The sequence below is a fragment of the Vombatus ursinus genome, unplaced genomic scaffold (genome assembly GCF_900497805.2).
Source record: "Vombatus ursinus unplaced genomic scaffold, bare-nosed wombat genome assembly UNPS02014813.1, whole genome shotgun sequence".
Lineage (NCBI taxonomy): Eukaryota > Metazoa > Chordata > Mammalia > Diprotodontia > Vombatidae > Vombatus > Vombatus ursinus.
Genome location: NW_020954591.1, coordinates 19,938,376 through 20,010,464, shown reverse-complemented (window position 1 = coordinate 20,010,464; position 72,089 = coordinate 19,938,376). Strand labels below are relative to the sequence as shown.

General features: G+C 37.1%; 4 protein-coding genes across 5 annotated transcripts in view; 2 read left to right on the top strand and 2 right to left on the bottom strand.

Annotated features, from left to right (window-relative positions):
- The window catches only part of SAP18 (Sin3A associated protein 18), a 4,944-nt gene extending 4,791 nt beyond the window's left edge, over window positions 1–153 (top strand). Inside the window, exon 4 of the mRNA XM_027835211.1 lies at window positions 1–153. This exon is cut by the window's left edge and continues 239 nt beyond it. The gene's annotated coding sequence lies outside the window, so the exon portion shown is untranslated.
- Window positions 154–31,035: 30,882 nt separating this feature from the next.
- Window positions 31,036–59,861, bottom strand: SKA3 (spindle and kinetochore associated complex subunit 3). The gene is made up of 9 exons (XM_027835162.1): window positions 59,629–59,861; window positions 58,340–58,401; window positions 58,073–58,238; window positions 56,589–57,003; window positions 44,121–44,227; window positions 38,270–38,454; window positions 37,661–37,864; window positions 35,692–35,822; window positions 31,036–35,606 (listed from the first exon to the last, which is right to left on the bottom strand). Exons 1-8 carry the CDS (start codon window positions 59,729–59,731, stop codon window positions 35,736–35,738), a joined length of 1,329 nt encoding a protein of 442 aa, XP_027690963.1. The 5' UTR covers window positions 59,732–59,861; the 3' UTR covers window positions 31,036–35,606; window positions 35,692–35,735.
- A 104-nt stretch (window positions 59,862–59,965) lies between these two features.
- On the top strand, window positions 59,966–60,570 carry MRPL57 (mitochondrial ribosomal protein L57). The gene is made up of 2 exons (XM_027835139.1): window positions 59,966–60,047; window positions 60,190–60,570. The coding sequence occupies exon 2, from the start codon at window positions 60,195–60,197 to the stop codon at window positions 60,501–60,503; it is 309 nt and encodes a 102-aa protein (XP_027690940.1). The 5' UTR covers window positions 59,966–60,047; window positions 60,190–60,194; the 3' UTR covers window positions 60,504–60,570.
- A 5,291-nt stretch (window positions 60,571–65,861) lies between these two features.
- The window catches only part of ZDHHC20 (zinc finger DHHC-type containing 20), a 90,000-nt gene continuing 83,772 nt past the window's right edge, over window positions 65,862–72,089 (bottom strand). The window contains exons 11-13 of one of the 2 annotated variants that reach the window (XM_027877691.1): window positions 71,811–71,902; window positions 70,239–70,305; window positions 65,862–69,249 (exon numbers count right to left, since the gene is read on the bottom strand). In XM_027877691.1, coding sequence (XP_027733492.1) covers window positions 70,268–70,305; window positions 71,811–71,902 — 130 coding nt within the window. In that variant the 3' untranslated portion in view covers window positions 65,862–69,249; window positions 70,239–70,267. Of the gene's footprint in view, window positions 69,250–69,357; window positions 69,393–70,238; window positions 70,306–71,810; window positions 71,903–72,089 lie in introns of those variants that run through there. The other variant, XM_027877692.1, reaches the window with a different exon arrangement.

Below are 72,089 nucleotides of genomic sequence, written 5' to 3'. Positions count from 1 at the left end.
CTAAACCTATTTTTTAAATCATCTGTTTTAAGAATTAAATGTTGGCTACGTTCTGGTCATTATCATATAAATATTGACAGATAAAGGGCCATGTTTCAAATCCTTGTATAAAATATAAAGAACATAAAAGTGCTCTTAGTATTTTGATTGAAAGTGTCTTGCTAAAATACACTTATGCAACTGAACTGATTCTGTAACATGTAACCACACTGGGGAATGTGGGATGTTCAAAATACTTAAAATTGCTGTCACATGAAATACAAATCTGACAGTCCTAGCTCTCAAATCTCACATTTCAGCTGGAGAGTCTTTCGGGTCCTAGATAGGAGTTAAAAGAAAAGTGAGTTGGAGTTAGAGGAAAGTCTGAACTGGGACTTGAATGGGGTTCAGTTTTGAAAATGGTATTAGAGACTTAGAAAGGGCAAAGGCACTTAAGGTAGGCTGACGTAGGATAGTGAGCATAGTGTATGGTAGTGATGAGATAGGACCTGAGGTGCTGGAAGGTGGGCCAAATTATGTAAATGGTAATATATGCAAGATTGGATAAAGGAGCTTAGTGGACTTACTGCAATAATTCAAGTATATGATGGTACTAGTTTAATGCAGCTAGGGCCAAGTCCCTCAACTTTTATGAGCAGCAGTTTTCCTATCTAAAATAGGAGTTATCCTATACTACCTTCCATCAAGCTTGTGAGGGAAGTGTTTTGTAAACCACATATATATATATATTTCCAGATTAGAAAGATCAGAGAGCGTAGGGGTGGACATCTGGCAAGAAAAGGTTAGATTATATGTGACAGTTGAGAAGTTTTTTAGAAGAAAGGAGCAAGGGGAGAGATGGCAAAATGGTGGAGGGCATGTCATTTAAGCAACTTCTGTGGGTAGTTGGGGTAGGGATAAGAGTGAGGTAAGATTTAGAGGTCATATAGAGGTTAGCTTAGAGAGGTGGCTTTGGGAGTTAGTTGGGTGAAGAAGGGACAGGAAGAAAAAGGGTGAGATATTAACAGATAAGTACTTACTAAATTTCAATTATGTGTTAAGACACTGGGGGTATAAAGCCAAAAATATTCCCTGTCCTCAAGCAGTTCACATTCTAGCACAAGAGATCTATATACAAAATCGATAAAAGGTAATTTGGGAAGAGACTCCGGATGCCACACAGGCTTTGCTGAGAAGGCATTTGAAGAGAATGAGATCAATGACAGTGAATAAAAAAAGAAGGGCAATATTTAGAGCTGGAAGGGAACTTTGTTGAGGAATATTTAATTTATCCCCTTCTTATTACAGATAAATTGGAATCCAGAGAAATGACTTGCCTGATGTAATACTGTAGGTGGCATGGGTAGGATTTGAGGTTTTCTGACTTGAAAAATGTTACTTTCACATTCTTACCACACTGCTGCCTTCACTGTCTTCTTCAGCTCTGCAGCCCAGGAACAAACCAAGTGAGTGATTCAGGGTTGAGGTGATAATGGAGTCTGCATTGAATAGGAAGTCTTCTGTAGTAGTAGGGGAGAAATGGCCTGAAGTTGAAAGGAAGGGCCCGGAGGTTAAAGAGCAGGTGTAATGGTTATGGGTGATACTGGTGTGTATAATAAGAAGATTGACTATTTTACTGCATGTAATAACCTGGCTCAGATAGTGGAGAATATTAAGATACTCTTCAGGAAATTAAAATCTGAAGATAAGATTGGAATAAATTAGTGTACTACAGTGTAGTATTCCTACATGGTTCTATTTGCATTCCATAAATAAGTTCAGAAGAGAGAAAAAATCATTTGAACATCGTGAGCCTAAGAACAATTTGTGAAAGTGTGTGTAGGTTTTACTAAAGACTGAGCAGCAGCTTTTTTCATAAAGGCTTTGTTTTCAGCTATAGTCCGCAGTTTTTGTGTTTTCTGTATAATAACCTTTATTTAAATCTTTAGGTTCACTTATGTTCAAGATCAGACCTGAGTGAATTTTATATGCTTATATTCCTTTAGCCAGCCATAATAGACCTCAAATAGTTTGAAATAGGGAAGAAATTGAAATTAATTGCTGAAGTAACATCTTTGCAATTATAAGATTTGCCTATAGAACCACATTTTTTGTGACTTCTTTTCTCTGATTCTTTAGACATAGAGAAATTAAAATACAGAGGTTCCTTGTCTGCATTTAGAAATTGAAGAGTCTTCAGAACAAATAGAAAAAGTCAGAAAATATACCTCTTGTCAGATTGCCTCAAGAAGTATCTATGATTTCACTGTATGGTTTTGGGTCACATTTCCTTCTCTGGTGGATTAAGGCAAACAAGTTTAGTGACTTGCCTGGGATCACACAGCTAGTTAAGTAGTCTGAGGCTGGATTTGAACTCGGGAGTTCCGGACTCCAGGTTCAGTGCTCTGCTGCACCACCTAACCACCAAAGTACAAATTTATTTATCAGAAGGTTGGAGTGTGGAGGTATGTGACAAAAAGAAAGGAAGGGTAGCAGTGAGCACAGGCCAGAACACATTAGCCTCTTACCCGGCTTTTCAGGTGACGCACCACCACCTCTGTGTCTTAGAAGTTTAAATTTGCAACTTCAAAGTTTGCCATGGATGATGATATTGCTATCTTCACTGTTGACAGTACCTTTAAAATGTGCAAAACTTCATTGTTGGGTATCCTAGATTGGATAGAGGCCCATCACAAGTGGTATATACTCACTAAGTTAGGTTTAGGTCAGAAAGAGCTACCTCATGATCAAGCCCAGAGCAAGAGAGGCATTCTGACCCTAAAATACTCATTGAACATACTGGTGTTCCCAATTGGGACATGGAAGACATCTGACACCATATTTTGTGTGATAAACTACATGTGGTCCTTGAAGAGCACCCTGTGTCACTCATAGGAACCTCCCTGCACCCTAAAGCCACCAGAAAAAAGCTGACACATCATGTTTGAGACTCACACCCCTGCCATACAACAGTGGTATTGTGCTAGGCTCCAGTGATGGTGTGAGCCACACTGTGCCCAGATATGAAGGTTATGTTCTTTTCCATGCTGTTCTCTGTGGCTGGCTGACTGTGATCTGATAGACTACCTCATAAAGATTCTGACAGAGAGACTTTTGCTTCAGTACCATGGCCAAGAGGGAAATTATGCATGGCATCAAGGAGAAACTGTTAGTTGCTGTAGGCTTCAAGTAGGTGATGGCCAGTGCTGCATTTAGCTCTTCTTTGGAAAAAAGCTAAGAGCTTGCTGATGTCAAGTCAACATCATTGGCAATGGGAGGCTCTAGAGCCCAGAAGTTCTCTTCCAAAACCATCTTTCTTAGGTATAGTCCTTACCTGTCATATCCATGAAACTACTTTCATTTCCATTATAAACTTTAATGTTGACATCTGTAAGGATCTGAATGACAATATTGTATTTTTTAGTGGCGTCATCATATACTGAGGAGAATTCATCTCTAGCTTCCAGCACAAATGAAAATCAGGATCATTACCCAACCTGACCACAAGTGCTCTGGTTTGGAGGCTCCATCCTGGCCTTTCTGTCCCCTTGCAGGCAGATATGAATCAGAGCTCTCAATCATCTACTGCAAATGCTACTGAACGGACTTTTTGGTTTGTTTTTGTTTTTGTCAAAAGGTTTGAAACAGTTACCCAAAGAAGAGATGAGATAGGTGTGGTTTTATTTTTTAAATTTTTTTAAAATTTTATCTTAATGTTTTTTGCGTGTGTTTGACTCAGGATTTAAAAACTGGAGTGGTGAAAAGTGTATCAGTCTAAATATATTGAAGGCAAATACTCCCAAATTCTATGGTGGGTCCTCAGGACTGTATACATTTGGTTTTTTAAAAAGTCATTCCAAATATTGTATAATGCCATGTTGCATGGTATTTGAAAGCTACTGTACTCTATAAAGAGGGAGCTAATTACATAAATCCAGAAAGAGGAGTAGAAGGGAGTACTGCTTACATGTAAATTGTGTAATTAAAAAAAAAACTGACTTGTATTTTCTGCCTTAATATTTTTTTTTAATTGCCAGAGCTGTTGGCCCCCTCTTGCCCTCCCTGCTCCCAACCTAGATGTAACTGAAGTCTTTTTACAATCCCTTGCCTTTTCCCCTCCTCATCCCCACCCCTTTCCCCCAGGTTTTAATGAAATTGGTTCTAGTATTTGGGGGAGGGATGAAGTTTTACCTGTACACTGACTAAAAGTACATGTAAAAGGAAAAAAAAAAGGAAGGGAAAAGGCATCCCTGAACCTCCACAATTCTGAAATGGATTTGAGTCTCCCCATAGAGAGTGGAGCTTCAGCTATACATTCATGGCCAGAGCTGGAAGCAACTCCAGAGGTCATCTGACTGAGTCTCTTCATCTTACAGATGATGAAACCCAGAGATTCAATTCAACTCAACAAGCTCCTAGGCTGTAGAAGGCCCACAGTTAGGCACTAGAAATTCAGGTAAGAGCCCCTACCTTCAAGGAACTTACAGTCTGTGGGAAGATTACAATATGCATACAAGGAATTTTAAGAGGGAAAGAGTGCTAATAACTGAGAGGATCAGAAAAGGTCTTAGGTAGGAGATGGTACTTAAGATACGCTTTAAAGACAAATAAGAATTGCCTGGTTCTGCACTGCTAATTAGTAGCAGAGCTAGGATGAGAAGTCCTGTCTCTTGATTCCCAGGCTGGTGATCTGGGAGTAACACTTCTACCCCCAGGAATGATGAGGGTTCAAAAGTGCCACAAGACAGGTCATGCAGTAACAGGTCAGAAGAAAAGATAGAGTGATTGGTGACTCCCTGATAAAAGGCACTACGAGTAAATATGCCAACTTGAAGGGGAGTGAGATAGGCTGTCTCCCCAGGTACATATTTAGGATGGGAAAGAAGTCCCAAGATTTTTCATCTCAAAGACATGTTGATGGCTATATCCATTTTGAATTCCCAGTGCCTATCGCCTCAGTTTCACATGAGGGAGAAATGATAAAAGCAGGAAAAAAAAAACAAACCAGAAAGCTTTTCTAGAGATTATGAAGGCCTGTATAAGAAACTGAAGATCTTAGGAATATAGATGGCATTTTAAGCATTGTTGCCAATGAGAGCTTCAGCAGAAAAAGGAAGATCTGAGAAGTGAATAGCTAGTTAAGAAGATGGTGTCTGGAAATGGAATTTGGATGTCTCTACCACAACTTGATATAGAAATCAAAGGATGAAAGAATTTCAGAGTTGAAAGGGATCTCAATGGCCAGTTAATCCAATCTGTACCTGAAAAAGAATCCTTTCAATGTAGTCCATAAGTGGTCATCTGGTTTTGCTTAAAGATTTCCAATGAGATGAATCATTAATTATGATCAAATTGGGTTTATACCAAGGTTGCAAAGTTGGTTTAACATTAGGAAAATAATCAACATAATCATATTAAAAACAAAAACATTCAAAACTACATCCTTATCTCATGAGATGCAGAAAAAAGGGGAAAAAAAAACCTTTGACTAAGCACAACATTCATGCTAAAAATTCAACAAAGTATAGGAATGGAGGGACTTTTTTTAATATTATAAAAAGTATCCAAAACTGAAAGTAAGCATCATATGAAATGGGGATATAGTAGAACCTATCCCAATAAATAGAGGAATAAAGGAAGGATGTCCACTCTCGTCATTATTGTTTTATATAGTTATAGAAATGCTAGCAACAGCATTATGATAAGAAATTAAAGGCATGAAGAAATAAAACCATCCTTATTTGTTAATGATATAATGGTTTATATGAAAGATCCTAGGGAATTCAGCAAAGCTACCTAGTGAGACAATGAATAGCTTCAAGCAAAATTTCATGCTACACAATGAACCCTCAAAAATCAACCAGATGTTTATATCATAATACAAAATCCCAGATAATAGATAGGGAAATCTCATTTCAAATAACTACAAAGTGCATAAAGTATCTGAAGATCAACCTACCAAAGTACACAAAAGACTTGTATAGATTCTAATATAAAATGTTCCTTGAAGATATAAAGAATATCTGAAATAATTGAAGGAATATTTCTTGCTCATGGCTGGACCATGCCAATATAATAAAATGACAATACTACCAAAGTTAACTTACGCTTTTAAAGCTATACCAATCAAATTATCAAAGTGATACTTTATAGGACTTTTAAAAAAACCAATAATTCATTTGGGAAGAACAAAAAATAAAGATCTAGAATGTCAAGAGAAATGATAAAAAAAAGGTAGGGACAAAAGAGGAATAGCACTTCCAGATCTCAAACTATATTATAAAGCAGCAGTTATCAAAACTATCTGGTATTGGTTAAAAGATAGAGGTAGATCAGTAAATAGAGCACCAGATCTGGAGTCAGAGGACCTGACTTGAGTTCAAATCTGGCCTCAGACACTTGATACTTACTAGCTGTGTGACCCTGGGCAAGTCGCTTAACCCCAATTGCCTAGCCAAAAAAAAAAAAAAGATAGAAGTAGATCAATGGAACAGAGTACACAAGGGAGAATCAGAAACAATGGGACTCAACTCAATGTTTGATAAAGTGGAAAACAAATTACTTTAGAAAGAATTCCCTATTTGATTTAAAAAAAAAACTGCTTGGAAAACTGGAAAGCAGACTGGCAAAAATTAGGTTTAGACCAACACCTGATATTATATTCCACAATACATTCTGAATGGATATGTGACCTTAATATTGATGATCATACTATTAATAAAATAGAAGAAAAGCAGACCATAACTTCTCACAGCTATGGGTAGATGTATTCTTAACCAAAAGAGATAGAAGCAATTACAAAAGTAAAATAGGTAACTTTAATTACATGAATCTGAAAAGCTTTTGTGCAGACAAAAAAAGGAAAGTAGTTAAATGAGAAAATCTTTGTATCAAATTTCTTTGATAACAATTTGGTTTGTCATCCAAGATATGTAAACAATTAACAGATACATACACATATCTTTACACATAACACACACTCATATATGACCAATAGCCATTTAAGAAGGATAGCAAAGTATTAATAACCATATGAAAGAGTGCTCCAAATCCTTAATTTTAAGGAGAAATACAAATAGAAACAACCCTGAGGTTTTACCTTATACTCTGTCATCTTTGCATCAATTTGCCATTTGATTAAGATGACAAAAGTCAATGTTGGAAAGACTGTGGGATGATAGGAACGCTTGTGCATTGTCTGTGGTGAATTGATACAACCATTTTGGAAAGCTATGTGGAATTATGCAAATAACATGACTAAAATATTCATACCATTTTAATCAGGGATTCCATTATTAAGCTTATACTCCAAAGAGGCCACTGATAAGAAGAAAGTCCCCATATATGCCAAAATACTTACAGAAGCACTTTTTGTGATAGCACAGAATTGGAAACAAAATAGATGCCTATCGACTGGGGAATAACTAAACAAACTGTGGTACATGAATGAGACGTAATATTTCTGTGCTGTAAGGAAAGAATGTGGTGAACAGAGAGAAGCATGGAAAGAGCTACATGTACTGATAGAGTAATTACAGCCAAGAAAACAATATACATAATGACTACAACAATGTAAACAGAAAGAACCACACACATACACACACACACACAAAAACTCAAGTGAATGTTGCAAAATTATAAATGATAATCTCCCAGATCTTTTAGAACTAGAGGGCAAAGTAAATATAGAATTCTCCTTGAAAGGGAATTTTCCAAAAGGAAAGGTGCCAGGAATGTCATAGCCAAAATTGAAAGCTCTTATAACAAAGAAAAAATCTTGCAAGCATTCATTCATTTCAAGTTATAAAGAAAGAAATTAATTAAAAGAGAAATTAATACAATTGAAATTAAGAAAACTATTAAACTAATAAATAAAACTAAGAGCTGGTTTCATGAAAAAGAAAACAATAAAACAGATAAACCTTTGGTTAATTTGATTTAAAAAAAAAAGAGGAAAACCAAATTACTAGTATCGAAAATGAAAAGAGTGAATTTACCACCAATGCAGAAAAAATTAAAACAATAATTAGGAGCTATTTTGCCCAACTGTATGCCAATAAATCTGACAATCTAAGTGAAATGAATGAATATTTACAAAAATATAAATTGTCCAGATTAATAGAAGGGGAAATAAAATACTTAAATAACCTCATCTCAGAAAAAGAAATTGAACAAGCCATCAATAAACTCCCTAAGAAAAAATCTCTAGGGCCAGATGGATTTACAAGTGAATTCTACCAAACGTTTAAAGAACAATTAATTCCAATATTATATAAACTATTTGGAAAAATAAGTGAAGGAGCCCTACCAAATTCTTTTTATGATACAAATATGTTGCTGATACCTAAACTGGGAAGAGCCAAAACAAAGAAAAAAAATTATAGAACAATTTTCCTAATGAATATAGATGCAAAAATTTTAAATAAAATACTAGCCAAGGGTTACAGCAACTTATCACGAAGATAATACACTGTTACTAAGTGGGATTTATACTAGGAATACAGGGTTGGTTCAGTATTAGGAAAACTATCAGCATAATTGACCATATCAATAACAAAATTAACAGAAATCATATTATTATCTCAATAGATGCAGAAAAAAGCTTTTGACAAAATACAAAAACCCATTCCTATTGAAAACACTGGAAAGCATAGGAATCAATGGAGGTTTCCTTAAAATGATAATAAGTACTATCTATCTAAAACCATCAGCAAGCATTATATGTAAGGGGGATAAGCTAGAAGCATTTCCAATAAGAAACAAGGATGTTCATTATAACCATTGCTATTCAATATTGTACTAGAAATGTTAGCTTTAGCTATAAGAGAATAAAAAAAATTGAAGGGATTAGAATAGGCAATGAGGAAACAAAATTATCATTCTTTGCAGATGATATGATGGTATACTTAGAGAATCCTAGAGAATCAACTAACAAACTACTTGAAATAATTAACAACTTTAGCAAAGTTGCAGGATATGAAAGAAACCCATATAAATCATTGGCATTTCTATGTATTACTAACAAAGCCCAGCTGCAAGAGATAGAGAAATTCCATTTAAAGTTAACTGTATACAGTTATAAAATATTTGACAGTCTACCTGCCAAGACAAACCCAGGAACTATATGAATACAATTACAAAACACTTTTCACACAAATAAAGTCAGATCTAAATAACTGGAAAACTATCAGTTGCTTATGGGTAGGCCGAGCTAATATAATAAAAATGGCAATTCTACCTAAATTAATTTCCTTATTCAGTGCTATTCCAATCAAACCATCAAAAATTATTTTACAGAACTAGAAAAATTAATAACAAGATTCATCTGGAAGAACAAAAGTTCCAGAATATCAAGGGAATTAATGAAAAAAAACACAAGGGAAGGTGGCCTAGCCATACCATATCTAAAATTGTATTATAAAGTAGAAATCATCAAAACTACTTGGTACTGCCTAAGAAATAGAGTGGTGGATCAGTGGAATAGGTTAGGTACTCAAGACACAGTAGTCAATGACTATAGTAATCTACTGTTTAATAAACCCAAAGACTCTAGCTTCTGGGATAAGAATTCACTATTTGACAAAAACTGCTGGGAAAATTGGAAAACAGTATGACAGAAACTAGACATAGATCAACATCTTACACCATATACCAAGATAAGGTAAAAATGGATACATGATTTAGACATAATGGGTGAAACTATAAGCAAATTAGGAGAGCAAGGAATAGTTTACGTGTCAGATCTATGAAGAAGGGAAAAATGTATGACCAAACAAGAGATAGAGAACATTATGAAATGCAAAATGAACAATTCTGATTACATTAAATTAAAAAAAATTGCACAAAACCAATGCAACCATGATTACAAGGGAAGCAGAAAGCTGGGAAACAATTTTTACAGCCAGTGTCTCTGATAAAGTCTTCATTTCTAAAATATACAGATAACTGAGTCAAATCTATAAGAATACAAGTCATTCCCCAATTGATAAAGAGTCAAAGGATATGAACAGGCAGTTTTCAGATGAATAAATTAAAGCCATTTATAGTCATATGAAAAAATGCTCTAAATCATTATTGATTAGAGAAATGCAAATCAAAATGACTCTGAGGTACCACATTACACCTATCAGATTGGCCAACATGACAAAACAGGAAAATGATAAATGTTGGAGAAGATGTGGGAAAATTGGAACACTAATGCAATAGTGGTGGAGTTATGAACTGATCCAACCATTCTGGAAAACAATTTGGAACTATGCCCATAGGGCTATAAAATTATGCCACTACTAGATCTGTATCCCAAAAAGATCATAAAAAAGGGAAAAGGACCTACAGGTACAAAAATATTTATAGCAGCTCTTTTTGTGGTGGCAAAGAATTGGAAATTGAGGGTATGCCCATCAATTAGGGAATGGCTGAACAAGTTATAGTATATGAATGTAACGGAATACTACTGTTCCATAAGAAATGGTGAACAAACAGACTTCAGGAAAACCTGGAAAGACTTGCACAAGCTGATGCTGAGTGAAGTGAGCAGAACCAGGAAAACAATGTACACAGTAACAGCAACATTGTGCGATGATTGAATTTGTTAGACTTAGCTCTTCTGAGCAGTGCAATGATCTAAGACAATTCCGAAAGACTCATGATGGAAAATGCTATTTACATCCAGAGAAAGAACTATGGCATCTGAATGCAGATCAAAGCATACTATTTTCTCTTTTTTTGTTTTTTTTTTCTTTCTTATGGTTTTTCCCTTTTGTTCTGATTCTTTTTTCACAACGTGACTAATGTGGAAACGTATTTAATATGATCATACATGCAATTGTCTATATCAGATTGCATGCCATCTTGGGGACAGAGAAGTGGAGGGGGGGATTTAGAACTCCAAATCTTATAAAAGAGAATGTTGAAAACTAAAAATAAATAAATTTTTAAAAAATAAAGAAGGAAATTCAAGTTTCAGTGAACTACATAGGACTTGGCAACTTCTAGTATAAATGAGAGATCTTGGAATTTTGGGAATTTCAAAAGGCCAAAGATACAGGCTTACAACTGACAATAATTTATCCTTCAAAGCTGAGTACAACTGGGAATGGAAATGTATTGGAATAGTGGAGCTTTTAGCATTTCTGATGAAATAGGTAGAGCTGAATAGCAACTTTGAAATACAAACATGAATCCAAAGAAACATAGAAAGGTAAATTTCTTTGAGTAATGGAAGGAGCTGACTGATGATGTAGTGCTATCATTCTAATAGTGGGAGATAAAACAAGTTTCCCTTCAGAACCTTAGTTTCTTCAAACTGATAAATTTAAATAAGAAAAACAGAGGACCTGGGGGTGAATTGGTTCTTACCTGAGGGGAAAAAGGAAGGGAAGATAAAAGAAGGAGGAAGAAGGGAGTGAGAATTGTTATTCTCATAACTGGGATGTCTGAAAAGCTTATACAAAGAAGAAGGGGAGAAGGGCCCTATTTGTACAAAAATACTTATAGTGGCTCTTTTTGTGGTGGCAAAGAATTGGAAATTGAGGGCATTGCCCATCAATTGGGGAATAACTGAACAAGTTGTGGTACATGACTGTGATGGAATACTGTTGTGCTATACAAAATGACAAGAGCTATGGTTTCAGAAAAAATCTGGAAATTCAACTTCCATGAACTGATGCAAAATGAAATGAGCAGAACCAGGAGAACATTGTACACAGCAGCACTGTATAATGATCAATTGTAAATGACTTGGCTATTCTTGGCAACACAATGATCCAAGACAATTCCAAAGGACATATGATGAAAAATTCTATCCACCTCCAGAGGAAGAACTGATAGAGTGTGAATGCAGATCAAAGCATACTTTTTTAACTTTATTTTTCTTGGGATCTTTTTTGGTCTGTTTTCTTTCACAGCATGACTAACATGGAAATATCAAATTGCTTGCCTTCTCAAGGAGTGGGAAGGGTAGGGAAGGGAGGAGAGAGAAAATTTAGAACTCAACATTTTAAAAAATGTTTAAAATTGCTTTTACATGTAATTGAAAAATAATAAAACAAAAATAAATTAAAAGGAGGGCCATAAAATGCACAGAAGGGAACAGATGGAAGCACATTCATGCAGGATAGTTTTAAAAGTAACATGGAATTACCATATGCTCTTAGAAAAGCAAATGGTATGAAATACAGATCTATAGTTTCATATACAATCTCCTTTTTTGCATTCTGTTGTATATATGGAAATGTTCTTTTAAAAAAAAAGAAATGTTCTTTTATGGTATTAAGTTCAGAATAACAGTTAAATTTGTTTTCGAAAGTAATAATAGGCAATTAGTTAATTTCAATTCAATAAACATTTATTAAGTATCTAATATATGCTAGGCTCTGTGCTAGGTGCCATGGATACAAATAAGAAAAAGAAAGATAGTCCCTGCCTTCCAGGAGTTTATAATCTAATGGGGGAATACAACACACAAAAAAGAGCTGGGGCAGGGACACTAGGGTGCAGGAGCATCTTGTTCTATGGAGTTGAAACCAAGGAGAACTGCAAAGGGAAAGTGGAATGATCTGGAAAGTCCAAATGCTGCCCTCTATAAAGGAAAACTTTGGGAGGAGTTGAGTACTTCACCTTTAAGCCCTCCAGAGGTGGAGGAGGCTAAGGGAGGTGGGATGAAGGATTGGAAATAGCAGCATGGTGATGAGATTTGTCAGGTAGCAATCTCAATTCACTCTTTAATCTAGTACTCACTTGTGACATTCTTACTGAACAGCACCATGCTTTTGCAAACTCATCCTTTAACACCTGCCCCTACTTTCATATTCTGTACCTCTTTTATAAATCTAATTTGGCTATTAAGTTCCCTCTGCATTCACATAGATCTCTTTGTACAACTCTCCCATCCTTTTTTCTTTATCAGAATTATTTCTTTTTACATCTTCAGTATTTTATTGTTCACAGCAATGCAACTTATTATCACTTCTGGTTCCGTGAGAAGATTCCATTTTAAAAGAATTTATAAACTCAACTGAATCTATGTTGATATGTGAGGAATCTTTTGCTGTCTTTGCTTATTCCAAGGAGTAGTACATTTACTATCTCCCCACCTATTCTGCCAAAGAGTAAAATACACAGAGCTGTGTGACTCTGGGCAAGTCACTTAACCCTGTTTGCCTCAGTTTCCTCATCTGGAAAATGAGCTGGAGAAGGAAATAGCAAAATACTTTAGTGGCTTTGCAAGAAAATCCCAAATGGGATTACAAAGCATTCGACACGATTGAAATGACTGAATAACAAAAATACTCAGAAAGGGTGTTGCAGCTGCATGCCACTCAGCTCCCAACTTCTCTCTTCACTTTTGCAAATAGTTTTAATGAATGGGTTTGTTTCCCTGCTTCTATATTTGACTCTGACCTAGTAGGACCAAGGAACCTGAAGCTCATCATCACATCTGTGTGCTTTTTTGCTGGTTCCTCTTTGACATTATGCCCTGGTTCCTTGTAATCAAACTCCTGGTTTGTATATACCTCCTTTCTCTTGCTCCCCTCCTGTCCCCACTTGCAGTGTGTACATTCAAGTCCAGGCCTCTTTCTTGGTGACCCACCTAGTGCATCAGAGCATCTGAGCTTGGGTCCCGCCTTGCTCCTGTCGGTCCCTTCCCTCTATTCCCCAGAAGACGGCAATAATGCCCCTGAATCCTAGCCCCTGATTATTGACCAACCTCTGCTCCTTACCCGCTACTAAATATCTCAAATTCTGAACTTTTGCTCACCTAGCAAGATAGCTATCTGTTGCCAGAACTTCTCAGTCCTAATGTCTTGCTTTCTTGGACTTCTGCAACACATCTGCCAACAGACTCCTGCAGACCACCCAAGGCTGAACTTCCCTGATGATGATACCTGTCTGGATCTTCACTAATTATCTGCTGATAAATTACCCAGATATTCTACCTATCTGTCTAGACTTTCTCCTGTTGCCCAAGGCTGAGACCTTCCAAGGTTTGTCTAGTTTCCATTTCTGGCCAACCTCAGAATTCTTTGACTGCCACATAAACCACAACACTGTAGTGACTTCCATGCTAAGCATTCCAGGTATCTGATAGAATGCTTCTAAATTCCCAAGTCATCATCAAAGCAAAAGAATATGAAAAATAATCCAGGATTTAGGACTATGACAGCTCCTTCCTTATTTTATTTGTTCAAAGGCCTTTTTCTAGTTAATTCACTACAAAGAGGCTGGGTATCATCTCTTTCAAAAGATCAATACAGATTTACATTGTATAGTACTTTATAATTTTTAAAGCACCTTATATATTTAAACATTTTTCTTCAACATTATTATGGTGGGCATAAAGAAATCTTTAAAAAAGTTTTTTTTTCTCTCTATTTTGTCATATTTTAAGTTGAGATTAACTGGGATTAAGTGACTTGCCCAGGGACACACAGCTAGTATGAGTCAAGTGTCTGGTCTGAGACCAGATTTGAACTCAGGTCCTCCTGGCTCCAGGGCCAGTGCTCCATCCACTGAGCCACCTAGCTGCCCCTACATTTTAAGTTCTGAACTGTCTCCCTTCTTCCCTCCCCTACCTGCATAGAGAAGGCCACTATTGACACAGATTTACAAACGTATATAAAATCATACTATGTGTAGTTCTATTTATCAGTTCTTTCTCTGGAGGTTCATAACATCTTCCTTCATAGGTCCTTTATAGTTGATTTCAGTATTTATAGTACTCAGAATCACACAGTTGTTCATAATTATTCTTTGAACAATATTGCTGTTACTATATACAATGTTGTCTTGGTTCTACTCACTTCATTTTTCATTATTTCATGCAAGTCTTTCCATAGTTTTCTAAAGTGAACCAGCTTATCATTTCTTACAGTGCAGTAGTATTCCATCACAATCATATACCACAACTTGGTTAGCCATTCCCCTCAATTTCCAGTTCTTTGCCACCACAAAGAGAGCTGCTGAAATAATTTATAACATATAAATTCTTTTTCTTTTCCCCCACAATCACCTTGGGAAACATACCTATTAGTGGTATTGCTGGGTCAAAGGGTATATACAATTTTGTAACTCTTTGGGCACAATTTCAGATTGCTCTCCAAAATGGTTGGATCAGTTCACAGTTCTACCAACAGTGTATTAATGTCTCAATTTTTCCATATCCCCTCCAACATTTGCCATTTCCCCCTTCTATCATTTTAGCCAATCTGAAAGGTATGAGATGATATCTCAAAGTTGTTTTAATTTCCATTTCTCTAATCAATTATGATTTTAAAGCATTTTTATGGATCTATATAGTTTTGATTTTATAAAAAAAAAACTACCTGTTCATATCCTTTGACCATTTATCAGTTGGAGGAATGACTCGTACATATTCTTATAAATTTTGACAAAGTTCTCTATATATTTGAGATAGGAGACCTTTATTTGAGAAACTATCTATAAATTTCCTCCCAATTTTCTACTTTTCGTCTAATCTTGACTACATTGGTTTTATTTGTACAAAAACTTTTTAATGTAATCAAAATTATCCATTTTACATTTTTCAATGCTCTCTATCTCGTTTCCTCATTAATTCTTCTCCTATCCGTAAGTCTGATAGGTAATGTGTACCATGTTCTTCTAATTTTCTTATGATATATCCCTTTATATCTAAGTCATGTATCCCTTTTGACATTATTTTGGTAAATGGTGTCTATGTCCAGTTTCTGCCAGACTATTTTCTAGTTTTCAAACAATTTTTACCAAATAATGTATTCTTATCCCAAAAGCTTAAATCTTTCCTTTTGTCAAACACAGTTACTATAATCATTTACTACTGTGTATTATATGCCCACTCTGTTCCACTGATCCACTTTTCTATTTCTTAGCCAGTACCAGATAGTTTTGATAATTGGTACTTTATAACAGAGTTTAAAATCTGGTACTGCTATACCTCCTTCCTTTATTTTTTTTTCTTTAGTTCCTTTGATATTCTTGAGCTTTTGTTCTTCCAGATGAATTTTATTATTTTTTTTTCTAGCTCAATGAAGTATTTTTTGGCAGTTTAATTGGAATGGCATTGAATAAGTAGATTATTTTGGGTAGAATTATCATTTTTATTATATCACCTCTGCCTACCCACGAGCAATTAATATTTTTCCAATTATTTAAATCTGACTTTATTTTTATAAAAAGTGTTTTATAATTTTGTTCATGTAGTTCCTGGGTTTATCTTGGCAGGTATACTCCCAGGTATTTTATATTATCTATAATTATTGTAAATGGGGTATCTCTTACTTTCTCTTCCTGCAGGGTCTTGTTGGTGATATATAGAAAAGTTGATGATTTAGGTGGGTTTATTTTATATCCTACTACTTTGCTAAAACAATTAGTTGTTTCAACTAACTTTTTAGTTTAATCTCTAGGATTTTCTAAGTATATCATTATATTATCTGCAAAGAAAGATAGTTTTATCACTTCATTGACCATTCTGATTCCTTCAATTTCTTTTTTGTCTCATATTGCTATTGCTAGCATTTCTAATACAATATTGAATAATATTGGTGATAATGGGCATCCTTGTTTTACTCCTGGTCTTATTGGGAAGGGTTGGTTCTAGCTTACTCTCATTATATATAATTCTTGCTAATGGTTTTAGGTAGATGCTTCTTATCATTTTAAGGAAAAATCCATTTATACCTATGCTTTTGAATGTTTTTCATAGGAATGAGTGTTGTATTTTGTTAAAAGCATTTTCTGCATCTATTGACATAAGGCATATAGAAATCTAGTACCAGTATACATTTATTAAAATAGTAATAGGTTACATACATGCAAAGTTTTATGGTAAAAAGCTCTCATCAGAATCACTCTGTGATAGAGCTAGTGTAAGAGTAATATTCTAAATTTTACAGATGCAGAAACTGAGGCTTAAAGAATGAATAAACATTTATTAAGTGTTTATTATGTGCCAAACACTATGCTAATTTCTGGGGATACAACAGAAAAAGACAGTCCCTGCTCTAAAGAAGCTTCCACTATAACTTGGGGAGGGATTAAATAACTTACCCAAAATCATGACTAGTAAAGATATAAAGCTGGGACTAGTTTCTCTGGTTGGTTTTTTTCTGTCTATGGTTCCTTTTCAATCTGTCTGTCTGTCTGTCTCTCTCTCTCCAGAGGTACACCTCAAGATTTTGTAATGGACCCTTTTCTATTATTTCTTGGTGATCACATCAACTCCTGTGGGTTTAATGCTCATCTTTGTGCAGATGATTCCCCAAATCTAATTTCTAGCCATCACTTTTCTCCTGAACTTTAGTTCTACAAAACCAATTGTATTCTAGACTTTTCCATCTGTATGTTTCATAAACATCTCAAAGTCAGTATATTCACTCCCCCTCGTCCCCTCCACTGCCTTATATTTTATTATTTACATTGAAGCCATCACCATCCTTCCAGTCACCTAGGTTCAAAACCTCAATCATCCTCAACTCTTTACTCTCATTTCCCATATATCATCAGTTCTCAAGTAAATTGTAACACTACTTCAACTACATTTGTCCCTGTTTCTATACCCACACAGTCAACAATGTAGGTCAGTCTCTCATTGCTTTACCTGAACTATTTACAATTCCCAATTTGTCCCCTTTCTTCCAGTCTTTTCCCTCTCTAATCCATCTACCACACAGCTGAGAAATTGTTATTCCTAAAGCACAAGTTTTCTCTTCTTCTTTTATACTATCTTGCTTCGTGATCTCATTGGTTCTCATGTATTCAGTTATCATATTTGTGCAGATTATCTGAACTATTTATCCAATCCTAAACTTTTTTGACCAGTCTCACATCTCCAGCTATTAGACATTTTAAACTGAATGCCTCATAAACATTTTAAATTCAACATGTCCAAAACTGAGATCATTATCTTTCTCCACAAACTTTTCCCTCCTCATAACTTTCCTATTACTTTCAAGATCACCACCATCTTCCAAATCACCCAGGCTCAAAATCAGGGTATTATTAAATAGACACTTCATTCTTACCCTTCACATCCAATCAGTTATCAAGTCCTGTTGTTTCTACCTTTGCAACATCTCTTAAGTCTCCTTCTGTCCTCTGACACAGATGCCTCCCTGGTGGAGGCTCTCAACACCTCACACATGGACTATTACAGTAGCTTTCTGGTTGGTCTCCCTGTCTAAAGTCTCTTCACTCAACTGCCAAAGTAGTTTTCCAAAAGTGTAGCTCTGACCACGTCACTCCCCTACTCAAATTATCGTGACTCCCCATGACTCTCATGACCTCCAACATCAACTATAAAATCCTTGGAGACTTTTAAAGTGCTTTACAACCTGGCTCCTTCCTCCCTTTCAAATCTTCTAACACTTGATTTCTTTCTGTAGAACTTCTTGCCCTCTTGCTGGTGCTCCTCCAACACTACATTCCATCTCCCCAATCGGTGCCTCTTTGCTTTCTCTCTCCTATTCCTGGAAGGCTCTCTTTCTTCCTCTTTGCTTCCTGGCTAACCTTGTTTCAAGACTTAAGTTGGATCATATCTTCTGAAAGAAGCCTTTCCAGGTCCACTGCAATGCTATTGCCTATCCTTTGAGATTATCTTCAATTTGCCCTGAATATATTTTATATGCACATAATTGTTTGCATGTTGTCTTCCACATTAGAATATGAGTCCCTTGAGGGCTGGGACTGTTTTTACTTTTCTTTGTATCCCCAGCACTTGGTACAGTGCCTGACATATGGTTAATGCTTAATAAATGTTTGTTAATTTGGCATGCCTGTGTCATTCTCTAGCTTGAGAAGCCTCAGGGACTACCTGTTGCCTGTAGGATAAAATATAAACTCCTCTGTTCAAAATATAAAACCTTTGACAGTCTGGCTCCACTCTATTATTTCAGGTAGATTTCATTTACTTTCTCTCAGGTACTCTACAATCCATCCAAACTGACTTAATTGAGGCTCCTCAGGCAAGACATTCTCCCTCAGATCAGTGGAATAGATTAGATACAAAATACATAGAAGTAAATGGCCATAATAATCTAGCATTTGATAAACCCAAAGATCCAAACTTTTGGGACAAGAACTCACTATTTGACAAAAATTGCTGGGAAAACTGGAAAGCAGTTTGGCAGAAACTAGCTATAGAGTAGACCAACACCATATGCCAAGGTGAAGTCAACATTGGCTCATGATTTAGATGTAAAAGATGATATAATAAGCAAATTAGGGGAACATGGAAAATTCTATTTGTCAGATCAATGGATGAAGGAAGAGTTTATGACCAAACAAGAGATAGAGAACATTAAAGAATGTAAAATGGATAATTTTGATTAAACTAAACTTAAAAGGTTTTGCACAAACCCAATACAACCAACATTAGAAGAAAAACAGGAAACTGGGGAAATTTTTTTTTACAAGTTTCTTTGACATAGGCCTCATTTCTCAAATATATAAAGAACTGAGTCAAATTTATAAGAATACAATTCATTCTCCAATTGATAATGGTCAAAGTATATGAACAGGCAATTTTTTCTTCTTTTTCAATGTTAATTTGTGATTTTCTTTTTTCTGATAATTATAGATTTAATATATTTTATTTTCCCGCAATTATATGTTAAAACAATTTTTGGACATTTAAAAAAAAGTTTTGAGTTCCAAATTCCATCCCTCCCTTCCTCCCTCCCCTCCGCACTTCCTGAGATGGCAAGCAATCTGATTTAGGTTATACACATGCAATCATGTAAAAAACTTCCATATTAGTCATTTTGTACAAGAAGACTCGAATAAAAGAAAAAGAATTAAAGAAAAGAAAAAAAATGGCATCCTTCAGTCTGTATTCAAGCAATATCAGTTCTTACTTGGGAGGTGGAAAGTATGAGTCATCAGTTGTCCTTTGGGACTGTCTTGGATCATTGTATTGCTGAGAATAGCTAAGTTGTTCACAGTTGATCATTGTACAATATTGCTGTTACTATGTACAATGTTCTTCTGGTTCTTTTCACTTCACTTTGCATCAGTTCATGTAAGTCTTTCCAGTTTTTTCTGAAATCATCCTGGTTGTCATTTCTTATAGTACAATAATATTCCACCACAATCATATGCCACAGCATGTTCAGCCATTCCCCAATTGATAGGTATCCCTTCAATTTCTAATTCTTTGCCAACACAAAAAAAGCTACTACAAATATTTTTGTACATATAGGTTCCTTCCTTTTTTTTTTCTTTTTAAATCTCTTTGGAATACAGACCTAGAAGTGGTATTGCTGGGTCAAAAGGTATGCACAATTTCATAGCCCTTTGGGCCTAGTTCCAAATGGTTCTCCAGAATGATTGGACCAGTTCATAGCTCCACCAACAGTGTATTAGTGTTTTTCACATCTCCTCCAACATCCATCATTTTCCTTTTTTGTCATATTAGCCAAACTGATAGGTGTGAGGTAGTACATCAGAGCTGTTTTAATGTGCATTTCTCTAATCAATAGTGATTTAGAGCATTTTTTCATACGACTATAGATAGCTTTGATTTCTTGTTCTGAAAATTGACATTTTCAAAATAAGAAATCAAAGCTATCTATAAACACATAAAAAACGCTCTAAATCACTATTGATAGAGAAATGCAAATTAAAACAATTCTGCGGACCCACCTTACACCTATCAGAAATGACAAATGCTGGAGGGGTTGAGGGAAAATGTTAAAAATTTTTTACATGTAATTGAGAAATATTTAACAAAATAACAAAAATATATTGGGGACAAAAAAAAAAGACATTTTGCCTTTTACCTTCCTGCTTTTGCAGAGATTTGTCTCCCCTTCTCTCCACACCAGGAATGCATTACCTCCTTACCTCTCATCTTAAGTGCCATCACCTCCTACAGGAAGCCTTTCCAGTGCTCACCTATTGCTCACTCTCCCTTCCCCCTCCTCAATTACTTTGCATATGTTTTATATTCACTTACTCTGGTGCCCTTCCCCACCCCTCTGGTAAGCTCCAAGAGAGCTCAGGTTATTTTGTTTCTGTCGTAGTATCCTCAGGACTGTGCCTGGCACTTAGTGCTTAATAAATGCTAGTGGAATTAATGAAATAATGAATGAGGAATTCAGAGAAACTTGAGATGACTTTTTCGAACTGAAAAAGAGCAAAATAACTAGAACTAAAAGAACAATATGCCGAATGCCTTATTTTTTTTTTGGTGTGAACCTGAGATGAAATATCAGAAAAATTATTGGTAAGCAAAGTCTTTCTGCCAATACAGATCAGCTTTGCAACATTTTTTTTTTGGCGGGGGCGGGGGGTGAGGCAATTGGGGTTTAGTGACTTGCCCAGGGGAATACAGTTAATAAATGTCAAGTGTCTGAGGCCAGATTTGACCTCAGGTCCTCCTGACTCCTAGGCAGGAGCTCTATCCACTTTGCAACTCATTTTTGACAGCTTCCTGGGGTTAGAGATTAAGTGATGTGCCCAGGGTTGCACAGATGGTATGTGTCAGAGCCAGGACTTGAACCCAGGTTTTCCTCCTCTCAGTCTTTTGTAACAATGGTAATGTTAAGGAAAATGACACTAAGACATCAGAATTCAGATGAATGAAATACCTAATTTTAACTACAAAAGGCTAATGATGAAACAACCTCTTTTCCTTCAGAAAGGTTCAGAGTGTGGCGCATTGCCAGGCATGGTCAATACAAGTTTGTTTTGCTTAAGTGCACTTTTTTGCCTAAAAGGAGGGTTTTATTGTTGAGGGTTGGTATTGATAACTGGGAGATGAGAGCAATGTAAAAAAATTAGTATTAATAAAACTTTTTTTTTTAATCAGAGGAAAGGTAAATCTCAAATGACTGCAACAGGAGGGAAGGAAGCTTAGAATAACGCAACAGTTCTCAAAATGTGGTCTGTGGATCTTTGGACATACCAGCCACCCTTTCAGGGAGTCCCTAAGCACAAATTTTCACTATTTTCATAATAAATATTAAGCTGTTATTTGCCATTTAGCATGTTCTCCTCCCTTTATCAACTACATATCTATGTGAGGCTGGATTTTCTCTATGCATTTCAACCAAAACAACATATCACAACAGATTGAATGTAGAAATAGATATAAGAATCAGGTTTTCTTAAGCTAGACATTAAAAAGATTTACAAAAATATGTAAAATAATGCCACTTTTCTCACTAAACTTTTTTTGAAAAATTATTTTCATAAAAATGTTATTGATATTAATGTGATAGGCTTATTGTTATTTTAAATGAATTTTAATGTTTTAAAATTTTATCAGCTTTAATTTATAATATAGTAAATATAATATAATAAATATAATACAGTAAATATCAATTTAATCCACATAAACAAAAGTTCTTTGTAACCCTCAATAATTTTTAAGAGTGGAAAGGGGAACTGAGACCAAAAAGTTCCACAAAAAGGGAGTTCCCAAAAATGGAAGCACTGGTCTAGTGGAAAGAAACTTACTGTAAACTTGATCAAATAACTTCATTTCTCTGGGCCTCAGTTTCCTCATCTATAAAGGGAAGGGATTAAATGACCATTAAAGGTCAGGTCAAAAGTCAGTGACCATGCATTTCACAAAACACTATGCTAGGTGCTGAAAATACAAAAACAAAAAGTCCTTGCTCTCAAAGAACTTACATTCTGCTGTGGGAGATAGTAGGCGCACAGTCAAGTAAATATAAGCTAATTCTAGGAGGGAGAGGACTAACAACTGGGATGGGTATGGGTATGGTCTGCAAAGGAAGCTAAGAATTCTGAGAAGCAGGTTTAAAGTTGTAGTATAAGGAGGCAACGAGGTGGAACAGTGGATGGAGGGCAGGATCTTAAATCAGGAAGACCTGAGTTCACATCTGACCTCAGATATTTGCTTTGTGATTCTGGTCAAGTCACAACCTGTATGCCTCAGTTTCCTCGTCTGTAAAATAATTATAGCACCTATCTTCCGGAATTGTGAGAATAAACAGATTATATTTGTAAAGAACTTTGCTAACCTTAAAGTACTATATACATGCTAGCTATTTTTATAGTATATTGCAGATCTATGACTAGCCACAGCTTATATGAAAGAATGCATAGAGATGGGAGACAAACTGTGAAGTACATGAGAAGGAGTAATCCCAAATAATTTCAAAGCTAGAATACGGAACAGCCTTAAAAAGCTCTCTTCTCTTCCCGCTCGAGATCCTATGAGGATGGGAAATTTCGGCATCCACCTGACTCAGCTGGTAATTCATCAGGTAGGGAACAAAACCCAGAGACAAGTGGGGCTTCAACTTTGGTAATGATGTCTATAATGGCTGGCCTGAACGCCGAGAGAGCTAAAATTTGGTTCACAAGGTAACAGAAAGCCACCAGAAGATTTAAAAGAAGTATTCAGAGAGATAATTTAAGACTTCAGGTGAAGATGATAGACTAAAGAGAGAACAATGCTGGTTGCCTGGTCATTTTGCAATAAGATAAGCAAGAGATATCAAAATAAAGATAGATTTACACAAATCCACTTGAAATCAATGTAGCAACAGCCATTTATAAACATTAGGTAATTGCAGATTGGATTGAACTAGGCCCTCACAAGTCTGCTAAAAGGTTATAAACAATGTGAACTGTACTAAACCATTTCCATTTTTTTATTTACATAGAACTTCAACAGTTTAATTCAATATAACAGACATTTATTAAGTGCATTCTATGTACAAGTCATTGGGGATATAGAAATGACAACAAGAGCCCTTCCATTAAGGAGTTTACACAAGTAACTACAAAGCATACACAAAGAAATTTCAAGAAAGAATACTGAGGGGGAATTAGATAAGGCCTCTTGAAGAAGTGGCACTTGAGCTGGACTTTGAAGGAACCTAAAGAGCTTAGATGGGGCAGAGGTGAGGGGTTAGTATGTTCTAGACAAGGACAACCCTAAGCAAAATCATGGAGCTGGATGAAGGCATGTCATGTACAGGAAACAGTCATTAGGCCAATGTCAGTGGAAAAGAGTCCAGGAAGAGGAGTGATATGAAATGAGTAAAGCACTTAGTAAGTGCTTACTACATGCTAAGGGCTGGGGATACAGATGGAAGAATGAGGTAATCCCTGATCTCCAGAAACTCACACTCTAATGGAGGAAACAATATATATGCAAAGTTTTAGCAGCAAGTCAAAGGGAAATCCCAGAGTCTTTAGGGTTTAGTAGCAAAGCAGATGGGAATGTCTCTTCCTTAATGTTATTTCCAGAGATTTTTTGTTTGTTTGATTTTCAGGCAATTGAGGTTAAGTGACTTGCCCAGGGTCACACAGCTAGTAAATGTGAAGTGTTTGGTCTGAGGCCGGATTTGAACTCAGGTCCTCCTGATTTCAGGGCCAGTGCTCTATCCACTGCACCACCTAGCTGCCCCGAGATCTTTTTTTTAAAAGGCAATTTCTGTTATTGAACCATTTGATAGTGCTAAGGACTGACAATTTTCTTTTTTGAGTTGTTGGTAGATGAAGTTGTAGTACTTGCAAAAGCAGGTGCCACGATGAAACTTCAGCTTGTTTTCTAGGGTGATTGCTGTGAACACTGGCTGGAAGCACTAATATCCCAAAAGCTTTTGGGTTCAGGTCCTTGGTTGTCGCCATCAGAGTACGGGGGAGATGGTGACTAAAGTGGTGGTAGTGGTTTGAGTTGCCCATCTGGTCCTGATGAGGAAGGTGATCCTTTTATTCACAATAATTTCCCGCATCTATAATGGTTGCAGAGAATGGTCTGGAAGCAAATTTGGTGATTTGGAGGACACTACTATTCCCTTGTGTTCAGGGTCCTGGCCCGTCTGTATCAGGCTCCCAGTGGGATAGTGGTCAAAGAGGTGGTGAAGGTTGACAGGAAATAAGACAGGAACGCTAAATGGGCAACATTCGCAGAGGGCTTTAAATGCCAAACTAAGGATTTTATATTTATATATTTACATGTAATACATACTTACATTTTATATTTACTCTAGAGGTAAAAGAGACCCACTGAAGCTCTTCAAGCTGGTGAGTGACATGGTCCCATTTGCGTTTTAGGAATATCAATTTCGCAACTGTGTGGAAAATAGTTTGGAGAAGAGAGATTTAAGACAGGGAGTCCAAGTAGGTTACTGCTATGGCCCAGGCAAGAAATTATGAGGCCTATGCTACATACCATGTGGACAGTGAGAAGAAAGATGTAAAAGAGGCTGTGCAGACAGAATCAATAACTTGGAAAAGGATGGATCTAGGAGAAGGGGAGAGAAGGTGATGAGAGGAGGAAAGAATTGAGGATGACTCCCTTTTGGATTTCTGAAGTTGAAAATCAGTTTAATGTTTTTAGCTCAGTTTTTCCAGTATTCATAATATATGGACCTATAATAATCTCTGCAGTTAAACCAAGAAAAGTAGGGTTTAAAATCATCAGCTAAGTAGGATAATATTGTAGCTCTGAAATGTCAAAATTCTAAATATTTAGAATAGAAATGACATTAGGACTGTCATATCCAAATACTTCAGTGAGTATGAGCTCACTGAAAATAACTGACATTTGTATAGCACTTTAAAGTTTGCAAAATGCTTTGTGAACCCTTTCTAATCAAATCATGACAACACTCTGAAGTAGATACTAGTGTCAAAAATCCCCATTTTAGATGAAGTAATTGAGGCAAAGAGAGGTGAAGTGACTTGCCCAAGGTCACATAGAAAGTGTTAGAGGTACAATTCAAATGTAGGTCTTCCTGACTCCAAATCCATTACATTACAGTGACTCATTGATGTAACTTCTACTTTCAAGGTGAAGAAAGCAACTAATTGTGAAACCAAGTATCTGGTTCTGTCTTATCTTGTACTTCTAGAGCTCAGTATCATGGAAAATGGCCTTTGGCAGATTAGATGCATGATGATCGGAACACTTGATCTCTAACACAGGCAACCCTGTTATCTCCAAGTAGAACTGAAAGCATCGCTCAACTTATTCTGAACTTTTGATGTTTTGTTGCCAGACTGTTTTAATCACAACTGTTGCTACCCCTTTTAACTCAACCATGTATTACATTTATCTTCCAATACTGTACCACCTCCCAGCATCATCTTCTTGCCAAAAAAAATTATTTTTTAAAAAACCTAGCTTTTGGGGCAGCTAGGTGGCACACTGGTTAGAGCACCAGCCCTGAAGTCAGGAGGACCTGAGTTCAAATCTGGCCTCTGACCAAACACTTGACACTTACTAGCTGTGTGACCCTGGGCAAGTCACTTAACCCCAACTGCCTAAAAACAAACAAAAAACCTAACTTCCATTTAGCTTGAGGAAAAGCTTCCTTTGCACAGCAACAAGACTGTCTGACTGAATGTCTATTCCTTTACAACTATAAGAAATACCTTGATGAAACAAGAAAATGAAAGGTAGTGGATCAATTCTTTGATGATGATGATGGCCAAGAACTATTAGTCTCCAACTAACTCAGTGAGCCTGATTTGGAGATTTTACCTTCTCCTACAACTTAAGCCCCATTCTAGATAGGTAAGAAACTAGAGATTTTTTAATCTCTAAGTAGGAATTTGGTGAGGGCTGGACTCTTGGCTGAATAGCTGGATCAGCCAACATACAAATGACCAGAAAATGAAAGTACAGTTTAGTCAACATGAAAGGGTTCTCAGCAGTGTTTAATGTCCCTACCTTGGTAAGCCATTGAATGAAATGGCTCAGCTTGACAACTCATTTTAAAACTTAATCCTTTCTGCTTTAGTTACCTTGTGAGTCGGTTGGTTTGTTAGCTTCTAGTATCAGTAGTTTGTATGTCTTTCAATCCACAATTTGTACCATATTCTTTTTTTATTAATTTATTTTGATTTATCAATAATCACTTCCATATGCTTTTGAGTTTAAAATTTTTCTCCCCCTTCCTCCCCACCACCCTCCCCAATATGGCGCATAATCTGATGTAGGCTATACATTTACATTCATATTAAACATATTTTCACATTGGTGATGTTGTAAGTAAAAATGAAAACCAATAGGAGGAACCATCAGAAAGAGGAAACAAAATTCAACAGAAGAGAAAAAAATAGCAATTCAACTTCCATAGTTCTTTCTTTGGATGTGGATAGCATTTTCCATCACAAGGCCTCTGGAGATGTCTTACATCCTTGTATTGCCAGGAAGGGTTAAGTTTATCAACATTAGTCATCACACAATGTGGCTGTTACTGTGTATAACATTCTCTTGGTTTTGCTCACTTCACTCAGCATCAGACCATACAAGTCTTTCCAGGTTTTTCTGAAGTCAGTCTGTTCATCATTCCTTACAGCACAATAGTATTCCATTACATTCATATACCACAACTTGCTCAGCCATTCCCCAGTTGATGGGCATCCTATCAATTTCTAATTCTTTGCCACCACAAAAAGAGCTGCTATGAATATTTTTGTACATGTGGGTCCTTTTCCCATTTGTATGGTCTCTTTGGGACATAGCCCTAGACGTGCTATCGTCAGAGGGTATGCACATTTTTACAGCCCTTTGGGCATAGTTCCAAATTGCTCTCCATAATGGTTGGATCATTTCACAACCCCACCAACAATGCATTACTGTTCCAATTTTTCCACATACTTTCCTGTTTTGTCATGTTGGTCATTCTGATAGGTGTGATGTTGTACCGTTTTTTGTTTTTTCTAGGCAATTGGGGTTAAGTGACTTGCCCAGGGTCATACAGCTAATTAAGTGTCAAGTGTTTGGTCTGAGGCCGGATTTGAACTCAGGTTCTCCTGACTTCAGGGCTGGTGCTCTATCCACTGCACCACCTAGTTGCCCCTTGTACGATATTGTCCTGATCAGATCTCTGGTCAAGACCATAGATTTGAGGGGTCTCCACGGAGGCTTTGGTACCCAGTTCTGACAAAACCTTCTGCCAAGTAACTAGGCTAAAGTAGATGTCTTAAAAGGACATTGTTCTGTCTTGTTTCCCTGGGCAGGGGTGGTGTGAAGGGGGTGGGTAGGTAATGAAAAGATCTGGGACATTTTTTGTTTAGCTGCTTGGTGTGAGCAAATTACCTGTCAAAGTGTGACTCTAGTATTATATCTGAAAGGCTAATTTTTCTGCCTATTCTACAAGGCTTATATGTTTATCAGAAGCTCTTGAAATTTCCTGGTCCTGTTTGCCAGGTATACCTACTGCTGGTTTGCCATGGTTATAAAGTAAATATGGGACCTGGCTTTGAGTCTAAATTTTCTGGGCCTCCAGGGAGTAAGTCAGTAGCCTCTGCTTGGCTTCTACCTGTTATCTCCCTCCATGACCTTTCTCCCTTTAGGCACATAAGGTGTAGAAAAACTGGTTGGGAACTGAAAACTTCCATAAATTTCGTGATCACCCCAGGCCCCTTGCAAACTTGACTGCATCGATTTTCAATTGTGTTCATACTGTTTGATACTTTGGTGGGAAGTGAGAGAACTCCAGAATAGTCCATGACTCCTTGAAGACATCTGCTTATTTTATATGTAACTGATAAAGTTGTAGAAACTGCAAGGTTTTAAAATATCTAGGTAATTATATCTTACAATGAAAAAAAAAATACAATGCACAAAGCTGCTTGTGAATAAAGTCCAAGCAGAGTCAAAACTGAAAACAATCCCATAAAGTTAACTATTGTGTTGTCTTTCTAGTTGTATGGACGATTGAATACCAGCAAGTTTTTTCTGTCTCTTCCATATTTCACGTGTTGTTGTCTGTATCTGAATTAATCCTTAAATAAGAAGGGGTAGACACTAACGAAGTAAGACTTTGATCACTCAGAACATACACAAGAACATGGAAACTGCTGAGAAAGATTCTCATTCTTGAGATCTGTGTAAAGAGACTAAGTTTAAGACTCTATAGGAGAAATATACGAATAGAATAAAACAATCTTCTGAAAATGAATTTACCAATTATAATGGGAACAAAACTTAATTTGTACTGAACTTCATAGTGAAATTTATTTTGACACAAAAAATGGGCATTTCCATGTACAGGGTGTCCCAAAAGCCTTAGATTTCACTGTACAACTCACCTCTAAATATAAATTAAACTTCCTGTCTTAATGACCTTATCTCCTACATGATAGCAATATTTTGTGCAGGATTAGCCCTACAGTGGAAGGGTATTTTCATTCACTGAATCGCATTCAAGATGATTACCAGAAGTAATTTAAATTAACCCTTCCATAGAAGTGACAGTTCTTAATATCTATTGAGGAATTTTTTTGGCGGGGGAAAAAAAATCAATACTGTATTTTTAGTACAGAGAGTTTCATTTGTACATTTGAGTCACTCTGATTAAGATCAGTCTGATCTGATTGAATTCAGTGTTTGGCAAATTCAAACAAAGCCATTTGATTAATAAGAAAATAGAATGCTCAGTCCAATACAAAGGGAAATGTTTTAATTTGCAAGACAGAAACACTGAGAAAAAGAGAAAGTACAGCTAATGATACCATTTAAACATGTAAAATATGATTTGGAAGTAGTTTAAGTTAAAGATAAAAAAAGCAGTAGTATATTAAAGGGAAAGTGAAATACAGGCATACAAAGAAAAATTTAATGACTTGCAACAGTCAGACTTGCAAGATATTTGCAAGCTACTGAATATTCAGAAAACTGAATGGATAAGACAACATTAGCAACTGAGACAAATAATTACAAAAAATTTGAATCAGCACAATGAAAACTTAAAATTCAATTAAAAGATAACAAGGACTGAAGATGTTCTGGACATTGAAAGAAAACCCTAAGCATAAAAGCCAAAAAAAATGTTTTTAATGTAATTAACTGCAGCAGGCATTAACCAATAACAAGCCCTGTTGTCTTTAATTTCTGATTCCCCAACAGCAGAGGAAGAACAAGTATGATTTTTATAACTGACAGGTTGAGAGCAGGTCATGAATTTTAAGCCCCAAAATAAATTCAAATCAGAAATATGCCTATATATTTTAATGGGCATTCAGTAATCCTTTGAACATGGAATTCAAAAAACTGAGCTTAAGACTAAATGAATTTTCTAAGCTTAAAACATCTGAGTAAGTTTGTCAATACACAATGTGTAAAGCTACCTGCATGTTCTTCCCTTCCTACTACACGCTTCACAGCACTTTAGTTTATTTGATACTGAACTCATTCCAATATTTTTATAATCACTTTGCTTCGCAATAATGAGTAGGCATATTGTGAATACCATGTAGTTCAAACTGGGAATATTTGGAATGTAATCAAAATGTGAACTAGACTACCATACTGTAAATGATGACAATTTGTTCCTTGGAAATCAGAACTCCACTGAATAAACCCTTATGTTTTTCAAAAATTATGTTAGAGTTGTAAATAAATCCCCATACACACCAACTAATGGTTAGTAAATGTTACTAATGGTAATAAATCTCATCTTGCTTTGAGGGAAAGGAATAGTACTGCTGTGTAAAAGCACAATCTCGTGGGGCTAGTTACTGGTTTATGATCTCACTTTTATCCTGGTAAAAGTGTTCATGTTGAAAAAACAGCAACCTACCATGCTAGCGAAAAATGTCAGATACCACCAAGGGTTCTGGAATGGCACATTCATATGAGTTACAGGTGATGACAGACTGCTAGGAAGGTCAGGATGACAGTCCAACAAAGGCAAGGACAGGATCCTCCTGATCCAGTACTTTATTATTTTGCTCTTCCCTGTGAATGGGCTTCCCACCTCTAAGACCTTAAGATTGAGTCCACATCCATGGTGTACAACTGCACTCAAAAATTTACTCCCATACCTTGCTCATTTTCACCATAACATGGTGGCAATAAGCAAAAATGAGACTGACTAGTAAAGAAGATTGATTTGCTCCAAATTTTTCCTGTTGGCTCAACCATATGAGCCACCCTATTTACCTGTAAGAACAAAAAAGAAAGCACACCCCATTCAAGAGGTCAACCACCAACAGGTAAACTGGATTTACGCCACAAAAATTTTAACGGGGAATCAATTATATGCTGATAACTGGTTGATGACACTATCTTGAATTATTTTATGGCCCTAATGAAAGTATATGGAATCAAGTTTCTATGTCTTTTTTTTTTTGACGTGCTTCTAGATTTTGACATTACTACAAAGGCCTATGGGTAGGAAAAATCTTTTGTCATAGGGTTTGACAAACTGTCCTAGTTTCGAGGCTGGTCCTTCTGGGTTTAAGCATCTGGTGTCAGAACCTGATATGTTATATGTATGGTTTGAAAGGATCATGCTTTCTTGTCGTTACTACCGAAGATCCGGGCAGCCAATATCTGGTTTTGCTTGAGGTTGATTCCTCTGTTTTTGTTGCAGTTTTTCTAGACAAGGCTGTGATGTCTGCTGTTCTGATGATTCTAAATCGTTTTCTCCCCAGGGTCCTGGCTGCTGTTTTGTCTTGTTTCTAATTCTTTACAGCAGTTGTGGAGTTTTTTTTCCCCAGGTCTTGGTGGTTGGCTCTCCCTGTCAAGTTTATAGTTGTCTCCAGCTGCTGGTCATTTCTACTTTAGCCACTGACTTACGTATTATAGGAGTATGATCTGGCACAAACTGAGTTGGGGGGGGCAGAGAAGGGGTGGTGGTGCTCTAACGTACCCCTGTAAGGTAGCCTTGCCTCTCCTGAAGGAATTCGGGCTTATTTGTATATCCTTTATTGTTCTACGGTTTGTCAGCTTCAGAAAAGTGGAATTTTTAAGCACAGGATGATTCAAGGGGAGGAAAAGGCAAAAAATAAGTCCCTTGAAAAATAAAAGTGCAAAAAAGAAATAAAAAGTAACCATAAAAGTTATATTTCTGTGGTGTGGCAAAGAGAAAAACTAAAAGCCTGCCCAAAGGAAAACTAGAATGAGTCCAGAAAGTTAACTATTTTTCTATCATTTCAAATGAAAGAGTAAAATTTAGCTTCTTTCTCTGTTAAGTATATATAAACCCATATGTGAGAAAGGATAAAAAATGGAGTCAATTTTAAAAGAAAATGGGAATTTCCCCAATTTGAATAGATTTCTTTCTGTCCTCAGATATGCCCAATCTGGGATCAAGAAAAGGATACAAAAATGACAAGGTGTACCAAACTAAATTTATGTAGGATTTCTAAATGAAGTTTCTCTGGCATTACCAATGAATTTTTAAACTACAAATTGGGAAATCTGAATATTTGCAATAAAAGCTGTTCTTTTAAATTTTCTCTAAAATGAAGACTGTGGGATGAATTCCCTCAAACCCTGTACTGACTTCATTTATCTCCTGTAGACTAAAGATAACTTTTATGTGGGTTTAGCCTTGAAACAGAAAGGGTGTTCTGCCGCTCTTAGAACAAACTGATTTAAAATGATTTATCACTAAATATGGTGCCCATTTTTCCAAGATCATAAAGACAATCTGTCTTGCTCAGCCAGGTGGGAAGAGCACCAGTGCGGATATGAATGTCTTTTCCCCTGCAGCTACAAGAAATAAAGAACACTGTGGCTAGGCAAAGAAAGAGAAAAAAATACTGATGTCAATTCTCAAGCCATACTTGCTGAAAGAATCAGAGGAAACTCTTCTATACCATCTAATCTTGTGGCTCTGTTCATGGCAGAAGTCTATCAGTTTAAGAACTTATACTAAGTTCTCTTTATCATCTATACTACCTACAAAAGCAAATTGCCAAGGTTTTCTATGCATTACACTACAAGGAGGACACTGACTCCAACAGTTTTGATTCACCATGATCACCCCTAACTGATGTCAAGCCAAATGCTGACTGGGAGGGTTGTTTAAGACCAGTGCTGGATAGATTATCCACTGGTGAAGAGGACTTGCCACCTTGGAGCAAAGCCAACTACTATGTCTGTGGGAATGGACTGTTACATGGGTATAGAGAATCCCACACAGAACAGATAGCCCACTGATTAGTTAACAAAATGAGTTCCATGCTATAACAGAACAATGTTATACCTATATCCCTGACTTTCCTGGCAAAGTTACACAGTATTAACTGCATAGTAATGCAATTAATAAGTTTCATAATGATACTCTCCCCTCCCCACCCATGATCTGCTCACAACTGATTCATACTGGGTAGCCCTTAGTATGAAAGGTGGGTCACAAGAAGAATCTCATCTCTTATGTGTCATTATCCTAACTTGCTACTTCTCCCAAGCTTTCTGCCACCACTTAATTCTTCCCAAAGGAAACAGGCCTATCTAATGGACCTTGATCTCTACAATGATCACCAGTACAGAAGTGATGATGGTTGCCTCATCAGACTCACTGACCATGAAGCAAGTCCCAAATTCTAGGATGGTCCTTGTGCTCTAGAAGCACAAAACATGAGTAATTTGGCATCAAGACTTTACGTCTGTTTAAGAGCTTGACATTATTACACAGAGATATTGGTAGGTTAGATGATGCTAACCTGAAGGATTATGGTAAACCGTCTATATCCTGGGGAAGCTTGTTGTTTCTAGGCAAAACAAATGAAAATACCTGCTCGGCTTGCTGTAATCAATTACCCTGCTAATGTTACTTGCTTCCAGAAACTGTTCAGGAACTGTGCTTTTGCCTCAATAAATCAACTTTTTACATCTATCATTTGTCTTCCAACTCTGTATTAACTCAATGATGTCTAAATACCTCCATATATCTTTTTCATCTATACAAAGATTATAAAAATACTGACTTTTGTTTAGGTTTAAGAAGCTTCTTCAAAACACTAAGAATATTTGAATCTCTCCCCTATAGCTATAAGAAATAAAGAAATGCCTTATTTAAGCAAGAAATCTCAGGGTACTGAGCCAGTTCTTCAACACTACCCATGTCTTCTCATACTGTGCAATTCCTATTTAGATCCTTCTGAAAATTCTCCACTGGGGGTCTACCCAATATGCTAGAGACTTCCTCTTGATCCTGGCCAAGTACTTGCTAATTAGGAAAGAAGGACTTGTGGCAGAGACACCATTTCACCAAAGGCTCCAGTCATGCTCACTTTACCCTCAGCTCAATGCACTCTCTGGCCCATTCCATTTCCTTAGCAGTACAGCTATGTCCTGACCACGGATACCCTCTGAATCACATTCGCTCGAAAATTCCTTGAGAATAATCTAGTTCCTTGTTTTGTATGCCAAGTGCATACAAACATACATACAACATACAAACTAAACACTGTTTATGGCACAGAGGAAGCACTTACTAAATTCTTTCTACCTAGCTATCTCTAGACATTGTGTGGATACCAATGAACCAAGCAGGCTACCAATGAATTATTAATCTCTCGTTTCATGATCAGTTCAGCTCCTTTTCTGTTTAATGGCACTGCCACCCACCCTTTATACTTTTTCTTCTTCAATTCTTCGTTAGAGAGGCATTGTGACAAAGTAGGTAGAGTACTGGATCTACAATCAGGAGACTTAGATTAAATCTTACCCTGAATGCTTACCACCTGAGATTGTGTGATTACTCTACCTTTCATGAGCCTCAGGTTCCCTGTTTGTAAAATAGGCACAATAACAGAATCTAGACTTCACAGAATTACTTTAGGGATCCAATGGGAAGAGTATAAGAATACTTTATAAACGTCAGCTTGTGCCTCTACTGCCCTCTGGTTGGCTGACAACTTTAAGTCTTCTTCAACAGACTGCTATTCTGTTACTTACAACTGCATAGCATCAACAATAAAATACTTCTGTTAAAAAAGATGGACTTTTCTTTCAGGAAGAATCCTGAAGTCATTAAAAGCACCACACAATTTTCCTAAAGCAATCTAGTTCATTCTCTGCCTCTTTAGATCTAGTCCCAGATCAGCATTTATCTACAGTTCTGCCCAAGATCTACATAACAATGAACCAGCTCTATGTGCTGTCCACCCATGGCCTGGAAAATAGATATTCTTCAACCATTTGTTTTTTCCCGTTTTGGTAGGCAGGATGAACTCTTTTATGATCAATGGAAACAGGAATATTTGGAGGACTTTACCATCTATGGGGAATCCTTCTTCCATTGGGCCTATATGCTGAATATCATCTAGAACAGTGGCAAACATTGTTGGTAAGCATATATCCTTCCTCTTTTATATTCATAATCAGAAGGTCAGAGATCTCTTGATTTTTCAAGGATTCTTACATAATTTTGACTTGTAAAAAGAAGTGAGTCTTTTAGGCGGTACTTTGCTCCACCAGCAAAAATTTCCTCCTTTTTTAACAAACAGAAAAAAGAATGGTAACGTGTATTCCCTACAACATTAATTAAATTGTAAAAAAGGTAATTTTATTTGTAAAACATGCCAATTCTCTCCTCCTATCTTCATTATGTCCTTAATATAGAAATATAAATGCCTTCAATATATAAATTATTCCCCTAAAGATTTTGCAGAAATAGGAAAGCAGCCATATTGGTTGAATTATTGATACTTTATCACTTTTTGGGGGAGTAGAAATAAGGTCTATTTTGTTTTAAAGGTTTATGTTTCTTGTTTCAGGTCCCTTGAGAATCTCTCAAGTGCCTTAAAAATTATTTTGTTGCCTGCATGGAACTCTTCTAAGTATATTAGGTTTGGTACAGCTGCTCTTCCCATCTCTGTGTTCTTTAGCGCTGTTTCATATCGTGAAATATGTTAATAGAATCTGGGCGAGCAGAGTAGTTATGACAAATTATCAACTGTAAAAAAATAGACAAAAAAAGCTTTTAAAAAAATTTTCCAAACAAGACAGTAACTTCTTTAGAATACAATAAAATTACTTACTCTTTTTAGTAGTTTACTTTGTTGTATCCCTCTTGAGTAACGTTTCATTTAAATTTGGGATAAAGTGCTTTGCTGGATCCTGGTTTAAATGCTATTGGAGTGGCTAATTTTGAATCATACTTTGATAACAGCTAAAATTTTAAAAACAAAACAAAACATTTTTGCTACATTATCTGAAAAAAGTACATTTGGAAGGTAACTAAAAACACTTAGAAAAACATCAACATTCTGTCTTTAGAATATTTTTGGAAAAATCCTAGTGTGTATTATGTGTCTATGTACACAAAGATGCGTAAGTAAATTATGTTTGCAGTATATATGCCCTTTAGAAAAGTTAACAATAATGTGGAGAAAGTAAACATTTTATTTGAGACCTGGAGGTGAGAATGAGGCAAGGCCTGCATTTGTGCGTAGAAAGAAGGATTAGGGATTAAGACTTGTTCTATGTAGCTCTGAAAGCCAGAATGTATAGCAGTTACAAAGTAGAAAATTTCATCTCAATATAAGAAAAGTAGTTTTTAAACATCAGAGCTACCCTAAAATAGAAGGTGAGGTATCGGGTTCACTATGACAAGTCTCCTCTCTATGAAACCTTCTATAACATCCCTATCTGAAAAGCATTCTCTTCCTCTTCAGAACTTGCATACCAACTTTATAAGTATTTTATGCACTTACCATGTTTAAATATGTAAGATATTTGTGTATGCCTTATATCCCTTATTAGACTTTAAGTTCCTACAGGGCAAGAGCTATCTCTCACTGTTATGTCTTCAGTGTCAAGTACAGTAGCACATATCAGTATGTAATACAAGTCTACTGAACTGGTAACTGGTTGAATGTGTGGAACAGAGAGCAAGGGGTAAAAAAAAAATATGTCAAGGTTTATGCCTGTGTAACTAGAATGGCTGGTACCAGTAACAGAAATAAGGAAAAAAAGATTTTGGAGAAGGCTATGAATCTGTTTTTGGACATTATGAACATGGGGTAATAATCAGAGACGTCTAGCAGGCAGTTGTGGAAATGAAGAGATGGAACTCAAATGAGGCCATGGCTGGAGGTTTTCAGGTCACAAGTGGATAAGCTTGCCAAAGGAGAGTACAGCAAACAGAAGAGGGCCAATATTTAAGGATCAGTTGTGTTAGTCAATAAACACTCATCAAGTGCCTACTATGTGCCAGGAATTATGTTAAACATTGGGGATACAAAGAAAGGCAAACAAGTTCTTGTTCTCAAGGAGTTTATAATCTAGTAGGAAATGAAGAAACAACTGACCTGGGTACCTTCTTAAATGGAAGTTCTGGAGGAGGGGTCTCTACCTTTTAATTAAACGGAGGGAATGGCCTCCAGGGACAGAGGTGTAAGTTCCAGGGCTGAAGTGATCTTGGAGAAGTGCAGGAATGTAGCTGGATGGGAAATGTTGGGCAGAAAAACCAAGAACAGTATGTCACAGAAACCAAAGAAGCAAAGTCTACTCAATAGCATGTCATATGCTAGAGAAAGATCAGGGAGAAGAAGAACCTCTGAAAGAGTAATTTCTGTCTTACTTTTCTTTTTTGAGAAAGTAATTCAATAAAATAGTGGATGCAGAAATTGTAAGGAATTTCAAGGAAACTTAAATTTACATTGTAAGGAAGGTTGTAGAGAATGAAGGTGTGACTGGATAATGAAGAAGAAACACTGAAAGCAGATTACTTGTTGCAGTAATGTGGCTTGAAGTGGTAACAGGTTAAAGGAAAAGTGATCAGTGAGATAAGGAACCAGTGAAAAAGAAAAGTGAAGACATATGAGAGGGAAAGGGAATAACTGATTAAGCAAGGATATGGAGGAGTTAGGAAGTAGTATTTTTAAAAAATTCTTTCTGGATTGGTTTTAGATGAAGGTAGAGGGCAGTTCTTAATCTGGGTCTTTGAAATTGTTTGAACAAAACAGAAATATCAAACATAATGCATGTACTTAAGAAAAAAATAACCTGGAAGATATCATCCGGAATTGTAGTTACTTCTGGAGGCGTAGGTGTTCTTAGCAGATTTTCACTGTCAGAAATCTTGGGAGGAGGGACTTCTCTATGATGTTCAAAGTAGTTGGCAGATTGTGAAACCAATGAAGCACAATCATCTGAATCCAAACTGCTTGGCAAAATATTTGAGTCTGATGTTGGTGAAATTATTATCCCCTGTTGTATAAAAGTGACCAATACTTTTATATAATAGTAAAATTTATTTAGCAAACAGAATTAAATCAATCAACAAGTATTTGTTAAGCATCTACTATGTGACAGGTATTGTGCTAGGCACTAGAGAGACAAATACATACATAATTATATGTGTGCACATGTGCATGTATATGGGTATATATTTACACACATGCATATAGCAATATATGAATATAAAAAAGACGAATATAAAGATAATAAATCCAAATAAATCCCAAATGGTTAAATACAAGGTACTTTAAGAGAGAAAGCACAAACAATTCATATTAATCATTATTAGTTAATATGGCATATGCTTCCTCACCAGATTACACAGCAGCACAGCGGACACCCATCACCTTATTTTTTTCTAATTTATAAACTTACTTTTGCTTCATTTTTTAATCCATCCACTTTAAAGTTTGGATGAAATAGTATTTCTTTGTCATTAGTGGAGAGACCAAGCTCTTTAGGTTTAGGGACATTTAAAACTGGATTGCTGTTTCTACATGGGACTTTCAAGCCAGGAGTGAAGAATACAGGCCCCAAAGGGGAATTGGCATGGTTAGCACCTAGAATAGACACATATATAACACAGGAAGAAAGTTACAAAGATTTTAACTTTCAGGTTCCAAGCTTTGACATACTAGCATGGCTAATTAGGAAATGCATTATAAACACCGATTTTTAATCCCTCCCTCACCCCCTTATTTTTGGAAACACTTATAAATGATAAGTTAAATCAGGTAATGAAACTCTGTGAACAGCCGCAGTAAGGCCTAAGTAGGTATTTATGGTTAGAGTAGCTAGGATGAACGATTGCTTTATAAATCAGTCAACTACTTAAATACTTATTTGTAATATATGCCCCAAAATGGTGAATATACAGAAGAAATAAATCTTTTTCTTAATGCAGTTCATAAACTAGAGAAAAAAGGCCAGGCTTAGATTCGGGAACTTCCACTTCCTGGAGCCAAGATGGCGGAGTAAAAAGGTAGTCACTCTCACCCTCCCCTATCAACCTCTGAAAACCCAGAAAATATCACCCCAGAAAAAACCCTGGAACAGCTGAACCAGAAGAAAGACAGGGTGCAGCAGTGCAGTAGCCCAGGTAGCTAGAGGGATTAACGGGAAAGGCCCCTCTTACCCTAGGCGAAGGGAAGCAGTATGAAACAGGAGTCACCCAGCCAGCTAGTAGAAAGACCCACTTTAGCACACCAGGAGGAGATTCTAGTGCCTCGGCATTCTACAGCAAATGGGTCTCCCAGTGCCTCAGCAAAAATAAGGGAAGCAGCACTACTACAAAGGGCCCCAGGCAGATAAGCACCTGGCAGCATTCGTCTGAAAGGAGCTGAAGAAAGCACCCTAGAGGTGCCAAAAAGTTCCAGCCTTGTTGATTCCAGCCCAACACCAGGTATGCTGTCAGAACCCTACAGCCTCCAACTGCCAACCAGGAGGGGATCCCGAAGCCCAGGTGGTCGAGCAGGCAAACGCCAACGGCTGTACCTCCGAGTGCCTCAGTGAGGGTGGGGTAACTGGTGGAAACCAGCTCAGAAAACCACCAGGTGCCTCGGCATTCTACAGCAAAGAAGTCTCCCAGTACCTCAACAGAAATAAGGGAGGCAGCACTGCGAGGGGCCCCAGGCAGATAAACACCTGGCAGCACTTATCTAAAAGGCACTAAGGAAAGGAAAAGCAGGCAACCTAGATTTACCTGAAAGTCCCAACCTTGCTGATTCCAGCCCAATACCAGATAAGCTGCCAGAACCCTACAGCCTCCAATTGCCAACATAAGAGGCCCCAGCACACAAAGCCAGTGACCAAGACCTAGGCTCTCAACACTAGAAGCTTGGGTCAGTGCCCTCTGCTCCCCAGCAGGAGAGCTTAATCTCTTTAAAGGCCAGGGAATAAAGAAACACCATGAGTAAAAAGAAATGTGTGATAGAATCATATTATGAGAAGAGTGAAGATCAAGACAGAAATTCTGAAGAGGACAACACTGTCATCAAACCCACATCTGCAACATCAAAAGGGAATATGAACTGGTCTGAAGCCCAAAAAGCCTTCTAGAAGAACTCAAAAAGGATTTTAAAAGTCAAATGAGAGAGGTACAGGAGTCCTTTAAAAGTACAATTGGCCAACTGGAAAAAAAGTACAATGAAGAAAATAAATCCCTTAAAATACAATTGACCAATTGGAGAACAAAGTACAAAATCTAACAGAAAAAAACAATGTTAAAAATTAGAACTGAACAAATGGAAACTAATGACTCTATGAGAGAGCAAGAATCAGTCAAACGGAAACTAAAAAATTAAAAAATAGATGAAAACGTAAAATACCTCATGGGTAAAACAGCTGACCTGGAAAATCGATCCAGAAGAGATAATTTAAAAATTACAGGCCTACCTGAAAGTCATGATGAAAAAAAGAGCCTAGACAACATCCTTCAGGAAATCATAAAGGAAAACTGCCCTGAAGTCCTATAACCTGAAGGTAAAATAACCAGAAAGAATCCATCACTCCCCGCCTGAAAGAGATCCCAAATTGAAAATGCCAAGGAATATAATCGCTAAATTCCAAAATTACCAGATTAAAAAGAAATTACTGCAAGCAGCCAGAAAGAAACAATTTAAATATCATGGAACCACAGTCAGGATTACCTTGCAGCCTCTACATTAAAAGACCATAGGGCATGGAACATGATATTCCGTAAGCAAAGGAATCCAGCCAAGGATTAACTACCCAGCGAAAATGAGCGTGATTTTTCAGGGAAGGAGATGGATATTCAACGAAATAGGGAACTTCCAAATGTTCCTGATAAAAAGATCAGAGCTCAACCAAAAATTTGATCTTCAACTACAAGATTCAAGAGAGACATAAAAAGGTAAATGGGACAGAAAGATACAATGTGTTGTTAATAAGGGCAAAATGTTTACATCCCTACAAGGGAAGATGACACTTGCAACTCTTGGGAACTGTATTGTTATTATTCCATGTTAAAGGAGTATACATAAAGGGAGTGGATATAAGTTGACTTCGATGTAATGACAAAAAAAAATTTAATCAAGTGGGTTAAACGGATCTGAGTAAGTGGATTAGTCTGAGCTAAGAAAATGTACTGAGAAAGGAGGAGGCAGACAAGGGTAAATTACATTACAGGAAAAGACACAAAAACCTATTAGAGCAGAGGTATAGAAGGGAGGGGGATTAGCATTGTTTGAACCTTACTCTCATCAGATTTGGCTCAAGAAGGGAATAACATAATCAGTTAGGTATAGAAATCTAACTTGCACTATAGGTAGTAGGAAGGGAAAGGGGAAGAAAAGGAAGGGGGGAAAGAAAAGGGAGGGGTGATAGAAGGGAGGGAAGAAGCAGTAAGGGTAAAGGGGAAGAAAAGGGAAAGGGATAATAGAAGGGAGGTGGGACCGTAGCAGGCACTGGTCAAAAGCGAAATACTAGTGAGGGGGGGAAAGGAGAAAGGAGAAAGAAAAGCATAAACAGGGGGGAAAAAAAGGATGGAGAAAAAGACACAGATAGTAATCATAACTGTAAATGTGAATGGGATGAACTCTCCCATAAAACAGAAGTATATAGCAGATTGGATTAAAAACCACAATACTACAATATGTTGTTTACAGGAAACATACTTGAAAAAGAGTGACACATACAGGGTAAAGGTAAAAGGCTGGAGCAAAATATATTATGCTTCAGCTGAAGTAAAAAAAGCAGGGGTAGCAATCCTAATTTCAGACAAAGCAAAAGCAAAAATAGATCTTATCAAAAGAGATAAGGAAGGAAACTACATCTTGCTAAAAGGCACCATAGACAATGAAGTAATATCATCACTAACCATATATGCACCAAATGGTATAGCATCCAGATTCTTAGAGAAGTTCAGGGAGTTACAGGAAGAAATAAGACAGCAAAACTATACTAGTGGGGGACCTCAACCTCCCCTTCTCTGAACTAGATAAATCTAACCACAAAATAAACAAGAAAGAAGTTAAGGAGGTGAATATAACATTAGAAAAGTTAGGTATGATAGACCTGTGGAGAAAACTGAATGGGGATAGAAAGGAATATACTTTTTTCTCAGCGGTACATGGCACATACACAAAAATTGACCATGTACTAGGGCATAAAAATCCAATCCAATGCAGAAAGGCAGAAATATTAAATGCATCCTTTTCAGATCATGATGCAATAAAAATTATATGTAATAAAGGACCATGGAAAGATAGACTAAAAAATAATTGGAAACTAAATAATCTAATCCTAAAAAATGATTGGGCCAGAGACAAATCAAAGTCTTCTTATACTTCTTTATATCCCCTACAATATTTTATACAGAGTAGGTATTCTGGGTAACTCTATGTGCTGTAGTGTAGGGCTGGCCTTAAGATTCAGAAGGACATAGGTTCAAGTCCTGTTTAACACATACCATGTTCTATAATCAGACAAATCATTTTAATAGCTCAGTGATTCTGGAAACTACCCATCGGACACTATAAACTGAAAGAATTTTTTATCTTTATTAGCAGACCATTTCCATGATGGGATTTCCCTATAATAATGAAACCACAGGCCCAGTTTTGCCCCCATTTACATAATAAAATAGGCTCAAGAAATATTTTTAATTGGAGAACACTAAAAACATATAATCATGTGTTAAGTGGTATGCTAATACTATAAGACAAAATCTTCCTACTTACAGTACTTGGAAAAAGTGCTGTTAAGTCAAAATGACATACACTGAATCCAAGAACTGTTATAATATGGTGGTGTATCCCTAACTAAGTATCTGATGATGGTCAACTTTCTATAAAATTGACCACAAATATACTTCATTTAGTCAAATAACAAGACAGTTAGGCTTTTTACTAGTAGTAGAATCCCTGGAGACTGACTCTAGGATTCGATTTTTTTATTGGAAAGAAAAAAAGGATTAGGGCTAGTGGAAAATGAAGTCTCCTAATACAAAGACAACACTAAGTTTCTCAGGGCAATAAAATACTGTGCCTACAGAAATGAACTAGGAGAAAATCTGGTGAGGCTTTTTCTGTAGATGGGGAAAAAAGCAGGCAAAGGGTCAATACATTTAACAGAAAATAATCCCAGCTTTTTATGTACAATTACAGAATGATGCCCTCCAGTTTATCAGTTAATTTACAAGTGGGTGCAGACAGTTCCCTGCTCCCATCAGAAAAGCCCAGAAAATGATAGCCATAACTAATTAGGAAGAAAGGGAATTGGAAACTTTTTTCCATTTTGGGCCCTGCCCCATAGATGGGAAAAATGTTCCGTTAATGTGTCCTATCTTTATAAGAAATGGCCCAAGGCCAGAGCACAGAGACCTCCGAAAGGAAGGTGAATGAGGAAAGGTAGAGCTAAGTGATAGAAGGCCAAAGAAAAAAAAAGCCTTTTCTTTTTTCTGAGAAAGAAGGGGGGAGATTTCTCTGTGTCTCATGGCAGCTCCAAGGTGAGGGAGGCACATATCAGAAGCTCACAAACTGGACTTAAAAAAGAAGCAACTATAGGAGAAAGGTGATTACTTTAAGGTCTTAGGCCCTTCTCCCTAGAGTTGAGGGTTAGGGGAAAACAGATATAGGAAGGCTGACACACTAGTCACCTTGTCAACTAACAATAAAGAACAGCAATGGAAAAAAAAAACAAAAACAAGTAAAATAAGGTCATGCAGAACACAGATTCATTAAGACCATTGTAACCTTGTAAATTTAACCCTCATCTTGTTTTTTTTATTCATCCCCTCTATTATTTCCCCATACTGTATGCTTATTTTTAAGCATTTATGATGTTTAAACTTTTCCTAAAAAAGGTGTATACTATCTCTAAGAGCTGGAGAGGCAGTTACCAAAGTCCACAAAGAACCTTTTTCCTATGCTATCTTGAAAGGGCCGCAGCTTAAGAAACTAATAAGGTGGTAGAACTATAAAAAAAACCAAAACAAACAAACAAACAAAAAAAAAAAAACCAGAACAAACCAGTATGTATTAGGAAACAGTGGCAAATAAAAAGGTTAAATCACTTGACCAGAGTCACATGACTACTTACTTGCTACTAAGTAACTTACTAGTAATACCTGAAGGATTAAAATCTAGGACTGGACTTCCTGACTCCAAGTCCAGCATTCTACATACTATGATAAATCTGAATGCCTTTCAAAAAATACTTTGCAAAGGTGGCAGATGAGAAGAATTTGATCCAAATCTGTACTTACAATTTTCTTTCAACTGCTCAAGTATGGAGCCAGAAGGAATTAGGGTGTTGTTGTTGCCTCCTAATTTTGCTTCTATGTTTATTTCATGAGTAATATTCTTAGAAGAACTAAGAGAAGGGAAAAAAGTTTATGTGACTTATTAGTAATCAAATTTAACCATAACACCTATCATAGAAATCCTGTACATTAATTGCCTATAAAGCAAATTATTTCCCATTGTGTTTTTACATTATTAATACATTCTTATCTCTCCCTCCTCCGCTAGCCTTCTGTAACAATGATTAAAAAAGGGAAAAAACCAATTAATACATTCACTGTCTGACAATAAATTCAATATTCCACAAACTCTAGTTCTTGACCCCATCAATGAAAGGAGAGAGGTGCATTTTCGCAACTTTTCTCTGGGGCCTTGCTTGTTCATTATTACTACACAGTTTTAGTTCAATTTTATTATTCTCTTTATATTATTGTAGTCATTGTGTGTATTCTTTCTCCTGGGTTCACTTCATTTACTCTGCATCAGTTCATGAACATCTTCCATTACATTATTATCATGTAACAATTAAAAGTAATTCCCCTAATTCTGTTTCCAGGTCTTTCCTACCATAGTGTGGCAATATCTACTTGGGCATAAAGGGGACCTTTCTGTCTTGGACTTCCTTACGTTATATGCTCTGAATATATACAATGAGAACACTGAGTCAAAGGGTATAGATTTTGTCAAGCATTGTTCTAAATTACGTTCCAGAATAGTCGTACTGATTCACAGATCACGCAGTGTATTTATTAATGGGTCTGTCTTATTGCAGCCCTTTTAACATCTAAACTATTTGTGTTGTTTATTATTTTTGACATTTTGTTGGGCGTATAAGGTGAAATCCAAGAGTTATTTTGAGTTTCTCTGGTTGTTTAAAGCAATCTTATGTGGTAAATGGTTTGCAATTCCTTCTTTTTTAAATAATATTTCCCCCCCAATTACATATAAAAACAATTAACACTGGAGTTTTTAAGTTTTGAGTCCCAAATTTCATCCTTCCCTTCCTCCCTCGAGAAGGTAAGCAATCTGATATATTATATATGTGCAATCATGTAAAACATAATTCCATATTAATCATCTTGTGGAAGAAAACTTGAACCAAAAAAAGAAATGAAAGAAAGAAAGTGAAAAATAACATTCTTTGGTGTGTATTCAGACACCATCAATTCTTTATCTGGAAGCGGATAGCACTTTTCGTCATGAGTCTTCTGGGACTATCTTGGATCACTGTATTGCTGAGAATAGCGAAATCATTCAGCTGTTCTCTGTACAATATTGCTACTACTGTGTACGACTTTCTCTTGACTTTGCTCACTTCACTCTGTGTCAGTTCACATGTCTTTCCAGGTTTATCTGAATCATCCTGTCCATCATTCCTTACAGCACAGTAACATTCCATCACAATCATATACAACTTGTTCAGTCATTTCCCAGTGAGGGATATCTCCTCACTTTCCAATTCCTGGCCACCACAAAAAGAGCCACTATAAATATTTTTGTACAAATAGGCCCCTTTCCCCCTTTCTTGATCTCTTTGGGATACAGACCTCGTAGTGGTATTGCTGGATCCAAGGATATGCACAGTTTTATAGCCCTTTTAGGCACAGCTCAAAACTGCTCTCCAGAATGGTTGAATTTGTTCACAATTCCACCAACAGTAGCTGCCAATTCTTTTGAGAATTGTTTTTTCATATCCGTGGACCATGTATCTCTTGGAGAATGAATATCATCTGGCCACATATATAATTATGTTCATTTTTTATGTATCTTAAATATCAGAACCTTTCAAGAGATATTTAATGAAAAGGTTTTTTTTCTTCAATTGAGATCTTATCTTCATATCCTAGTTGAACTGACTGTGCAAAATCTTTCCAATATCATTTAATCAAAACCATCTATATGATCTTCTGTTAATATTTTCCCTATCCATTTCCATAAAAAAAAAAATCAAACCCCTCATCTATCCTTTCAATTTTTTGGTTACCTTTCATACTACAGTAAGTGTCAAGTTAGAACACTGTAGTACAGGCTTTAAGTTGATGGTCTGAACTATTTTTGGCTAAACTATTTTCAACTTTTCCCAAAAGTTCTTCCTCAAGTAGCTAATGTTCTCAGGTTTCATGAAAGACTAGATTATTAAGCAAGAAGCAGAAACAAACTCACGGAAATCTATTATGCTAATAAACTTTTCTATTATTATTTTGCTTATTATTACTTTTTAATTCCTCCAGTTATTGTAATTCATTCTTTATTCCTTTCAAGTACTCTTAAGTATGTCATGGTAGACTGACTCCCAGGTATTCTAAATGGAATTAAGACTTTTTATTATTTCTTCTAAAAATTGTTATTACTACATAGAAATGTTGATTCATACATTCTTTTTCTATCCTCCCAGTTTTGACACTGTCCCAACTACTTTACTGATTCTTTGGGGATTTCAAAATAAACGATCATGTCATCTGCAAAAAGGGATACTGGTCTCTCCTCTTTGTCAATTTTATGCCTTTAATTTTTTTTTGTCTTCTTGCTATCACTAACATTATTAGAATTATGTCAACTAGTAGGAGGAAAAGAGAGCACCCTTGTTTAATTTCTGTTATTTCCTGTGAAAATTTCTAGTATGCTACTATTGCAAATAATGCTACCCTTTGGTTTAGACATAAACTTATAATAAAAAATGGTCCTTTTATACACCCATTTTTGGGGGGATTGTAGGATAAATAATGTGATTTGCCAATGACTTTTTCCCCCTATTGATGTACCCATGTAGTAACTTTTAAAAAATGTAATTATGTTGTTTTCTCAATATAGAACATTGTGTCCCTGGTACAAATAGAACTTTATCACAATGAGTAATTTTTTGGATATGCTACTCAAATTGTTTATCATCTGTATTTTACATTGTTAATATGAGTATATCACACATTTCCTTAACCATATCTGTTTTTTATTCTGTTTGGAAGGTTCTTTAGTTTCTCCCTATTTTCCTAGCTTTAACTGTCAATCCTGTTCTGATCTTCTTTTCCTACTCAAGTCTTAACTCTATGGTCAGTCATTTTAATGTTTCTTAAACCACCCTTGAATTCTTTGCCTTGATAACTCTTAACTGATTCATCTGCAACTACTTATGAGACATTGAATAATGTACCATGAGAATATACTGTTAAGGACAGTAAACAGGATGAGGTTGGGGGAGACAGCATGTAAGGACGGTGTGATGAATGGTCCACAAATTTATGTTACCTAACTCAAATGGACTTACATAGCTGCATAATAATCATCTTATTCAACTCTTGGTGATTTCCTATCACATTTTCTACAACAGTCTTTTCAATTTCTCTTCTGCAACCCCCCAAATACACTCTTCTTTTAATACATAACCCTACAATACTGAGAAAGCTGGGGTCACGGAGAGGATTCTGGGAAGATGGGGGAGTAGGTCAGAAAATTCCAAGCTTTCAAGATTTTCCTCCACGAGAGATAAAACAGGACAAACATAGAGTGCTAGAAATAAATAACGAGAAGGGGCAGAACAGTGGTGCTCCTGTGATAATCAGAGAAGATCTGAAGAAAAATCTCTGGATGAGGTTTGGTCTCCGTGCAGAGTAAACACCTCCAGGCTTGGGAATGCTTAACCAGCAAGAAGCAAGCCCTGGTTAGTGGGGCTGGGAAGCTGCCTCAGCCCCACCCCCAGGAACTTTTACTCCTCAGACAATGAGGGGAGTTGGGTGTCTGAGGCCGGGAAAATCAAGGGAACTTTTGCTGATAAGGAATGCCAGACCCACCTGTACTGTGGAGAGATGCTGAAGGACCAGAAGGAACCAGCACACACCCACTGGTGAGTGCAGAAGCAGTGGAGCAGGGATGCCCCTGACTGTGGGCACTTACAGGAGGCTGGAGGTCTTGGTTTGGGATCAAGGTCAGAGAGAAGAACTTAAAGAGCATCTGAGGCCAGAGGTACCATCCCCTATATCCCAGGACTAGAGGGAATTACAAACACTTAACTTATTAAAAGAAAAAAAAAAAAGGACAGGCAAAGGAGAAAGAATCCAACCATAGAGAGCTACTATGGGAATACAGTTCATCTTCAGAGGAAGATAGTGAAGCAAAGAAACCCTCTTCTACCCCAAAGAGTAATGCCAAATGGTCACCTGCCCAAAAAGAATTCATAGAAGAACTTTAAAAAGACTTTAAAAATCAAATGACAGAGTCTGAGGAAAAACTTAAAAAAAAAAAGACAATCCAAGAAAAACAAGAAGATTATCAAAAGAAAGTCATTTAATAAGAATGGGAGATCCAGGATCTTAGGGAAAAAAATGACTCCTTGAAAATCAGAATTGTGAAGGGCAGCTAGGTGACGCAGTGGATAGAGCAGCGGCCTTGGACTCAAAAGGACCTGAGTTCAAATATGGCCTCAGACACAAAGCACTCACTAGCTGTGTGACCCTGGGCAAGTCACTTAACCCCATGCCCAGCCCCCCCCCCCCCAAAAAAAAAATGATGCTTAGGGGCAGCTAGGTGGCCCAATGGATAGAGCACCGGCCCTGAAGTCAGGAGGACCTGAGTTCAAATCCGGCCTCAGACCAAACACTTGACACTTACTAGCTGTGTGACCCTGGGCAAGTCACTTAACCCCAATTGCCTAAAACAAACAAACAAAAAAAAAAAGAAAATTAGAATTGTGCAAGGGGAAGCCAGCAAAGTCATGAGACCAAGAAATAAGAAAACAAAATATAAAGAATGAAAAAATAGAAGAGAATGTGAAACACCTCATAAGAAAAACTGATCTGGAGAAGAGATCAAGAAGAGAAAACATAAGAATAATTGGACAACGTGAAAGCCATGATCAAAAAAAGAAACTTGATACAATAATACAAGAAATAAAGAAAATCGTCCTCAAGCATTAGAACAAGAAGGTAAAGTAGAAATAGAAAAAATCCACCAATCACCACCTGAGAGAGATTTTACAAGGAAAACCCACAGGAATATTAGAGTCAAATTCTGAAACCCCCAGCTCAAGGATAAAATATTACAAGCAACAAGAAAAAAGTTTACATATGACGATGCTACGATTAGAATCACACAAGACCTAGCAGCAGCAACACTAAAAGACCATAATCTTGGAACACTATATGTTGAAGAGCAAAATAACTGGGCTTCCTGCTGAAAATCTCATACCCAGTAAAGCTAAGCATAATCCTGAATGAAAAAAAAAATGGATATTTAAAGAATTGTCAGACTTTTAGGACTTTGTTTAAAACAAAGAAATGACCTGAACTTAACAGCAGATTTGACATACAAAAGCCAAGAGAAATATAAGGGTACATACTAAAGACTAATTACAAGGGACTCAATAAGGACAGACTGTTTATCTTTTATGTATATAAAATGTAAAACACATGCTAAGATTGTTAAAACTGTTCAGGAACAATTAAAAAGAGTAATTATCTTATATAACTGAGGTGTGAGAGGAAGAACCAACACAGAGGAATTAGACCGGGGGGGGGGGGGGGCCTGGTAGTTCTGGAAACATACTTTCATCGGGAATGGGTTCAAGAAGGAACTCTGTGTGTGTGTGTGTGTGTGTGTGTGTGTGTGTGTGTGTGTGTGTGTATGAGTATAAAAGTCTTCTAAAGTTAGAAAGAGAAAAATTTAAATTTAAATTTAGAAACAAATTTAAAATAAATTTAGAAAGAAATAAAACTCTAAGGAGAGGGAAGAGGATAAAGGAGGGTTCTTTAGAGGGGAGGGTGAAGGAATAGGTTGAAGGGTGTTTAGATTAATGGGAATGGGAAGATAAGGGGGGGATCTTAGAGGGGAGGGTAAGGGAATAGGTTAAGGGGGGGTATAGAAGGATGTTTAGATTTATGGGAATGGGAGGATAAGAGAGGGATCCTTGGAAAGGGGGTAGGTTAAGTAATAGGAGGACAAGGCATCAGGGAGAAGTAAAGTAGAGGAGTCAGGTGGGATAGGAAATAAGAGATAGGAACAAACATAAAAACAAAGATTAGGAGTAGAATTTGTTAGGGAAAGTATATGTTTCTATATCTACATATAAATATATCCACACTTACATGTAGCCTGGTGGGAGAGGGAGGGGAAGGGGGAGAAAAATAACAAAGTAAAAAGTGTACAGCAGAGAACAAAAGAAAACCTACAAGGAAGCAAAGAAAAAACGGACAGCTTTTAACACAATGTGCAGTATTTAATAGATAGACTTTCCTGAAATGTAAATTAATTGCTACATGTCTAATCCTCTCTCACGTTCTGCTGTGCATGACAGATTTTCTTTTCTTATTTTTTATTAAAGTTTAATATTTAAGTCTATAATGTTTCTTTTTCTCATTATGTAAAGTTTTATTATTCAAGTCTAAAATAAAAAAATATAAAAAACAAAACAACAAAAAAACTGGGGCCATTTGACATCAAGCTTCTACTTTCCAAACCTCTCATTCAAAGAAGTGTCTCCTCTCTTTGCCAGATCTAAATCATTTACCTGTGCCTTCAAACCTAACTCTTATTTGACTTTGCTTAATCAGTAATCTCTTCTCTCTCATCTATATTTAATCTTTTCCTTTCCTTTCTCTAAATCTCTAAGTATATCATGTGGATTCTTTTTCCTACCTCTCTGACTACTGAGGCCAAGGATTGTTCATACTTTTCATTTGATCCCCAGTTCTTGGCATAGAACTTAATAAATGCTTGTTGACTCATTCTCCTTTGCTGGCATCTTATTCTATTGCTATTCATTATACATGAGGATCTCCCCTAAGGTTCTTGTCTTTGGCCCTCTTTTTCTCTCTTCCCCACCTTGGTTTTCTTATTTACTCCCATGGTTTCAATCACCATCTCTATGTGAACAGCATCCATGTCTATCCCTCTACCCCTAATTTCCCTTCGGAGCTTAAGTCCTATTGTCAACTGCATACTGGATATCTCCTATGGGGATGTTTCCCAGGACTTCAAAGACAGTATCCAAAACTAAATTTATTCCCCTCCTCCCCCACTCAGAGCTTGTCTACTTATGTTTTGGGGACCACAATTTGCCAGTAACCCAGGATTGTCACCTCTGTCTCATCTTCTCCATATCTCCTGCATCCCTCTCCTCCTTTCTACTCCTAGTGCAAATGTCCTAGTTCAGGATATCATCTATTCTTCCCTAAATTATTGCAAATGTTTGCTGCTTTTGGTATCTTCTCTAATTCATACTTCAAGAAGTTGCCAATGATTTTCCCAAGGTATTGCCTTACTATATCAATCCCTCTACAGTATTGAAAAACTTTCAGTAATTCCTTACTACATTTACAGTAAAATTCAAAGGTGTTAGTCTGGTATCTATGGTCCACTACAACCTGACAACAGCTCACTTTTCCAATTTTATTTTCCATTACTCCTCTTGATGATCTATTTCAGCCAAACTGGACTACTATTTCTTAAATTTGACATCTCTTGCCTACACACATTTGTACAGATCATCCACATGCACAGAGCACTCTTTTTTTCCTCCCTTTAATCTTAGAGATCTTATCTTCCTTGAGGTAACTTAAGGGGCTAAAACCTACCTCCTCTGTGTGGTTTTTTCCTGTTCTCCTTCCAGCTCAAAATGCTTTATCCATTCTCAAATATTCTGAGAATTCTTTTATGTCTATCATTCACTTTCCTATCAATATTCTTTCTTTCTAATCCCAATTTTATAGTTAGACATTTCAGATTCTATACGTCTTCCTCAGCTATTTATAGCTGTCTTTTCCTGTTACCACTATTTCTTGCCAAACCTCAGCCCTGAATTATTGCCACAATTTTTTTCCTCCTTGTTCTTACTCATGCTGCTATACAGCTCTCAAGTCATGCAACTGTGCTGATTGGGTGTATTAAAAATTCATATCTAAATCCAACTAGGTGTTCAGTGCAGCAAGGCAACTTATTCCTCACTAACTGATGCCCTATCTCACTCTTTGCATAAGCTATTCCAAACCTTCTATTCTCTCTTCAAGTCTCCTGCATGTTTCCCAAACCTTCTCATTCTCAGCTAAGGACTTCACCTCTTATTTTACTAACAAAACTGAGAAGTGAGCTCCCTCTTCTCCCCATCCCAAAACCTCTTCACATCCCCCACTCTGACAACGTGGTGGCCTGTGTGGTTACCAAATTTGATCTTTTCTCAATTCTCTCCTTCTCCACCTATCTGATGCATTTGACACTTGTTGATTACCCTTTCCTCCTGAATACTCTTCTCTCTGTGCTTTCATGATACTTTTCTCTCCTGATTCGCCTGTCTGTCTGACTGCTCCTTCTTGGTCTCTTTTGCTGGCCCATTATCCCTATCACCCCTCCTAAATTCTGTTGATCCAGTCCTCTTCTCCCTCTCCCTCTTCTGACAACTTCATTTGTTCTCATGTCCTATCTCTATGCAAATGACTCCTAGACCTATATATTTAGCTCCCAATCTCTCCCTGCACTGCAGTCCTCTATTACCAGCTGCATTTTGGACAATTTACACTGGATATCCTGGAGACATCAAAAAGTCAACATTTCTAGAATCAACTTTTTGCCACCCCCTCACCCCCCTTGAAAACATCAACATTCTTTAGATCTCCTGGGTTCATGCTGACATTAACTCAACTCCTCATTCTTCCTCACCCCACATATCCAATCAGTTGTCAAATCTTGTTGCTTCTACTTCTATAACAATTTTCATATCTGGCTCCTTCTCTAGACTCACAGCTGCCAACTTAGTTCAGGCCCTTATCATGTCTTGCCTAGGTTATTACAACAACCTTATTGGTCTCCCTGCTTCAAGCCTTTTTCTACTCCAGTCCAACCTACACATTACTGATTTCCTGTAAGTATAGATCTGCTCATGTCACTTCCCTACTCAAACTCTATTGATCCCTACTGGTTCAAGAATAAAATACAAATTCTTCTGTTTAATTTTTGAAGCTGCTCACAACCTGGACCCAACCTAGATTTCTAGGCACATTATCCATTGATTTCCCCTTCCACATTCTGCAAACTAGGCAAACTGGCCTCCTCTGTTCCTCAAAAACAACACTTCACCTCCTGTTTCTGAGCCTTTCCACTCGCTGTCCTCCATGCCTGGAATTCACACTTCCCTCAAAGAATCCTCTCTTCCTTCAAGACAGAGCTCAAGCACCACATTCCACATGAAACCTCCGATTCCTTCTCACCTTTGTATTTGTATTCCCAATATCCAGGCACTTAAGACAGAAAGGTGGTACAATATAGAGCCAGGTCAGAAATTAGGAAGACTAGAATTCAAATCTGGCCTCAGATACAAGTTGTGTGACCTCATGCAAGCACCTGAACCTGTTTACCTCCGTGTCCTCAATTGTAAAATGGGGATAATAGCACCTACCTCCCAGGGTGTTGTAAGGATCAAGTGAAAATCTTCCCGGCACATAATAAGCACTATGTAAAAGCTAGGTATCATTATTACCTAGCACTTACATAGTAGATACTTAATAAATGTTTGTTGATTGACTGATACTACTTATTAATGAAGCTGTATGTTAATGCTAAAGATGCCAAGGTCATCAAAGGAAAAAATTTAATATAACTTATACTTATTAAACATGTATTATGAATACATGACATACATTGATCTACATATGTACTAATTTATTTTACACACTTTGACCAAATACCAGAGCAATCTTAATTCTGACAGGTTATGGTGCTTGCTCACTAACTGAACCAGATACTAAAAGAACAGACAGATCAGCACAAATTCATCACTAAACCACCTAAGAGTGTTCTTCCGCTGACAACAGGTATTAAGAACCACTTCTGCATGTGAAAAGCATCTCTAGAAAAATTTTAGTTGCAGAGACCTTGAAATTCATTGCTGAAAATAGTATTTTGGGAATTATCTGTTTTAAAGTCTAAACATAGTGATTTAAGTTTTAACCTTCTAGTCCTTTTTCCATATATCAAGGATAACTAAGACCTGATTATGTCTACAATGACAATACTATACACATACATTGCAAATGGGGGAACACTGTGCATTAATAATAACTGACCTTCATACAGTAATAAAATGCTTCATATATATTATCTCATTTGATCCGCACAATCATCCTGTAAGGTAAATAATATAGGTATCCTCATTGTACAGATTGGAAATGAGGCTGAGAAGAGAAAAAGAGTGTCAACTTGGAGTCAGAAAGCCTGGCTTCTTGGCCTGTCACCCAATAGCTTTATTGCCACAGGAAACTTCTTCACCTCTTAAGCTTCAAGCACCTTACTTCTAAAATAGGAACAGTAATTCATTTCAAACATTTATTAAGCACTGGTGTTGGGAAATGGGTGAGACACAAAGTTTAGTTAAGTCTTTACCCTCATGAAACATTACTAAAATGACTAGTATAAAATGGTATGCAAGTGCCCGAAGGAGGTACAAATAAAATTCTGTGAGGTCTGAGGGGAGAGGGGAATTTCTGATGAAGGACTCAGAAAAGACTGCCTGGAACTGGTGGCATTTGGGTTGGGTTTTATTTAAGGAATAAGGAGGAATTCAATAGGAGAGGACAGGGGAAATAGTTGTGGAGGTAAACACTAATGAGACTTGGCAAATTAATAGACAGGAGAAACGTGGGAAAGGGAAAAGCTGAGGATTACTACCAGTTAACAAATCTGGATGACTGGAAGTATAGTTGTGCCCTCAACAAATGTAGGGAAGTTTGGAGGGGAGAGGGGTTTTGGGAGAACACAACTAGTTCTGAGTTGGACATGTTGAGATGTTGTCTACATGAGACTGGAGTTCAGGAAAGAGACTGGGACAGATATTTGGGAATCATCTGCATAGAGATAACTTAAACCCATGGGCTCCGATTAGCTCACCAAAAAGGTAAGAAAGAGAAAGTCAAGGACAGAGGCTTGGAAGATGCTGACAGTGGGTGGGAAGACAATGTCAAGTAATCAAATTCTGAGTATGCGAAATTTATGAGGCAAGAGAAAGATAATATATGTGACAGAAAACAAAGAAGGTAGAGAAGAGCTATTATGAGAAAAAAATAAGTTCAGTTGTAGTTATCTTGAATTTAAAGTGCCAACTTAATATCCTGCTACAGATGTGGAGTAACAACAGGGAGAGATGGTGGAGCTGTGAAGTCTTAACTCTTCCCTTACTGCAAACAGAAAACAGTCAACTTTCCTCATCCTCACCTCCCTCTACCCTTTTCTTCATTATATTTCTCTCTCCACTATAGCTCCTGGACCATAGCAGTTAGAGCTAGATGGGACCTTAATGATGATCTACTCCAACCCCTTCATTTTACAGGTCCAGAGAGGTTAAGTGATTTAGCTAAGAACCCCCTAGGAAGTAGAGTTCAGATTCAAGCTCAGGTCTTTACTCAAAATCCACTGCTTTTTCTACTAGACCATGCAGCTTTTTTCAGTAAGTCTTACCATAGAATACCCTTCCTGAAGCTACCTTCCCATTCTTTCAATCTGATACTCAGCAACTTCTTAAAAGAATGGTCTTTTATTGCCTAAAATATAAACTATTACACACTGTAATTTATAGTTCAGAAGTTTTTAGTTGAATCATTTAGCAGTATCATTTTGATTCCTAGAAATGGCCCAATTCTATTTACTTTATGTAACAAGTCTTATACAAGGGCAGCCATGTTACAAAGATAAAACCTCAGACTTGTTATGAAGTAAATTGTTTCCTATTAAACTGGGCTTCATTGAGACTTGCTTCTCCTTTGCCTGCCTGCCCACTTTGATTTAGCTTGGAGCTGTTCTCCCTTCCAGAGAAAATTTAAGAGTCAGCTCTTGACATTTTTGAGGGACTTAGTGAAATGCATAGACCTGTTAAAGATTACCCTTTGGCAAGGTGTAGGTACACAGTGTGAAGAACTATGTGCTTTCTTTTGGAGAAAAAAACAAACAAGACTTTAAGAGTGAAACAACATTGGCAGACTAAAGCTAATGAAACAACCTGAGATTCGATTTAAATAAGAACTATTAATGGGGTACTTATGGATATTTATTATCATTACAATTCCCCTCCCCCCTTTATAAAAGCAGGGTGTCCATGAAAATAGAAAGCTCTAGAAGCATTGGTGGTTGCTGGTTATAGTTACAGATGATGATTTCCCAAATCTTGTGTGGGTAATCTAGAAGGACTTCCTAGATTAAGTGAAATCTGTAAGACTAGTGCATCTAATGAAACCTTTTTCATATGCCAGGTGAGGTTCTTAGAAGACAAATAAAACCTTTTGGAGGGACATTAAAATAGTAAAAATAAAAGTAAAATCTCAATTTCTGAAAGAAAAAAAAACACTCCCATTTTTCCCCCTAGACAATTACATTAAATAAAAATATAAATACACTAGATATGAGAAAGCAAGTAGTGCAAAAATAACTAGCAACTTAAGAAAGACTTACATAACAGATCTTACCTTTTATTTTTCTGGGCATTTTTAAGCACCATTGTGTAATCATTATTTAAACACATGGTATGTTCTGAAATACCAAAGTGTTCCAGCTTAGGAGTTACCACTGCATACTCATCCATCTTCAAGTTGCATTTTGGAGTTCTCAACACTTTAGGGGAGGTCTGTTTCAAAGGTGTATGCATAGTTATTTGCTCTTGCTTAGGAATATTCATTGCTGGTACATGAATATTCCAATTTCTGGAAAACATATACTTTTCCAGTCCAAAATCTGAAAGTTGCGGACTACGTGGAGGGCTCTGAGAAACATGGTTATTTTGAACAGAACCACCAGATGTATCTTCTTTCTCTGTCTCAGACTTTGGAGAGTTTTTGCAGTTAGCCTCCTCTTGTTTAACATCACCAACATCCTCCTTTATCACTGAAAAACACATTCAAAATCAAAGAGATATGACAATTGTCATACATTAATATATAAAATCTTATACGCCCAAAATAAAAAGGTTCTAATTAGAATTGCTTAGATGAGTCTAACTTCTGCTGGTTTCAACCACAGCTTTCCCACATTTCATTTTAAAAATGTGTTCCTGTAGAAAAGATAGATGAAAAGAAACAGATAAAGAGTTTGAGTCACTCTTCCTTATTTTCTGCTACAGAGCACATTATTATTTGCCAGGTTCTCTTACATACTATTTTAACACTTTGATCTACTTACTGGTTTATCATGTAAATAACAAGAGGCAATGTGATATAACACAGGGATATGGACTTGGAGTCTAGGAGACCTGTGTACAGGTCTTTTTTTGGACACATACTAGTTGTGTGACTCACTCATCTTTAAGACTTTAAATAATGAAGTTCTTCATCCTGCATTGGCGGATGGAATTTTCTACACAGATGAAATCATTGCTCCAGACTCAAATATATATAGTATGAAAATATTTGTGTTTATACTTTAAAATACCTTGCATTACACAAGTTTTTTTTTATCCTTGTGTTCAAATAGAAAGGAAATTATTATATACAAATGAGAAAACTGGAGCATAGAGAAAACAACTAACAATGTTTAATTACAAACCCAAGGCAGGCTAACGTGAAAATCCAAAATGGACTGACTTTAGGTCAAATTACTTCTTTCTATTTGATTTTTCACATACCTCTTTTTTCCAAAGGACTCAATATATTTTCACACCTGTCATTTTGTTTTGTCCCTATAGTATCCTGTGACAGCACAAGCTCAATGATTCCCATTTTAATGGATCTAGTTAACTGAGATCAGAAGTTAAATGCCTAGTCATAAAACGGGATCAGAAAGCTTTTATCTTGAGTTTTTTCCATTTTACCATACTGTCTTCTATGCTACTTAGACTCTGAAGTTTCTTCATCTGCAACATGAGGTGGCAAAATGAGATAATCTGTCCCTTCCAACTCAACACTCTATCACCCTATGACACTAAAATAATTCATTATGAAGTAAAAATTATTCAAACCTGGATCTTCCATAGCACTTGGCTTATATCCATATTTCTGGAATAAGTCTCTTATTTTTGTGATATCCATTTTATTCCTTTCCATCAGTAATTTGGTGTTCTTTATAAAATTGTTGCTTTCTTCCCTCTCCAAATGACTTTTACCCAGAAGAATATTAACATCATCCTAGGGAAAATATATATGACCAACTTTTGGTGATCTGCTATTAGAATAATGGGAGTTACAAAACACTGAAACAAGACAAATTAACATCGTCCAAATGATACCTTTAGAGTCTTCACTTCCAAATGCAAGTCATGTAAAATTCTCATTGGAGAATCTTCAAAGTCTGTGATATAAATGGCAAGGAAGGAAAAATACCCAATGGAGTCAGAAAGATGAATAGAAGCCATAAGACATAACAGTATGTTATCCTACCTTCTATGCTTATTAATATTTTTAAACATTTTCTTGCTTTCTTTTTAAAACACAACTTGCCCTTTCCTCACCCTCTACCTACTCCCTATTAATCATCAAAATTATACATTTAGAGATGGAAGAGATCCTGTAAGTTCATTTAATCCAATTCTCTCATTTTATAAAGGAGGAAACTGGAACCTTGAGGGGTGAAGTGACTTGCCCAAAGTCACATAAGTAAATAATTCACCAAGTCAAGATTTGAATCCAGTTCCTTTGGTTCCAAATCCAGGGCTCTTTCCATTGCACCAGGGTGTGAAAAGACTGCTAGTCTCCAAGTCATAAGGCCTGTGTCTCCACCTCTGTCACTCCAAGTCACTACCTTCTCTGGGTCTCAGTTTTCTCATCAGTAAAATGAGAGTTGGATTTAATCACTTAAAAGCTCTTTATGAAGGGCCTCCTCCTGACTCTCTCCTACCTTTCCAGTCTTCTCATACTTTACCCCCCTCCACATAAGAGACTGTTCCTTTCATGCGGATACTCTCACAGCACACTTCATCTCCCGACTCCACGCCTTTGCCTCGGCCGTCTCCTATTCCCGGTATGCTTTCCCTCCTCACTTGCGCTTCCTAGCTTTTTAGACTCAGCTCAAATCCCACCTTCTTTAAGAGAGGCCTTCCCACGTCCCTCACTGTGGGGGTGAGTTCTGAAATAGGTCAACACATATTTATTCAGAGCCCACGATGTACCAGGTATTGCGCTAAACGCTGGGATACAAAGAAAGGGCCACCCCACCCCCGACCCCAACCTCGAGGAGCTCGCAATCCAGTGGGGACACGCTGATCGCTTTTTACAAACAAGCTGTGTACAAATTAAACTGGATCTGATCGGCAGAGGGAAGGCCCAGAACTGCCTCCCGTTTACCTGGCATCTTGTATGGGCAGTTACTTGCCTACTGCCTCCCCCATCAGACTGAGCTCCTTGAGGGGCAGGGATCTCGTTTCTGCCTTTTATTGTACACACAGCACTTAGCACACGGTTGTTGACCGACGGGCTGACCCCCCTCCAGCTCGCCTCACGTACACAGAACGCAGGCGCGGGGGCGCTCGCCGTCTCGCCCAGAGACGCGCCCTCGCCCCTCGCCCCTCGCCCCCCTCACCCTCATCTTCTCCGTTCAGCGCCCGCTGCAGCTGAGCCGTCTCCCTCTCCAGGGTCACGGCCAGGTCACGCAGCTTCCCACAGAACTTTCCGACGGGATCCATTGGTACAGTTGGGGAGGCTCCGGCCCAGCATCCAGCTCGGAACGGGTATCCGGAATCGCAAGTACCCCCAGACCGCTCCGCCAGGAAACTCCGCGCGGCGCCGTTAGTTTGAATCCCTCCGCGTCCCAAACTGTATTGGTTCGGAGAGAGGGCCTTTTCCCGTTCCTCCCCTCGCGAGACCGGAACTCTCGCGCGAGTAGAAGGAGGAAGGCGATTGGCCACGGCGGCGCCTAAGCGTCTTGGCCGGTTTCCACGCTGCGTCAGTGCGCTGCGGAAGTCGAGGACTGCGTTTTGACTTGGGTACCCTCCTCGCCAGGTAACTTTGGACACACACGGGCGCTTTGCCCCGGCGGTCGGTGGCCGCCAGCGGTCGGAGAGGGAGGAGGGCGGTGTGCGCGGCGCGGTAGCCTCTTCGAAGGGGCACCGCGCGCTCAGGCCGTTCTGTCCCTTCCCCTCAGGCACCATGTTCCTGACCGTTCTCTTGCGCGGCAGCCGGATCCCCGGGAAGCAGTGGATCGGGAAGCACCGCAGGCCGCGGAAGGTGACCTGGGGGATGAAGCAGGGCATGATCCGGCGGCTGGAGATCGAGGCGGAGAACGAGTACTGGCTGAGCATGGCGTACATGACCAGCGAGCAGGAGTTCAACCATTCCGCCGCCCGCAGGCGAGAGAATTTCGAGGCCATCAAGCTGGCGCAGGCCGCCAAGTTCCCCCCGCACAGGCTCTTCGAGGACCAGCTCAGCCATCTCAACGTCTCCAAGAAGTGGTCCTGAGCCGCCGCCGCTGCCCCTGCCCCGGACTGCGCACACCGGGAGCCGCGCCGCGGAAGCCTTCTGTGGCAGAGGGCTCGCAGGCCCTCGCCTCGGGCCCCCGGACTCGCGTGGCTCCGGTCTGTGGGAGGAGGCGGCGGAGGCGGCTCTTAGGACGTTACCCGAACCGCACGGAGGCTGAAGCCGAAATGTTCTGGAGGGAAGAGTCAATAAAGCTACAAACTATGCTTTGTTGTTCTGTGTTGAAGGAGAAAATTCTGGGGAACGGGTGAGGAGGGGAAAGAGTATTGTAAGTCATAACATTCGCTTTCCATCAGAGTTCAGGGATAGTGGTTTAATTTTTTTTTTTTAAATAAGCCAGGGTTTCTTAACTTTTTTTGTTTGTATGTCATGGAGCCCTTTGGCAGTCTGGTGAAAATTGTAGACTCCTCAGAATGTTTTTAAAAGCACAAAATACCCAGTCATCTTGAAATGCTGTTACCAAAATAATAAAAAAAACCCAAAACACCACATAGGGTTTAAGGACCCCTAAGGTTAAGAATCCCTGGTCTAAGCATAAAATTAAAAAAAAAGCACTGAATTTTTGCGGTGGCTAAAATTGTTCTTACTGAAGAACTATGTAAAAATGAGTGAATTTAGGTGAAAAATTTAAATATAATAAAAATATCATCGTAAGAGGATTAGTCTGTCAATTGTCCTAATTTGTGTAGATGAAAGGATGGATCTGGATATGTTACCTCAATAAATTCCAATGACTCCCTCTTTGGAGGATATGGAGAATTTCTGTAGAATCATATTTAATCTCTAGCATTTAAATCCCCTTACAAATTGGCCCTGGTCTGTCTTTATGGTCTTACTACACTGCTATATTTGGAGTTGGGTTCTTGGGTTTAGTGCTGCCACTATTTTAACACTGTGAGCCTCAGTTTCCTCATTTGTAGAAAGAAGGGAGTTGGAGAAGGAAACCTCCAAAGCCAATGACCACGGCTGAACATGGCTTGGAAAAAATAGCTTTGTACCTGCTTTGTCTTGACAGTGCCTTTTTAAAGTATTGTATCCCCTCTAACTTCTGCATAAATGACTTAATTAGTGGTAAGTTTTAAAGAACATGGTAAAAGGTAATTTTATTATGAATATATTACTGCATTGTTTCAACTTAACATTGGTGGCGTTTGTGAGCTGGTTAATCTGTATAAAGTGATTGTACATAGCAAACGTTCATATTTTAGTGGATTCTTTGTACCTTGCACAAGTAAGTACCTTCTGGGGAAAAAAAACTGATGAATTAAATATTTATAGCCTTTCATATTAAATCATTAATTTGTGGTCCTGTCTCACCTCCCATCCCTCTAAAAAAAGAAGGGAGTTGGACTAAATCATCTTAGTCTATGATCTTATCAAGTAGGAGAATAGGGTATAGAAGCAAAGGAAGAAATTTTGAGGGAAAGAGTTGTCATTAATATCAAATGGCAACCAGAAGGCCAATGAGGTTGAAAATTTGGTAATTGAGGTGATTGGTGTCCTTTGAGTAAATAAGAGTGGGTCACGAATATGTAAAAGGTAAAAAGCAGAGTCTTGTATTTTCACATCTGGTGGAAATTAGGAATAGAACTAGGATTGTTTGTTAAAGATTTAAACAAGTGAGCATATTCATTCTTATTTTACTTTCCAATTCATGCTTTTTTTTTTTTTTTAACATGAATTCATCTTTCATCACCATTAAAAAATGAAAACATTTCAATTTGTAGTAAGGTCTAGAGGGAAAAACTTGGGATTTAGAATCAGGAGACCTAGCAATATCATTTAGTACCTGTGACAGTGGTCAGTTCGCTCTTTGACAGGTAACATCAGACCCAGTCAGGGTGCCTTGCCTGTTTCCTAATCTGTTAATTGAGGATAATAACTTTTTTTTTTTGTCCTGGTTACAGAGTTGTGAAGAAAGCACTTTGTAAACCTGACAACAGTATATAAATGTGAGCCATTATCAGAGTTCTTAACATTGTGAAATCTTAAAGTACTATCCTAACTAGATAACAATTGTTTGGGTTTTCAGTTGGGGTTTTCTTGGCAAAGATCCTGCAATGGTTTGCCATTTTCTTTCTCCAGCTCATTTTACAGATGAGGATACTGAGGCAAACAGATTAAGTGACTTGCCCAGGGTCACATAGTGCCTGAAGCTAGGTTTGAACTCGAAGATGGAAGACTTCCCGACTTAAGGCCTGGCACTCTATTTCTTCACCACTTAGCGGCCCACGATAGCTAGTATGTATATAGTAGTTAAAGGTTTGCAAAGTGCTTTCCATGTTGCCTCTTTTGATCTTCACAACCCTGTGAGGTAGGTGCTATTACTATCATCCTCATTTTAAAGAGGAGGAGGCTGAAGCATTACTCATTTGAGTAGAGTTTCTTAAAATATATTTGCTCCTCCATGGGGCAGGTAGGTGGCGCGGGCCCTGAAGTCGGGAGGACCTGAGTTCAAATGCGGCCTCAGACCAAACACTTAACACTTACTAGCTGTGTGACCCTGGGCAAGTCACTTAACCCCAATTGCCTAAAAAACAAAAAAAAATTCATATATTTGCTCCTCCCTATGATTCCAATCCAGATCCAATCAGTCTGTCTCCATTCTACCCTTCTTGACTTATTTAACATTAATCCACTTCATTTTTCTTATTCTAGTCAAACTGGCCGATTTGGTGTTTACTTGAATTTGGCATTCCTTTCCCACTGGCTTACCTTTCTCTGTGCGGGGTATGTACAGTTTCACCTTTGCTTCAGAATTCTTACCATCCTCTAAGACTCATCTCAGGTGCCATCTCTTATAGGAAGCCTTTCCTGATCAACCTAGTTATCAGTGCTCTTTCCCTCCTCAAATACTATTTACTTATCTACTGCTTTCCTCCAATAGAATGTTTGTTTCTTGTGGGCAGGGATTGTTTTTCATTTTTGCTTTTGAAGCATCTAGAGCACCTTCCACTCCTTGTGCACACTTGTGTGTTTGTTTGCTTCTTAAACCAGACCTGTGATTTCATCAGTGCAAGAAAACCTGAGCAAGGAAATTCCCTTTACTAATAAAATTAGATCATCTACTGCCTGGGGCACAGTGGATAGAGTGCTGAGTCTGGAGCTGGGAAGACTTACATCTTCCTGAGTTCAATTCTGACCGTAGACACTTACTAGTTGTGTGACCCTGGGCAAGTCACCTGTTTGCCTTAGCTTTCTCATCTGTAAAATGAGCTGGAGAAGGAAATAGCAAACCACTCTAGGATCTTTGCCAAGAAAACCCCAACTGGGGTCATGAAGAATTGGACATGACTGAACAATAACTGCCCTATACTTTGTATTCAGAGAGTTGTCTGGGGTCCTGAAAAGTTGTGACTTGTTAAGGTCTCACAGCCAGTATATCATAGATTATAGATGTATGTTTGAATAGACTTCAAAGGCCATCTGGTCCACTCCCCCATGAGGTTCATGGAAGTTAAATGACTTTTTCAATCACAAAAGGTAGTGTCAGAAGTAGGATTTGAACACAGGTCTTTGTGATTCTGAGTCCAGCTCTATGCTTCACAGTGTTTCCCTGCCTCATACAGAGAAGCAGCTTGTTGAATTAAATTAAGGTTAGAAGAAAGGAGGAAAATGACAAAGGCCTCAGAGGACCTTAGAGCCCTCAACAGTGACTTCTCACTATCCTGGTTCATTCCAGCACCTTGCCACGAACATTTCATTTATGGCTTCCTAAAAGTTGAAGACAATGATCTTAGGTCTAGATTGTCTAGTTTAACTTAATTTTACAGAGGAAGAAATTGAGGCCTACAGAGGTCATATATTTGGAGAGATCTAAGCATCAAGTAAAAGCTCACCTTGTATATGTAGATTATAAGCGCATTTTCTCACATAAAGATAGTACAAGCGTTATCCTATTTGCAGGTAGGAAAATTGAGGCTCTGAGGGATGGTGCTGTTCACTGTCACATATCCAGTTGTAGTGCCAGGACCTGAATCCAGGTTTTCTGATTCAAAGTCCAGTGTTTTTTTTTGCCATACAATACTAAACAAAACATGGCAGTCCAGCTTTAAGGGATGATCAGGGAAATGAGGTCTTATAATTTTTCTTTATTCATTTAGCCTTTGGGGGAGGGAGGAGAGAAGACAACTATTGTTGAAACTTTGCATTCTCTTCCCTCTAGAGTTAAAAGTCTACATATTACAGTTATCCCTTCCACATCGTGCCTTTCCCCATTGTGGTTTTGATATATCATGGGTCGGCATAAGAAATTAAATGGGATTATTTTGGGAATTTTGCAGAAGCTGCAGATGACATGTGAAGGCCAGCAAACGACACAGAAAAGGTTTAGAAATTCAGAAATGCGTAAAATATATGTATAGCATTGTATAATACCAACATTTTATCTTTTAATACCATAACAATTCAGGTTGCTTTTCTGGTACAAAGGGAGGACCAAAAAATTTTACGCACATTTGAGGGGTGGCTGGGTCCCTAACCACTACTGTAGAATATATAGTAGTGATGAGCAGAACTGTTTAAAAGTTCCTTGTCCATAGTCAGATGCATATTATTATTGAAAAATGTCTGTGGCCAAAATATGAGCATAGTTCCTTTAGCATAGGTATAGCCAAATTCCCTGTGAGTTTGGTTCACAAAATCTTGGGCCCATCTTCTAGATTTCTGAACATTTTACCATAGTCAAGCGATTGATACATAGGATAAATGAATAAGGGAACACTTTTCTAAGATGAGTGGACTCTGCATGGGTAGGGATAATGTGTGATGAACTGGGGTGTCTAAACTGCAGATAACCAAATTACTTTCTCATAATAATTAGGAGTTTGCAGTCATCACTCTCCTCCCTTTACATCAGTTATTTTAAGTGTCTCCCAATAAACTGCAAGTATTAAGCCTACAGAGTTGTATCTATCTTTGTACCTCCAAATCTATATCATAGTACTTTGCACTTAATAAACTTAATGTTTGCTAAAATGAATTAACCTTATTTTCAAGTTGATCAAAGCTAGTGAGTATGCATAATTTAAAATAAATTAATATTTAATTTACATTATTTGCTGAAAGGCCTAAACAAGCAGAATACAAGCTCTGGCAAATAAACGCTGGTAAGGTTTTGAGTGTGGGCTCTCTGGTGGACTGTATGCCTGTCATCTCATTAAGAGAGGTTCATCACAGGTTGGTCTCTTGCTGATAAATTTTTTCAGCCATAGAAATCTTCATACAACAGAAACATAATTACATGATTGTGATATGCATTGATGGAGGGAATCATCCATACTAATAAAACCATGGATCATTGAAGTATTTGGTAAATGTGACTTTTGGACAAAGACAATGTTAAAGTACTTAATTTCTGGATTTTAATAAAGTCATCAAACATAATTTTTTGAAGGAAAAAAAGAAACAAAAATGTTTTATATTCATGTTAATATCTAAATAGTTCAAGAAGTTTAATGCAAGTTTATTCAACATTAAGTAATGGTCCAATGATACATTTGTGAAAAACTATACATATGACTTATGATACAAGTAAAAATATGAATAAACCCAAAACAAATGTATTTAAAATCTGTTTATATAAAAGCATTTCTTAAAAAAACATTTCAAAATATTACAAGTGGCCATGTTTTCCTTTAAGTAGGAACAGTCTCATCTGCAATCATATACAAATATAATAAACTTGACATATTTCATGGTTCTGTATGACCCATAGACTTAAATACAGTTCTTTGCTTCTTTATGTAACACAATATAATAATGTAAGATGAAGTCATTAGAAAAATATGGACTTTTAAAAACTTATTTAGAATTCAGGTTGAAAAATACATAATCTAGATACTATGGAACACAGATTTCATTTTTACATATTTTTAAAAATCATAATGCAGTATTGGGTATGGTCCTTATTCTGGCTAAAATGCAAAAATGTCATGAATTTAATACCACCTTAAGAGTGAAATGATGTTATATGCTCTGCAAGTATTTTGGTGTACAGAATGTGATTCTGTGACCTAGGCAAAAATGCAAACAGTAGAAATCTGAAGGACACTGTCAATTCTTAGGTCCTAGCAATTTAGAAATCCTAACACTAAGCCCTTAACACATCTGCTTTAGAGATTAGTGTGTAGAAATCCCAAATATTTGATGGTCTAATAAGTGATACTGCAAAGATGGTCAAAATCAGCTACCTTGTGGAAACAAAATTCAAGTAACCATTGCATATTAGATATAAAATGACAATGATCATTTATGTTACTATGATCACTACATATGTAAAAATACATTAAAAGCAGACCCCTACATAAAGATGATCCTGGACTTTTGTAAACAAGTTCACCTGCTCTTTGGTTTCATGTAGTGATACTGATAGGATCCTGTATATGCTGAATGTCTAGCTAAATTTAAGATAGAAAATCTTTTCTAATTTGTTAACTGAAAAGAGTAACTACTTGGAATTCAATTTTATTTTCTCCAATTACCCTAATTTTTTAAAGTATTCAAAGGAAAAAAAGTAGTACTTTTGATTTGTAAACAGATAGTCTTTTAAAAAAATTGTCTTCTTGAAATTGATTAATAGTATTAGTTAATGCCAGAATAAATACAGATGTAGCAGCCTTCCCTAAACCAGTCTACTCACTGCCCCTGATTTTTTCAGTACTGGATCATTAGGAAACAGGCACATATTCAGTCAAATATTATTCCAGAATGGTGCTAATGTTACTGATATACACTAAGATCAGATCATACATGCTGATAGGTCAAATTCAAACTACACAGGCTTACAATAAGGGATGGGGTTGGAGCTTCATGTGCTAGTTTTTCAAAGAATTAACTGAAGTAAAAGGATTTGAAAGAGATACCAAGCACCATAAAAGTACCTGTACAAGTATGATGATGAAAAAACATGCAGATCAAAGATGTCTTCCTAAATATGAAAGGCCAAACAATGGACAGAAGCACCAGTAGAATATTTCTGATTACAATCACATCATTTGAACATTTATCTATAGATATCTAAAGTGAATGCTGTCAGATTAAACTAGTTGGTACATTTGACTGGTAATGAAGTTCCTTTCACATCTTATTTAAGATTGATCCAAATTTGAATAAAGCCTAATAAGACTAAAGAATAAAACAGGGCATAAATTAATACTCTAGAGTTTACCAACTGGATTTTTAAAGCTTATTTATTCCTTTTGTTCTCAAGGAAGTAGATAATTTTGAAAGCCGATGTTGGTTGAATAATTCAAAAATTAGGTAAGTCATCTATAAAGTATGACCAGAATGTTCAATATTAATCAGCGCTAAAATGTGGAATTAAATAATAATGCTTGAACTGGCTAAGTCATTTTGGAAGCATTTAGCAAGCAACATATGTAAGCTCTTTTTTAGAGAGAGAGGTGGTGTGTGAGATAACTTTCCAACACCTATGTTTAGATAAATTAAAAGGCTTAATCTTTTAAAAACTCATTGCCAGAAACAATTACAATTACAAACAAACAATTCTGCTATTGAAAAATAGCAGAAATTATTCCTATGCTATTTCCAATGAACAAATACATGTTACATATTAATGAAGATGAATCCACAACCTGTGTGTTATTAGATTTTAAAAGAAACCTCCCCCCAAAAAGTTTTTATCCAACCAACATTCAAAGCCATATTTCATTTCTTAGGAAGTAGGGAATATTGTGTTGAAGATGGACTAAACAATTTAGAGTCTATATTTCCTGAGGTTAGCCAGTTTCCACTTTCATTAGTGGAACAGAATAATTTCCTAATTTAAATGAAATTTAAATGACACTAAAACACACTTTCAATGTATTACATTCTAAAAAAATGTAGGGAAAATGTCACTGCCCTGCCTTGCCCTGCCCAAGTTTACTTATGCCTTGGTCCTCTATCTACAAAGTATTCCCCATATTACTCAAAGGACGTAAGAATCTTCATGCAGCAAATGTACTTCAGTTTCCCTGCTTGTACAAAATCCCCTGAATATCTCCAGAGAGCAGAATGAGGCTAAAATATCCCTTTAGCTCCACGCTGCCAGGTTTCCATTAAACCCTAGTCACATGCTACTCTGCATGGCATATGACTAGGACCTATGAATGTTGGCTTATTTAATGATTGTAGTCAGGTACTTCACAACCACCAATAAAAAAGGCCTTTATTAAAAATGATAACAGTATAAAACTATTTAAAAACTTGCAAACTCTCAGTATAAAACGCAAGAATTCTCTGTAATCATATTTCTTATTCAGTACAAATTTTCAAGAGGAATGCTATTCTTACTAATGAATTTCAGCCATGTATAGAACTGCCTGTATCTACTTCCTATATCAGAATTCCATTTGCCTGTTTTTCTGGAGTATCAATTTTTACATATGCTAAGATAACTGTGATGTTATTCATGCTTTAAAAAAATTATACACTAAGTTAAACATCTGGTGTGATAAAACATACTATTGCATTTTATGAAGTAATTATTTTTTAAAAAATCAAGTCACTTTCGAGCAGGATAAGTCAGTGTTGCATAAACACACATTTAGGGTTCTTAAGGCATCTGTCTTATTTCCTGCTCAGCAGTAATGTTTATGAGCATCAAATTATCTGTACAGAGACTTCATTTTCATACATCTTATATAATATTTGATTTGTTTCATTCCACTGATCACTTCTTCCAAATAAAATAAAAAAGAATTCAAGGAGAATATGTTGCACAAACCTATTAAAAAACACAAATGATTAGTACTTGATTAAAAACTTGATTTTATATTTTATTAAAATACATAAGTAATCGGGTTCTGAAGATGGGCCTGAAGCTAGGTCTTCTGACTTCTCATCTGCTGCTCCATCCACTATACCACACTGCCTCACAGGAAGCACAAATCACGTATGTTAGATAAACAATCACCTTATTCTTAAAAATAGGGACTCCTAATTATTAGCCATATATATATATATATATAAAGAGAGCGAGGAAGAGAGAAGAGAAAAGGGGTGGGGGGAGAGAGACAGAGATAGAGAGACAAAGAGAGTGACACAGAGAGAGAAAGAAATAGAGACAGAGAAAAAAGATTCTACCACCTCTCTCAGGACTCAATTTAGTGCTTAAACAAATTTCACTGTCAAGAAATTAATACTTATGTCAGACAAATGTTTTTGGCTGTAGTTTAAACTAATTTCCTCAAATTCTTTCTTCTGAGAACATGAGGGACAGCTGGTCAGCACCCTTTATATATACCTGAAAAGAGTAAGCAGCTCAACAACCTTTTATCTTTTCCACATTAAATATCACCACCCCTTATCGATCTCACGGCTCATAATTACTTTAGTAATTCTTTGGCTTATGTTTCTTCTCTAATTATGACTAAGATGAAAAAGGGCAAAAATTACTTGTTAAATAGTTAATGAATTGGTTTTTTTAAACAAATAAAGAGCTTAGTTCTTTCTATACAAAACTAAATTGTTCTTCTCAGTTTTATTAACCAATCAGTTAACAAATCTTGAGGACTAAGCTACTAGGAACAATGAAGAGGTGAAACTTGTCAAATGCTCAGGCTAGTCTACTGATCACATAGAGAACTATACTGGTACTGCTAATATAAACAAACTTTTTTCACAATTATTTAAAAATCAACCATTTTTGCAATTACAAAATGTGCATATAAATTCATTTCTGTAATAAAGAAATTGCCTTTATGTTAATCTTACCTTATTCTCATTCAAAGGATAATAGACCATCAACTTTCTATTGAAACTGTAACATGGTTCTTTATCCCTAAAAGTAGATTGCCATACAAAAAAAGTTACTCCATTTTGAAACTAGAAGGCAGACTAAGTGTCAATACAATGATGCCATTTATATGCCACTCAGAGGTCTAGCATCCTCAGCTGTCCAAAAGCCAATAAACTCATAAATAAGCAATAGTCGAAGAAATGAAATCATATTTTTGCTAACAGTTGTGAAAATGCAAGTTATATTTCAGGATATTGCAATCTTCGACGATTCAAGTCCATAAGATGGTGATGTTTCCCCGTAAATTTAAAACAAATGATGTAGTGGGCAGGATGAAGCTGACAAAGAAGGCAAGCTTATATGAGGGTTTAAGTAAGTAAATTTTAAGACACAACCTGAGGCTAGTATATACTTAACCAGAACCATTACATGTTATTCCCCTCCCAGCCTGGTTCCGGACTTATACTAGACCCATGCTGGACCCTCCTAAAAACTCTGCTCAGCATCCGGGATCTCCTCGACCTGGAACTCCTTAGTATGCATACAATCCATTCACCCTGTTTATCCCTCGGGTTGCACTTCCCTCTCCCATTGGTGAATTCCTTTTAGAGCTTCCATTTTGTGGAGGATCCTAGGCTAGTCAGCCTTCATTTCCCTCTTGGTCCTATTCTTGACTGTTCTCTAGATTTCAAAATCATGCGCCCTCTATTGCTGGCTCACCCTGCAACTTTCCTCAGAGTCTAGGGCCTTTTTGACCTGAAATAGTCTACCACCCCAGAAGCCTGATCACCTCAGTATATCCCTCTGCAAGTGCCATTTCCTTTTTCCCACAGTGAGTTCCTCCAGGTGTCTCCATTGTGGAGAAGCTGAGGCTGGACTACCTTCATTCACCAATCCCCATCCTCCACACAAAAATTTAAATAAAGAAAAGAATAATTTGAAAAACAGCTTTGGTTTTTTTAGTTTTTCTTTCTCCTCCTTCTTCTCTCCCTATTTGCCCAGGCTAGAAATGCAGCTGCCAGAGCCCTTTTGATTGGCACAGAAGCTTTAACCTACTCATTTTTTCCCAGCAGGAGCTGTTCACCTCAGCCTGGTGGCCTTTAGCTCCTAGGGGCTCATCACATACATGCCAGACTTTGTGCAGAAAGCTTTAGTCCTATATAGTTCAGAACTCCCAAACTCAAGGAATCTACTGGTCTCAGCCTCCCCAGTAGCAGGGACTATAGATGTGTGCCACCACACCAGCTCAGTCTTTTCAATAATAATTCCATTAATTTTATGATAAGAGCTCATCATACAATAAATATTTGTGCCCATTTAGAAATTACTATATTTTACCTATATCACACCAAATTACTGTTATACCTAATCTGAGGGAAAACACACACACACACACATCTATATATATACATATACATCTATATATACATCTATATATAATACATAATATAATAGTAAAATCAGAAGAGTTAGTTTTAAGCTTAAACCTGCACTAAGACTTTGGGACACTTATGTTTTCAGAACAGAATATAATAAATATGTATTACCTGATCTGACATCTTGATCTGATCCAGTGGCCAACAAGAAATTTTTTGATTCACTAAGTGGCCCAACAGGAAAGTTTTGAGTTGATCCAGAACTGAAAAGAACAACAAATAATGTATTTAATTATTTAAGATTAATCAACAGTACTTCATAAATTTGGTAGCAATTTAAAATATCAGCCTAGAACTGGTAACACCTGATACTACCATCATCGTGTCCTTTCCCCTCTTGTATTACTCCCCTTATCCAACTCTGGGATAATGAAGTAGCCAATAAACATT

Bases quoted from the DNA above. Each gene is read 5' to 3' on its own strand.
- SKA3 (XM_027835162.1), bottom strand. From the start codon at position 59,731: ATGGATCCCGTCGGAAAGTTCTGTGGGAAGCTGCGTGACCTGGCCGTG. The intron at 58,239-58,339 runs GTATCATTTGGA...TATTTTCCCTAG, and splicing joins TGGAAGTGAAGACTCTAAAG to GATGATGTTAATATTCTTCT. The intron at 37,865-38,269 runs GTAAGTTTATAA...TTTATACAACAG, and splicing joins GATTAAAAAATGAAGCAAAA to GGGATAATAATTTCACCAAC.
- MRPL57 (XM_027835139.1), top strand. From the start codon at position 60,195: ATGTTCCTGACCGTTCTCTTGCGCGGCAGCCGGATCCCCGGGAAGCAG.